The sequence below is a fragment of the Schistocerca serialis genome, chromosome 1, assembly GCF_023864345.2.
Source record: "Schistocerca serialis cubense isolate TAMUIC-IGC-003099 chromosome 1, iqSchSeri2.2, whole genome shotgun sequence".
In the NCBI taxonomy this organism is placed as follows: domain Eukaryota; kingdom Metazoa; phylum Arthropoda; class Insecta; order Orthoptera; family Acrididae; genus Schistocerca; species Schistocerca serialis.
The window spans coordinates 118,069,899-118,141,987 of NC_064638.1; the positions used below are offsets into that span (position 1 = coordinate 118,069,899).

Here is a 72,089-nt window from a genome sequence, read left to right on the forward strand (position 1 = left end):
TCCTGCCTCGGGCATGGATGTGTATGATGTCCTTAGGTTAGTTAGGTTTAAGTATTTGTAAGTTCTAGGGGACTGATGACCTCAAAAGTTAAGTCCCATACTGCTGAGAGCCATTTGAACCATTTTTGTTAATGAACCACGTTCGAAATATCTCTAGTACAGATTTCACTCGCAACGAGACGACAAATAAGTATACAATCAGTTGGTATTGTTGTGCCACTTACCTTTTCTTCATAGTTCTTCAAATGGCTCTAAGCACTATGGGACTTAACATCTGAGGTCATCAGTCCCATAGACTTAGAACTGCGACCGTAGCAGCAGCGCGATTCCGGACTGAAGCCCCCAGATCGGCTTGGCCACAGCGGCCGGCTCTTCTCATCCTTTATGAATTGCTGATTAGACCGTGTAAGTCTTAATATTCGCTCTAATTTCTGAGCGCTGTTTACTCATCTTTACTCTGTATGTCACATAGAGTCATTCTTAAACACTTATTCCAACATTTTATTATAGTTGAAATTCTGCTTTGTTTAGAAAGTCCCAAATATCACTTCTTAAGTATAAATCTGTCTGAATGTTGAACATGAGGTTCATGTAGAGAGTTAAGGAGTGCTTCTGATTCCACTCTCAGCCTTGCCCATATGTTTCAACGAGAAACTTACGTTCTCCTCGCAGCTCCTATAACATTGGTAGATTCTGCTCCATCATTCTGAGTACTACGAGGATGAAAGAAACATAAACTGGATTTTTTATTTTATCCTCATGTTTCTAAACGAGGAGTAGCGCGATCTCTGTTCGTCGTTACTTTCGATTGTGTTTCACAGCTCGAACGTTGTCCTGCTTTTTCTGCGATCAGAATCGCAATGTCATAGCAAGAGGTAACGTCATCTACTGCGCAACGCATTGTAATCAAGTTTACCACATCAGAGGGCGTAAAACCCTCTGAAATTTTGGAAACACTTGCGGCATACTTCGGGGGCAACACCCTCAGAAATACAAGTGTACGCATGATTCAAACAGTTTTCACAAGGACGAGTACCAGCTTAGACTGTAGCTCACTGACGTCTCTCGAGGACCCGCGTGGCAGAGGAACTTATGGGAGACAATCGCCGAATAATATTTGCTGAAGTTGCTACTGAGCTTGGCATAAGCTATAGTAATGGATTTTGGAAAGTTTTCGCAGGGTGGGTGCTTCGTCTTCTCGCCACAGGGCACAAATTTCATTACCTCGAGATGTGCGAATGGCTACTGGAACGCTACCAAACTGAAGGGGAACATTTTTTGCACTCGATTGTGTCCTGCGATTGAGCGTGAGTGCACCATTACTCGCCGGAATCAGTATGGAATGTCGCAAGAAAAAGACGAATCTCCTCCCATCAAAGTCAAAAACCATCTCTCCGCGGGGAAGGTTCTTGCAATCCTCTTTTTTGTTTTAGAGAAGTTCTCATCGATTTTCTACACGAGCGTGGTTCTGTGAACGCTGCATACTATTGCCAAATTTTGGACCAAATAAAACGTGCATATTGTCAGAAAACGTGGGTGTTTCTAATATGAGATGTTGTGCTTCATGACAACGCTAGATCCCACGCAGCTGCCCGAACACAACAAAAAATTCTGGATCTGTTCTGCACCGCTCTAGAACATTCTCCCTACATTCCGAATTTATCGCCTCGCGATTTTCATTTGTTTGACCACTAAAGGAAGCAGTCGCAGATAGATTTGACGACGATGACACTGTGGAAATGTTCGTGCGCAACTGGCTGCTGTCACAGCTTCGTTCATTTCACGAAAACCGGATGAAAAAACTGCCTATCCGCTGGTAGAAATGTGTTTCCCGTTCAGCGGATTATACAGAAAAATAAGTTCGGGTACATGAATTTTCCTTAAGATTAAATAAACTTATAAAAAGAAATCCGGTTTATATTTGATTCAACCGGCCCAAGTGGCCGAGTGGTTCTAGGCGCTACAGTCTGGAACCGCGCGATCACTACGGTCGCAGGTTCGAATCCTGCCTCGGGCATGGATGTGTGTGATGTCCTTAGGTTAGTTAGGTTTAAGTAGTTCTAAGTTCTAGGGGACTGATGACCACAGCAGTTGAGTCCCATAGTGCTCAGAGCCATTTGAACCATTTTTTTAAGCAATAATTTACGTACACAACTTAACATCGTCTAGAAGATAAAACAATAATAACATCTGCAGGCGTTAAGCGCTACACACAATCTCTATATAACAAAGGAAGCAGAAGAAGATCGTTTTGTTTTGTTCATCTTATATATAGTTACACAAAGATGCAAATATTTTATTTCAATATACTTTTTTCTGCGATATTAATTCTCAGCGACAAGGTCTTTTTCTCATCAGAGTATTTACGTTACAGTTTTTTGTGAATATTAATCTTACATTTCTTCAGAAATGTCTCAAGTCTTGTTTCATTTTATTCGCGTTTTTTAAATGCACTACACACGCACTGTTCGTAAAAATCGCCTAAGGGGCACTACAATAGCTAAACCAGTTAAGTCGATCCCCGTCGTCAAACAGAAAATCCGGGTTCGAGATCCGGTCCGGCACAGATCTTCACTGTCGTCATTGCCTCACACAGATGGTGGCTGTTCGTATTCGCAACTGCAAATACGTTTCATGTATTTCGTAACGGCTGTAGCCGCCGCAGCTCTTCTTAACAACACAGGCATTGTAATATCCTATTGCTTTGAATTTGAACCACATTTGGTCTACACTTACACAGTCAAATTGGAAGGAATGGAGACTGCTTCCTAGGCCTGTTTCACGCGTATGCGGCCCTATTCGGTTCGGTTCGGTTCGTTTTCAGTAATGCCTACAAGCCTGAAACCGTGCTGCGGTTTCTATTCGGTACCTAATACAAACAGTAGGCATCGAATACTCCGTCACGTACAGGTTTCATCATGTTTTTATACGGTGGGAGCTCGTGTACATAGAACAGACAGCAATCGAGGCGAACACTCGATTCAGGTTGTTTTAACCCGATAGCGAGTAGATTATCTCTTATCATTAATTTTTGAAAGTTGTCGCAGTTTTCCTGATAAAATGAGCGGTTATCAGGCGCTGATGGGTATCGGCTGGTTTCAGCAGTACAAGCTAAACTAGTGCTGTGAGACAAAACTTGTGAAAACCGCAAGGATAAATTTAAGGCGCAGGAAGCATGGAAAGACACTTGTGTTAAAAAATTTCAACGACATTCATGAATTTGATGTCACAAAAAAGAAAGATTTGGATAAGCACCGAAAAATTCATTTTTATCGAATAAGAGACATAGTACATCAGGACAATTGGTGAACTCCCCGCGATTTTGAGGAAATTTAAAGGGAAATGATTTTGAAAATGAAGAAAATAACCAATGAAATTTATTTAAAATAGATAACAATTTATAATGCAGTATACGGTTGATTACATTCGCTCATAAATGTATCTTGGGCTTGAAGACGATCCTTTAACTTCACGTGTAATTCGTCAAATGATTCCGTTGATGTCCTGAAGAAATTTAAAAAATTGTCTTCGTGCTCTTGTAGCTTCGGGAAAATGGTGTGAATACTCGAAATTCCTGCCGTTAAGTGATGGGAGGGTGCTACCAGTAAATTCTAGTATTCCTCTGTCGTTTGTTAATTTCTCTATTGAGGAACAACTTGGAACAACTCTGCTTCCCTCCAGGATCACTACTGAACCCATGTACGAAAGGAACAGAACAAATTTTGAACCGTGTGAGAACCGCGTATGTGTGAAAGGATTTCATTCGTTTTCCTTGCAACAGAAAACTAACCAAACCGTATGGAACTGCAAACGTGTGAAGTAAGTCTTAGAAAGGTGTCAAGCGAATTTCTTACTTCCGTTTTTAAATAGAATTATTTTGTTTTAATTTTTGGTGGATTTTCATGTTACTGTATTCAGTTTAGCTACAACGACCTTGTAGTCACTAATACCTGTATCTGTCAAGATGCTCCCTATTTACTCAGGATTATTTGTTGCTAAGGGCTCAAGTATGTTTTCGCAACCGTTTGCACTTCTGATGGGCTCCTGAACTAATTGTTCAAAATAATTTTCTGAGAACGCTTTCAGTAAGATTTTATGCCTAACGCCGGCTTCAAATATGTATTTTCACCAACGTATCGAGGGTAGATTGATGCTACCACCAAGAGCAATTGTATGAGTGGGGTATCTATTTGAAATGACTCTTAAGTTTTCTTTGAACTGTTCAGCAACTCTATCGTCTATACCAAGGGGTCGCTAAATGGAACTAGTTATTAAGCTATTCTGGTTGTCTTATCATGATTTGAGCTTCAGAGCTTACTAATAGCTCTTGGGGCACTAGTTCTTTCCAAACACAACTAAACTAGACAGTTTTCAATCATTTTTCTTTTTTTAGTCTCAGTCTTCTAACTGGTTTGATGCGGCCCACCACGAATTCCTCTCCTGTGCCAACCTTTTCATCTCAGAGTAGCACTTGCAACCTGCGTCCTCAATTATTTGCTTGATATACCCCAGTCTGTCATCCTCTACTGTTTTTACCCTCTACAGCTCCCTCTAGTATCATGGGGCTTATTCCCTGAGGTTTTAGTAGATGCCCTATTATCCTGTCCCTTTCTCTTGTCAGTGTTTTCCGTATATTGCTTTCCTCGCTGGTTCTGTGGAGAACCTCTTCATCCCTTGCCTTATCATTCCATCTGATTTTCAACATACTTCTGCAGCATAATACCTCAAATGCTTCTATCCCATTCTGTTCCTGTTTTCGGACAGTCCATGTCTCACGGCCATAGAAAGTTCTTCCTCAAATTAAGACCTATGTTGGGTATTAGTAGACTTCTTTTGGTCAGGTATGCCCTTTTGGCCAGTGGTAGTCTATATATATATATGCTCCGTCCATCATGGCTTATATGGTGCCTAGGTAGCAGAATTGCTTAATTTTATCTACTTCATCATAAGTTTATCGCTGTTCTCATTTCTGCTGTTTCTCATTACCTTCCCTTTTCTTAGGGTTACTATCAACCCACATTTTGTACTCATTATACTGTTCATTCCAGTCAATAGGTCGTATAATTCTTCTTCACTGTCACTGAGGATAGCAATGTCATCAGCGAATCTTAACATTGATTTCCATTCATCTTTAATTTTAATCCCACTCTTGAAGCTTTCTTTTATTTCCGGCACTACTTATTCAACGTATAGATTTAACAGCAGGGGCTGAAGATTACATAGCTCTCTTGCACGGTTTTTTAATCCGTTCTTGGTCTTCCAGTTTTACTGTTCCCTCTTGGTTTTTGTACATACTGTGTATCAGCCGTCTTTCCTTATACCTTACCCTGTTTATCTCGGGATGTTTTGCATCCTTGTCACATCGTCGAAAGCTTTTTCGTGGTTGACAAATCTTATGAAAGTGTCTTAATTTTTCTTCAGTCTTGCTTCCACTATCGATCGCAACGTCAGAACTGCCTCTCTAGTGCCTTTCCATTTCCTAAAGCCAAACTGATAGCTAACGGATCCTCAGTTTTCTTTTCCATTCTTCTGTACAGCACCAACACCGATTGTTGCTAGGTCTACTTTCCTGTGTTTTTTTCTGCACCTAATCGACTGACGCCCATTATGTAGTTACCAGAGATCATCTAATCTAAAAGACGGCCAGTCCCTCCAAACAGTCCCCGCTACCCGTGTAGCCATTAAGCGGGACCCGCCCTAGTCGAGGAATCTGCAGCCTACGCGGTCGCAGAACTGTCTGAGCTTCTGATTCATATCCTCCACTCGACTTTGTGCCAAAGAAACACCCGAAAAAACTTCACGGCACGAACCAGATAATGTGCCATCACCATTCGTGACTTCTGTTGTTTCGGATTCGGCGATCGTTCATAATCATTTATTTCACTTCTTCGATGATTTCGTCGGTTGTTGATGTGCGGGAGCGTCTAGGACGTTCGTCGTCTTCAAGTTCTTCACGATCTTATTCGAAACGGTAACTCCACCACAAACTAAGGTTTACCCATACCCGGGGAAAGGAAGAAATGTTGTGCAGTCAGGTGTTTTTCTTTCGAGGAAATGATTTAAAAGTCGATATTACGCAGGTTCCTCACAGACTCGGAAATGGAACTTTTTTGTGGCTACTCACAAGTCGCCATTCGTCTTCCAAAATTTTAAAAATACGCCATACCCCCAGGTCTAGCCAGTTATGGCCGTGTGTTCGTCAGAAGGACGCCAATTGAAGGCCTGTAACTAACTTGTCTGAGAGCTAGACACACTGGACCTTGAGCTGGGGTTACCGGTCCGAGGTGCGATTATGTATAAGAGCAAATGCACTATCGTGATTATCCCACGTATCCTGACTGCAAAATTATACCTCAGTTTGGTGTGCCACCAATCCAGGGGTCGTATTCTAACAGGATAACGCTCGCCCACATTTTTTTTTTGTCATCAGTCTACTGACTGGTTTGGTGCGGCCCGCCACGAATTCCTTTCCTGTGCTAACCTCTTCATCTCAGAGTAGCACTTGCAACCTACGTCCTCAATTATTTGCTTGACGTATTCCAATCTCTGTCTTCCTCTACAGTTTTTGCCCTCTACAGCTCCCTCTAGTACCATGGAAGTCACTCCCTCATGTCTGAGCAGATGTCCTATCATCCTGTCCCTTCTCCTTATCAGTGTTTTCAACATATTCATTTCCTCTCCGATTCTGCGTAGAACCTCATTCCTTACCTTATCAGTCCACCTAATTTTCAACATTCGTCTATAGCACCACATCTCAGATGCTTCGATTCTCTTCTGTTCCGGTTTTCCCACAGTCCATGTTTCACTACTATACCAGACGTACATCCTCAGAAATTTCTTCCTCAAATTAAGGCCGATATTTGATATTAGTAGACATCTCTTGGCCAGAAATGCCTTTTTTGCCATAGCGAGTCTGCTTTTGATGTCCTCCTTGCTCCGTCCGTCATTGGTTATTTTACTGCCTAGGTAGCAGAATTCCTTAACTTCATTGACTTCGTGACCATCAATCCTGATGTTAAGTTTCTCGCTGTTCTCATTTCTACTACTTCTCATTACCTTCGCCTTTCTCCGATTTACTCTCAAACCATACTGTGTACTCATTAGACTGTTCATTCCGTTCAGCAGATCATTTAATTCGTCTTCACTTTCAATCAGGATAGCAATGTCATCAGCGAATCGTATCATTGATATCCTTTCACCTTGTATTTTAATTCCACTCCTGAACCTTTCTTTTATTTCCATCATTGCTTCCTCGATGTACAGATTGAAGAGTAGGGGCGAAAGGCTGCAGCCTTGTCTTACAGCCTTCTTAATACGAGCACTTCGTTCTTGATCGTCCACTCTTATTATTCCCTCTTGGTTGTTGTACATATTGTATGTGATCCGTCTCTCCCTATAGCTTACCCCTACTTTTTTCAGAATCTCGAACAGCTTGCACCATTTTATATTGTCTAACGCTTTTTCCGGGACGACAAATCCTATGAAAGTGTCTTGATTTTTCTTTAGCCTTGCTTCCATTATTAGCCGTAACGTCAGAATTGCCTCTCTCGTCCCTTTACTCTTCCTAAAGCCAAACTGATCGTCACCTAGCGCATTCTCAATTTTCTTTTCCATTCTTCTGTATATTATTCTTGTAAGCAGCTTCGATGCACGAACTGTTAAGCTGATTGTGCGATAATTCTCGCACTTTTCAGCTCTTGCCGTCTTCGGAATTGTGTGGATGATGCTTTTCCGAAAGTCTGGTGGTATATCGCCAGACTCATATATTCTACACACCAACGTGAATAGTCGTTTTGTTGCCACTTCCCCAATGATTTTAGAAATTCTGATGGAATACTACTGTTGTAACTCAAGATGCTCTACAGAGTGTCGACATATTGCCTTGACCTGATCGATCACCAGATCTGTCTCCAATCGAGCACGGACGGGACGTCATCGGACTACAGCTCCTGCGTCATCCACAACGAACATTATCCGTTCTTGTATTGACTTATCATCTGCAACATGCATGGAACAACATTCCAAGAAATGACATCCGGCACCTTTACAACACAATACACGCATGTTACACACGATATTAATGTACTAACGTTTCACATTATTAATGGCTTAAACTGGGCTTACATTAATTTGCGATCTTGCGAGGTGAATCATTCAAATATGTTACCTATTCCTGAAATTTCATTACTCTACATTTATTAATTTTTGGTGTTGTGGTTTTTCCGTCAGTGAATTAATTTTACGGTTATTAATTGAACTGTTTAAATACTTTCATATTTTATAATTAATCGTTTAACATTGCGAGGAATAATATAAAACGAAAAAAGCAATTATGTCAGCAGAGGAAATCGAACCTGAGTCAACAAATTGTCCATCCGTGCACTTAACCAGTGGGTTACGGAGCTGAGATATATACCTCTGCTCGAAAATCCTTTAAGAATATAAGCGCTATTGGTGAATTTGAACGTCCGTTCTGATGACCCTCTCACAGCTGCGTACGCATTACCTCGATATATCTGCGAATAAAAAAGGTTTTCAGTATTTATGATAAAAAATGGTTCAAATGGCTCTGAGCACTATGGGACTTAACATCTATGGTCATCAGTCCCCTAGAACTTAGAACTACTTAAACCTAACTAACCTAAGGACATCACACAACACCCAGCCATCACGAGGCAGAAAAAATCCCTGACCCCGCCGGGAATCGAACCCGGGAACCCGGGCGTGGTAAGCGAGAACGCTACCGCACGACCACGAGCTACGGGCATTTATGATAAAAGATACACTGATCAGCCAGAACATTATGACCACCTCTCTGATAGCACGTCTGTTTTTAGCAAGAATAACAGCAGCGACGCGCCGTGGCATGGAAGCAATGAGGTCATGTTAGGTTGCTGGAGGGAGTTGGCACTACATCTACACACACTAGTCACCTAAATGCCGTAAATTCTGCGGAATGGGCGAAAAGGTCTGACGCCATGCTGAATAACATTCCAGAAGTGTTCAATGGGGTTCACATTTGGGGAGTTGAGGGGGCAGCACATCAATTGGAACTCACCACAGTTCCTCTAATCACTCCATCACGCTCCTGGCCTTGTGACTTGGTGTATTATCTTGTTGAAAAATGCTACTGCTGCCGGGAGACATGAGTGTCATGAAGGGGTGTACATGGTCTGCAACCAGTGTAAGATCCACCCTGGCCACCATGGTGTTCAAAATGGTTCAAGTTGCGCTGAGCACTATGGAACTTAATACCTGAGGTCATCAGTCCCCTAGACTTAGAACTACTTAAATCTAACTAACCTAAGGACATCACACACATCCATGCCCGAGGCAGGATTCGAACCTGCGACCGTAGCAGCAGCGCGGTTCCGGACTGAAGCCATTTGATTCGTCATGGTGTCTTGCACGAACTCTACTGGACCTATGAATGCCCACGTTAATGTTCCCTAGAACACAATGGAGTCGCTGCCAGCTTGTCTCCGTCCCGCAGTACAGGTGTCAAGCAGCTGTTCCCCTGGAACCCCATTGACATGATGAAGGCAACGGGACTCGTAAGATCAAGTAAAACTCTGCCCTGCATCAACATCTAGTGTCAATGGTAACGTCCCCATTTCAGCCAAGGTTGCTGATATCGTGGTGTTAACATTGGCACACACGTGTGTCATCGGCTGCGGAGGCCGATCGTTAGAAGTGTTCGGCGCACTGTGTGTTCAGACACATTTATACTCTGCTCAGCATTAACGTCAGATGTTAGTTCCGCCACAGTTCGCCGCCTGTCCTGCTTTAACAGTCTGCTCAGCCTACAACGTCCGGTATCTGTAATGAGGAGTGGCCACCCGATCTCTCGACGTCTGGACATGGTTCTCCTCAGTTTCGCCATGTGTTGAAGACACTCACCACAGCACTCCCTGAACACCCGAACAGTCGCGGAGTTTCCGAAATGCTCGTGCCGAGCTTCCGGGCGATCACAACCTACCCTTGGTCGAAGTCAGATAGACCGCCTGCCTTCCCCATTCTACACACGCACGCTCACTAATACTACATCCATCTTTCGTCTGCATTACTAGCAATCATTCCTCTCCAGGTGACGGTGCTATCCAATGACAGGTTTATATCGATAATAGGTCGGTGGGCATAATGGTCTGGCTGATCAATGTACATGTCTGTTTGCATTTGTTTTTACCTCTGCAAACTCTAAAATTTTGTGTATCGCTTTACTTTGGTGAAGCACAGTTACTATGATGAATAATGAAAAGAAATTCTTTCTTTTATCAAGCAAAGATATCAGATCTTAAGACAAGCAAAAATCTAATCTTTTCACTGAATACTTTCCTTAAAATTGGACTGTAAGAATTTCGTAGTGGCTGGAACGCCGTCTTTCAGCACAGATAACAGAATTAGGCGAGCAGTACAGCGACAACAAAGCCGCTCTCAGCGTGGAATATAGAGAGCACGTCTGTAGCAGCGAAAGTGTCAAATTTTATAATTAATAGTTTATCATTGAGTGGAATAAAATAGAAGTTTGTAGCGGTGGGATTTGAACTCAAGCCAACGAATTAGGAGCTTGTATGCTAAACCACTTTTCCAGGATTTCTTTACGAGAACCAGCGTATTTTTTCTTTTTTTATGAAGCTCGAGAGGGTGTTGGGGGCAAAGACAGGGGTCGCCTTCCAAGGCCTGGCCACAGTGACTCATTGCACCATCTCAGAGCCAAGAAAGAAAAGGGGTCTTACAGGATCAGGAGAGATTTGTTTGAACAAGTTTATTATTTGTAAGTACTTTTTTCTTTTTTTCTTAATTTCTTATTTATTTAGCTTTTTTTTGTAATCGGGTCCTACTACCGCCACCAGAAGCTTCCGAGCCCTCTTCGCGCAAATTAATGGAGAGGGAACGGTATCTAAACAGTTTTCTCAATCATGTTGAATCGTCTTCGAGTGCGTCGTCTAGTACTTTGAACACCCCAATGGGCAGAATGATCGTCGAATAATTCCCCTAAATAATTCGATAGTTATGTCCGATACAATACGAGGTGCATTCAAGTTCTAAGGCCTCCGATTTTTTTTCTCCGGACTGGAAAGAGAAACATGCGCATTGTTTTAAAATGAGGCCGCGTTCATTGTCAATACGTCCCAGAGATGGCAGCACCGTACGGCAGATGGAATTTTACCGCCACCGGCGTAGTTTGTTTTAAATACTTAAAATGGCGACGTTTTCCTTACTTGAACAGCTTGCAATCATTACTTTTCTGAATTTTCGTGGTGTGAAACCAATTGAAATTCATTGACAGTTGAAGGAGACATGTGGTGATGGAGTTATGGATGTGTCGAAAGTGCGTTCGTGGGTGCGACAGTTTAATGAAGGCAGAACATCGTGTGACAACAAACCGAAACAACCTCGGGCTCGCACAAGCCGGTCTGATGACATGATCGAGAAAGTGGAGAGAATTGTTTTGGGGGATCGCCGAGCGACTGTTGAACAGATCGTCTCCAGAGTTAGCATTTCTGTGGGTTCTGTGCACACAATCCTGCATGACGACCTGAAAATGCGAAAAGTGTCATCCAGGCGGGTGCCACGAATGCTGACGGACCACACAGCTGCCCTTTTTGCACGTTGCCAAGCAATGCTGACGCGCAACGACAGCATGAATGGGACTTTCTTTTCGTCGGTTGTGACAATGGATGAGACGTGGATGCCATTTTTCAATCCAAAAACAAAGCGCCAGTCAGCTCAATGGAAGCACACAGATTCACCAACACCAAAAAAATTTCGGGTAACCGCCAGTGCTGAAAAAATGGTGTCCATGTTTTGGGACAGCGAGGCCGTAATCCTTACCCATTGCGTTCCAAAGGGCACTACGGTAACAGGTGCATCCTACGAAAATGTTTTGAAGGACAAATTCCTTCCTGCACTGCAACAAAAACGTCCGGGAAGGGCTGTGCGTGTGCTGTTTCACCAAGACAACGCACCCGCACATCGAGCTAACGTTACGCAACAGTTTCTTTGTGATAACAACTTTGAAGTGATTCCTCATGCTCCCTACTCACCTGACCTGGCTCCAAGTGACTTTTGGCTTTTTCCAACAACGAAAGACACTCTCCGTGGCCGCACATTCACCAGCCGTGTTGCTATTGCCTCAGCGATTTTCCAGTGGTCAAAACAGACTCCTAAAGAAGCCTTCGCCGCTGCCATGGAATCATGGCGTCAGCGTTGTGAAAAATGTGTACGTCTGCAGGGCGATTACGTCGAAAACGCCAGTTTCATCGATTTCGGGTGAGTAGTTAATTAGAAAAAAAAATCGGAGGCCTTGGAGCTTTAATGCACCTCTTACATGGCAGCAGAACGCCTCATGGCTCGTCATGTGGAACCACAAGTCGAGAGCGTATTCAGGCACAGCTTGCAACATGTAGTACAGCACCATGACATTCGCCAGTTGACGGCGTTCGTTCTGGCGGTGGAAAAGTAAACATTATCTGGGCGTAGGAGTTACTCGGCGTAATAGGCTGGCTTCGTCGCAACAGGAGCACCAGCATACATTGTATAAGACCCCAGCAGCTGCCCGTTGCAGCACATGTCAAGCAGTGTGAGTCTGAATCTACGACTGCGCAGTGCGGGTACAAAGGGTCGTCTGTAGCATGGATGAAATGGAAGCGCTGGCGTGTGGTTAATCTGCTGTGCACCACCACGCGCCACAAGGAACGAGTGTACTTGGGCAGGTATGGGATGTGGATGGCACGACGCACCCCGGTCCAGCGGATCGTCAGGTGGTGCTGTTCAACGTTGTTGAGTGGTTGTCGAACTCTGTAGTGAGCCGTATGGCTCGACCAGCGATATTCCCGCCGCTGATGTGGCTCATCTTTCCGGTGGTGTGCGCACAGCGCTCGGTGGCGCCATATACCGGGTCGATCGGGGAGCGAGGGGGAGGGGGGGTAAGCTCTAGCAAGTAGCTAGTTTACTTTGGGGACGCCTAGCAGTACTGTCGTTTGGGAAGGCTGGCGGACAGTGCAGGCGCCATGAGAGACAGCAGGAACAGCGCATCTAAAAGGGGCTGTTTACCCAGGTGACTGCGCCGTAGCAAATATCGCCGGCGTTTTTTTTTGTGGTTTTAGGGCGCACAACTTCAACGGTCATTAGCGCCCAATCGCCGGCGAGGAAGCAGTCACGTTACTGGGAAGCCGTTGGTGTATTTCGCTTCCTGCATGTCTCCTGGCACCGGGATCTCCGGCAGCTGGCTTCGTCTAAAAAGCAAGAGGGTAGGCGCCTTGCTTGTGCTGTAAGTTGTGGCTGGAAACTACTAGGTTCAGCGCTATTGACTTCATTTTCTTGGCCGGCTGTTGCCACTCCTACTGAGTCTGTCCTCGAATCTCTTAATTTCAACTTGCTTAGTACGCAAGGTTCTAGTGAGAGCTGTATGTGATGTGATAAATAACATTTACTAGGGCGTGGAGTGCTGATGCATTCTGTTTCTAGATTGCTACTGCCAATGTTAACCGCCATTGAAAACAGTTTGGCTGGTCCTTGTCTAAGTGCCACCTGGTTATTGTACTCGCATTAATACCACACGACGGAGTTAAGCTGGCCAATTGCTATAGATATACATTGATAAAATTTTCCCTGGATATATCTTGCTGCGAATTGCAGTAGTATTACTGTTACGTTTCTATCTGAAGTGACAGTGTGACAGAGACAAGTGTCTAATTCTAAAAAGTTTCATAAATTCTTACAAGTTGCTGAGAGGCCAGTTGCGCCTTACGCACCTAAGATAATACCTTTCTACTGCTTAGCTGATGTTCATTAATAGGTTGATTAATTCTACAGATGATGTGATGTAATGAATTATTGTGTTTAGAGTTACTTAAGGCAGATGTCAGTCTGTTGTAGATACCCACTAGTTCTGGGATTCTTCGTGCCTATTCGTGACCGTTGCTGCTCCCGTTTGGGTGTCCATGCCGATCTTGTTTTAAAAACAGCTGAGTGGGCGGGCATCCGCTTCTAGGCGTAGGTTGTTGAAGCCCACGAGGTTGCTTGCTCACATGGAATTTCATACTTTATATCCTACATTGTAGGGTGTCTGCCATTTATGTAAACTGGTTGTGTGCTGTGGTATCTGATTTGTTGTTACCTGTACTCTGAATTTCTTTGGTAATACCAATCACTGCAGTAACTAAAGACTACATTTCCTCGTTAAGTTTTGGTAGATTGTTCTTCAGGTTGATCGCAGTTTTTTAGTAAATAATTTTTAACTGATTTCACTAAATGTGTAGTAGGCCATAAGTGCCATGGTTTACGAATGTTTAAATTTTAAAGTAACTTGCTCTCACCTAAATGGCAATTTTAAAAATGTGTTGATGGTTTTATTTGTTAGTTGTCTGGTTTAAATGTGGCACATAAATGTTCAGTGCAACTGTAGATGGTGATTGGCTGATGTGTCACTTGGTCCAGTCCTACCACCCCACAGCCTACTGTGCTGAGCTTGCGTCGTAGTGTAAAAGTTGAATTCCATGTTGTGCTGACTCATCAGGTAGACGTGGTAATAGTCTCTCGTGCTCGGCACTCTTGTCCTCGATCATGTGGCTCACTTCGACCAGGAAATCTTTGGTATGGGCGAGAGACAGAACTATGTGTCCCACGGCGACCGGCGTTCGAAGATCTCAGAGTGCGACAATCTGAAGCAGCGTCCTCATCAAGCTGGTGCTGGCCGCAGTCCACGCGAGTCGGTCGTACGTAGATTTGACGCCCGTGCGCGGTTGTGGACATGAGTCAATCTCAGGCCTCCTGACAGTGGAGGCCCCATTGAAGTAATGTAGCGGACTTTGTGACCTGTGCTCACAAAATGGGCCATAGTGACAGTCTGCAACATAATTAAGTTTGGACACTAGGTAGGTGTTGACGTAATGCGTCTGGAGAATCAATTCCATGTTGAGGAATTTGCTGTGACGCAGCAGCGCACCTGACCGTTTTAGTAGCCAGCGATTTGTGGCTGTCGCAGTTCGGTGAACTGTACTGGAGAACTGCATCCCCAATGCGGTCAGTGTGGGAAATTTTGGAAGGAGATCGCTGTCGGAGGAAGGAGGCCCCTTCCGAGAAGGCCCCTTCCGACATCCATGTACATCACCTTGCGCATGTTGACGACGCTGACTGATATAGCGCCGTAGTGACAACCACTGAAGAGTCACTTGGATTTCGTCGACCGAACGCGCCTAGAGCACCATATCGTCAGCAAGGTCACGTCTCGTATGCAGATCCCTTCCAGTCGTTGGCGAAGGCCGTGCGTGCAGGTTCGAAGGCCACCGCGAATAAGGCTCCTGATAAAGGATATCCCTGTTGCACGGACCTCCAAGAGTGGTGTGTTCGGTCTGGTGGCCGTTGACAATCTGGAAGCCCGCCCTGTGGATTAAACGTAGGATCACCCTTGCCGACGCCTGCGAGAGGCCTATGTGACCAAGTACAGCGCAAAGGAATCCATGGTCGATACGGTGAAATGTGTGATCAAAATCGACGGCGACAAGGGCGCCTCGGAGGCGGTAGGCTGCCACCAGCACCGTGACGAGGTAGGCACCCAGAGTGCGCAGTAGGTGTTGTCGCCGCCTATATAAGTCTGTTCAGGATGGATCATGTGTCCGATTGTGGTCTGAAGATGTGTGCAAAGTATTCGGGCAAAAAGTTTATAATCCATGTTTAGGAGCGTAAGCGGACAATAATCGTGACAACAGTGAGAACCGCTCTATTTTGGAACCAGTATCGTGATGCCTTCCAGGAAATCCATGTGGACGGTGAAATCGTCGTGGAGGAGGTCTTGAAACATCTGAATTCACCTGAGCTCCCATTAGGCGACAGAAGGCGCGGTAGAATTCATTTGGTAAGCCGTCTGGTCCCAGTGATTTGTTCGGACACTGTGTGCCAAGGCTGCTGTTAAGTCTTCAACAGTTATGGGAGCCAGGAGGGCATCGTCCTGGGAAACTACTCTGGGGACAGGCAAATCGCACAGGATGCCTTGATACTTCTGGATGGTACGTGGGTCCTCGACATAAAACGCCCTGTAATGCTGGATGAATGCTGCAGCGATGGCACATTGTCGGCAGCTCGTGGTCGTGCGGTAGCGTTATCGCTTCCCACGCCCGGGTTCCCGGGTTCGATTCCCGGCGGGGTCAGGGATTTTCTCTCCCTCGTGATGAGTGGATGTTGTGTGATGTCCTTACGTTAGTTAGGTTTAAGTGGTTCTAAGTTCTAGGGGACTGATGACCATAGATGTTAAGTCCCATAGTGCTCAGAGCCATTTGAACTATTTTTGATGGCATACTGCGTGTTGATGCATCCACCCACTCCTGTCTCGACTGATATTAGCTGGCTCTTGCGGTGGCAGCTCTCTGATGACTTGATATGCAGATGCCATTTCAGGGGCTTCGAGACTTAACCGCTGACTCCTGGTCACATGATGTTCCTCAGTGTAATAAAATTCCAGCTTTTCCCGACTCCAGCACGCTCTGTCATGGCGACATCCCATGAGCGTCCGTCGGAGGGCCGCCTTGGCGCAGTCGAGCCACCAATGTAATGTGGAAGGATGCAAATTGGTTTATTCAGGCTTCCAGTAAATCATACTAGTCCAATTTTTTGGACACAAATCTATTTTTTCAACATAATTTCCGTTCAATGCGAAGGTCTTACACCACCTTACTGGAAGAAACCTTACACCTGCATGGTAGCAGACTACTGGTCGGCGACGGAGCAAACGTCTTGCTGCGTCGATAACCACATCATCCACGTACAGCTTCCCGCGGAGTGCATCCTTCATTGGACTTACAGATGGAAGTCGGGCGCTGCGAGATCCGTACCATAGGGTGGATGAACAATCCAATAAAGTTTTGTGAGGTCCTCTCGGGTGTGAGGCTTTGCGTTGTCATGGAGAAGATGGCATTTTTGTGTCGACGAACACGGTCAAGTCGGTTCTTCAGTTTCCTGAGGGTACACTTGCACTATGAGGGAGGACATGAAACAGAATAAACCCTTCAGTGTTCCAGAAGACCGTTGCCATGACTTTACCAGCTGAAAGTGTGGCACTGAACTTTTTCCTCAGAGGAGAGGTGGTGTGGCGCCACTCTGGATTGCCGTTTTGTTACCAGTTCGAAGTGATGAACCCATTTTTCATCGCCTGTGATGACGTTCGACAAAAAATTGTCATGATGAGCTTCGTAAAACGCAAATACCTCCACACAGATGGTCTCTCTTCACTCTCTGTGGTCTCCTGTTGGGCCACGAAGCACCCAGCGGGCACACACCTTTGAGTACCCCAACTGGTGGACGAGTGTATCGGCACCACCAACACTGTTGTCCAATTGAGCAGCGAAGTATTTGATTGTGATCCATCGATCACCTCAAATGAGTGAGCCTGCACGTTTCAACATTGCAGGAGTCACAGCTGTCTGCGGCCGATCGACACGTGGGATGTAGGACATATTGCGCGACCCTGTCGGGAGGATCACAGACGTCTCGCCCAATGGCTCACCGTGCTTTTGTTCGTCAGGTCTCTGTAGACATTCTGCAAGCACCTATGAATACCCGTGACGCTCTGGTTTACCGCCGAAAGAAACTCAATTACGGCTTTCTGCTTGGAACGCGCCTCCGTTACAGACGCCGTTTTTAAGTCCACGTACAGGGTCGCTACCTATCAGAACTTCATCAAACCATATTAACCTACAACAAATTTCGCATTTTTCAACCGAAAGTGCCTGAGAAAAAATTTATTGTACTACATACTGAACGCCCGCTGTATTTATCACCATAAAATTGTTATTTTTCAATTTTGAAAAATATGTAAAAATCTCCCAACCGTTTGCATAGGTTTTCTATATATCTTGATCAGGTTTCGTCACCTCTAAGGGTGACTTCATCAGAAGGTAAGGTAATTGGATGAAGAACATATCGTCATAGGTGTATAGTGATTTAAGAGCTGAGTTGCTCAAGTCATACATTAAAATATGACCTAATGTTCTTCAAAAAGTCAAACATTAAAACATAAGTAACACCGGTGTGGTGTGAGGAGACTGACGCCTTGCACCACATCGGTGTTACTTATGTTTTAATGTTTGACTTTTGGAAGAACATTATGTCATATTTCAATGTATGACTTGAGCAACTCAGCTCTTAAATCACTATACAACTTTGACGATATGTTCATGTAATTACCTTGCCTTCTGATGAAGTCACCCTTACTGGTGACGAAACCTGGTCAAGGTATATAGAAAACCTATGCAAACGGTTGGCAGATTTTTACATATTTTTCAAATTTGTGTACACGGTTGCTGCAAACGTCAATCATGTTCAAATGTTATTTTTCAGATAATTATGATGTAAATAAAGGTACTATATGTGTGAAGCCCAGGCTCGATGTAAGAGATGCCCTGATGATGCAAATCAGATCAACTTAAGTAAATAAAAAATAATTAAAAAGCGGGAGAGTGGCATTAATTGTCACTGCAGTTCACTTTCCTCCATTTCACGGCTATACTGTGCCCCCCTGTGTGATCATACCTTTTAGATATTATTCTCGCATCTGGCAGCTTTCATCGTTAATCAACATGGTGTAATCGGATATAACATGTGATTTATATTGATCAGCAAGCGCTACATGAAGAGAATTTTAGAATCTAGAGCACTACCTCACACTGCCCAAAATCCACTTATGACTCAGGTCGAACAGTTCTTCCTTTTCAGTATTAAAAAAAATGTCTGTTCTTATTTCAAGTTGATCCAACATAGCATTCGTTTTATGTGGCGAAGCCCCTTTCGCGCTGATAAAGCACCATTTTACTTACTTTCCAGCCAGGGTACAATGTCACCAGTGACGGTGGAGAAGATTACCGAGTCCTGCAAGTTAGGAGAGGGACCACACTGGGACGCAGACAAGAAAGTCTTGTACTTCGTCGACATCGGAGGAAATCGGGTGCATAAGTACGACCCGGCGACTCGTACTCTGAAGAGCCTCACTCTCGGTAAGTACTGTTTTACTCGTTTGTACACAACACACCGATGAGCCAAAACTTTGTGACCACGTGCTCAGTAGTGTCTTGGTCCAAATCTGGAACGTAGTACAGCAACGATTGTACGAGGCACTGAGTCGACAAGACTTTGGTGGGTTTCCAGAAATGCAAGGTATTGAGGAAATTTGATAGTTTTTTTTATTTCGTCCGTCTGAGTTGCATTGACATAAAATTCAGGTGTAGTTACCTCTTCCGGGCTGATACACACGTTTCCAAACCACGCGTCTAAACATGACTAAGTACATGTCGTAGAATAATGTGTACAAACAGTATGTGTGTCCATATTGAACGTATTCATATGTTTATAGACATACCTTGCTATTAAATGTAATTATCCATACTATGTTGTGCCAAAAGGCACAAAACGAATACGGTGAGCAACCAAGTATTCTCACTGATCTTAGCGTACACGTCCGTTGATGCCGATTGACAACCAAACTGACAAATGTTACCTACAGTAGTCAACGGGACACCTCTATTGGTAAATAAATGTAAACGTCGTGTGACTAGGGCCTCCCGTCGGGTAGACCGTTCGCCGGGCGCAAGTCTTTCGGTTTGACGCCACTTTGGCGACTTGCGCGTCGATGCGGATGAAATGATGATGGTTAGGACAACAACACCCAGTCCCTGAGCGGAAAAAAATCTCCGACCCAGCCGGGAATCGAATCCGGCCCCTTAGGACTGGCATACCGTCGCGCTGACCACTTTTTTTTTAAAATCTTATTTTGTTCGTTGCGTCTCCTCGGGGCGGACGTCGTAAGACATCCACGTAAGTCCGTCGTTGATCCATTAACTCGGTATTTTTATCACAGAGCACACATAACCCTCTGACCGACCACGCTGAGCTACCATGCCAGCGATCGCTCAGCTACTGGGGCGGACACCTCTATTGGTGCCGCCCTCGTACATACGTGCATGCTGGTGTGGTTGTTTGTTGGTTTTCTACGGTGCTGCCCTAACCATTGTCTTTGTTATTGATAAGATTTTAAAAGCAAAGAAGTATCAAATTTACGGTGTAGAAAATGTTGACAATTTTGTTTTACAAAATAACGTGGCATCTAAATTTAAACAGGCATTTTACGTTACAGGGAATGTTAACTTTTTTCGAAAATAACGTAGCGTCAAAATGGAACATACAAAGCCAGGAGGCAACGAAATAGCGCACCCTCCTGTATACAACCTAATATTTTTGTGGCAGAAAAAATGGTTCAAATGGCTCTGAGCACTATGGGACTTAACATCTGAGGTCATCAGTCCCCTAGAACTTAGAACTACTTAAACCTAACTAACCTAAGGACATCACACACATCCATGCACGAGGCAGGATTCGAACCTGCGACCGTAACAGTCGCGCGGTTCCGGACTGAAGCGCTTAGAACCGCTCGGCCACCGCGGCCGGCTTTGTGGCAGAGTGAAGTACGAAGCATTACGACCTCGCGTACAGGAAGTCAATCCTAAAGCGTAAAATATGTTCTTCATTATTGCATGTTGGCCACATACTGTGTAAAATAAAACAATGAGAAAGATATAAAACGTTTACAGCTTCACAAATTACATTATTGGCGCAACCTTTGATATCAAAGCCACAGTAACGCATTAAATAAACATTACACAGCACCATACTGAGCCATCACACGACACAGTCATCATTCATGGTGCGAAGGCCACATTCAAAATCAAAACTTATTTCAGCATTGATCATACAAACACAATAATCGTAGGTAAAGGTATCATATAAGATGTTGATTGTATAGCATTACATAGGACTACATTACAAAAACCATGTTACAACTATTATGCGCCACCTTTAGGCGTGTAGATTTTTGTCGTACACATTTGAACAAGTGTATCAAATGATTAGGTATGCGCGCACCCTAAGCGCGATAGTAATACACCAACATATGCTTTTCGCTTAGGAAGGCAACAAACATGAGAGTACCATTGACACATATAGCACAGCACATTTTTGTGTGACCAGTGCGTACTGTATCATACAATGCCTGTCTGAGCAGAAAGACTATGTTGTCAGATATTTTCAATCTTTGTTCGATTTCTACTTTTATTACGGGAAATAACTGTCCGCCACCGTAGCCGAGAGATCAGCACGCCGGCTTGTAATGTCGGGGGGGGGGGGGGGGAGGGGGGGGGTTGTGGCGGGGAAGGGGGGCGGAAGGCGGTGGGTTCGATTCCCGGCTGGGTAGGGGATTTTCTCCGCTCAGGGACTAGGTGTTTGTGTAGTCTTCGTCACCATCATTTCATCCTCATCGACACCTAGGTCGCCGACGTGGCGTCACCTCAAAAGACTTGCTCCAGGTGGTCAGTTCTACCTGCAGAGGGCCCTCGCCGCACATTTCATTTACAGGATATAACTGGAACGAAAAACCGACAATCGGTTATTTCAGAAACCGGTTATTTTGAGCGGTTTTAAGTCATGTGGATAGAACCAAAAATCGGTTGTCTCAGCGATAACCACCATCCCTCCTTGCTTCGAGCAGCCGTTCGCCTGGATGACGGCATATCTAAAAGTAAACTAAACTCCTCCCGCACAGGCCATGAAGGCCCAAAGGTACCGACTGGCCGCCGTGTCATCCTCAGCCCACAGGCGCCACTGGATGCGGATATGGAGAGGCATGTGGTGAGCACACCGCTCTCCCGGCCGTATGTCAGTTTCCGAGACCGGAGCCGCTACTTCTCAATCAAGCAGCTCCTCAGTTTTCCTCGCAAGGGCTGAGTGCACCCCACTTGCCGGTAGACCCGATGGTGACCCATTCAAGTGCTAGCCCAGCCCGACAGCGCATAAGAAAATTGTAGCGAAATGCACGAAGATCTGCAGCGGATAGGCACTTGGTGCAAGGAGTGGCAACTGTCCCTTAACATAGACAAATGTAATGTATTGCGAATACATAGAAAGAAGGATCCTTTACTGTATGATTATATGATAGCGGAACAAACACTGGTAGCAGTTACTTCTGTAAAATATCTGGGAGTATGCGTGCGGAACGATTTGAAGTGGAATGATCATATAAAATTAATTGTTGGTAAGGCGGGTACCAGATTGAGATTCATTGGGAGAGTGCTTAGAAAATGTAGTCCATCAACAAAGGAGGTGGCTTACAAAACACTCGTTCAACCTATACTTGAGTATTGCTCATCAGTGTGGGATCCGTACCAGATCGGTTTGACGGAGGAGATAGAGAAGATCCAAAGAAGAGTGGCGCGTTTCGTCACAGGGTTATTTGGTAACCGTGATAGCGTTACGGAGATGTTTAATAAACTCAAGTGGCAGACTCTGCAAGAGAAGCGCTCTGCATCGCGGTGTAGATTGCTCGTCAGGTTTCGAGAAGGTGCGTTTCTGGATGAGGTATCGAATATGTTGCTTCCCCCTACTTATACCTCCCGAGGAGATCACGAATGTAAAATTAGAGAGATTAGAGCGCGCACGGAGGCTTTCAGACAGTCGTTCTTCCCGCGAACCATACGCGACTGGAACAGGAAAGGGAGGTAATGACAGTGGCACGTAAAGTGCCCTCCGCCACACACCGTTGGGTGGCTTGCGGAGTATAAATGTAGATGTAGATGTAGAACTTCGATGATCTGACGGGAACCGGTGTTACCACTGCGACAAGGCCGTTGGCCTGACGGCGTATCAGGACACGACAGTCGAGCTGGGGTAATAAGAAACGTGGTTGATCCGACCATGCGACAGTTTTCGAGTGATACGCGTTCCAGTCTGTAAGATGCCGTGACTCACTGCAGTCGAAACTGATGATGTCGTTGGATTAACATAAAACGCGGGGTCATCTACTGTGGAATACCATGCTCACCACTGTGCGCTAAATAGTTTGCTGCGAAGCGCCTGTACCTGCTCCAGCACTGTATTGTGTCACGCGATCTGCCGCGGTTCGGCGGCTGTCTTTCTTTACAGACCAGACAAGCTGCCGACCTCCACATTCCGTGATGGGACATGGAAATCCAACAACTTGTCTCCTACTTGTGGCATCACCGTCGCACAAGAGCTTTTATGTCCCGCAATGTATTATTGGGAAGTGTAGACCAAATGTGCATGCCATAAAAGATCAACACGACGACATAAAACACTCCGTAGATCGGCGAAGGGAACCATGCGAATAGCAGGCTGAAGAAGGGAGACTGCAGCCCTGGCCGCTATATCGGCCGCCTCGTTTCCACGGATACCAACGTGTCCTGGGATCCAGAGGAACGCCACAGAGACGCCCCCCAAAGTGGAGGCAGTCCTGAATCCGGTGGACCAGAGGGTGGACAGGGTAGAGAGCTTGGAGACCGAGAAGAGAGCTGAGCGAATCTGAGTATATAATATACTGTATCCGCTCATGGCGACGGATGTATTGGACAGCCTGGAGAACAGCGTAAAGCTCCGCAGTAAGAACCGAACACTGGTCGGGAAGCCGAAATCGATTAGGGGTGTCGCCAACAATATAGGCACTCCCAACACCATATGATGTTTTTGAGCCGTCAGTGTAAATAAATGTGGCATCCTTCATTTGTGCGCATAGAGCAGCAAATGCCCGACGATAAACAAGAGAAGGGGTACCATCTTCTTCTATGCGCAATATGTGGGCGTTTTCCATGTCCTTTTTCCGTCGGTCATGGGTTATTTCGCTCCGTAGGTGGCAGAATTCCTTACATTCATCTACTTCGTGATCACCAATCCTGATTTTATCGCTGTTTTCATTTTGGTTCCTTCATTACTTCCGTCTTCGATTTACTTTCAATCCACATTCTGTACTCTTTACACTGTTCATTCCATTCAGAAGGTCATGTAATTCTTCACTTTCACTCAGAACAGCAACGAATCTTAACACTGATATCTTTTCACCTTGAATTTTAATTCCAGTCTTCAACCTTTCTTTTATTTCCGTCATTGCTTCTTTGATGTATAGGTTGAACAGTAGGGGGGCGAAAGACTACACCCCTGTCTTACATCCTTTTTAATCCGAGCACTTCGTTTATGGTCATCCACCCTTATTACTCCCTCTTGACTCTTGTACATATTGTATATTACCCGTCTCTCCTTGCAGCTTACTGCCGGCCGCTGTGGCCGAGAGGCTCTAGGCGCTTCAGTCCGGAAACTCGCTGCTGCTACGGTCGCAGGTTCGAATCCTGCCTCGGGCATGGATGTGTATGATGTCTTTAGGTTTGTTAGGTTTAAGTAGTTCTCAGTCTAGTGGACTGATGATCTCAGATGTTAAGTCCCATAGTGCTTAGAGCCATTTGAATCCTTACAGCTTACCCCTACTTTTCTCAGAATTTCGAACGTCTTGCATCGTTTTACATTGTGGTGCGCTTTTTCCAGGTCAACAAATCCTGTGAACGTGTCTTGTGTTTTCTTTAGTCTTGCTCCCATAATTAACTGCAATGCCAGAATTGCCTCGCTGGTGCCTTTACCATTCCTAAACCCAAACTGATCGTCATCTGACATCCTCAACAGACAAGCACTATACGGCATAAAAAGCACACACAATGAAGGCTTTGTTAACCGGATATCTTGACCGCTGGTAAATCTTCCAGGTTGTTTGATCGTCGTCGATGAAACTTTTTCGTTCCGAGCGTTTCGTTGGCAAGACTTAGCTGAATCAGGAGCGCTTCTGGTGGTGTCCAGTGCAGTTCTGAGCGAAACCTTACGAACTACGAGTTAACAAACCCGGATGATTTAGCAGCATCTTTAAAGAACATACAGTAAATAGACCTGAAAACTGAATCTCCTTGATGCACCGAACTAGAATTGTAGCGCTGTCGCGGAAAGAAATACAAACGGAATTTACATTCTGGGTGTACCTCATTTCAGCCACAATACTCATTTCAGAATAATAAGAGCAACATCATTAATGATCAGATCGTCGTGGGCCTGAAACATGAAATCATCCTCGTCGTACTATCGTGACAAATGCACGTAATTTCACTAATCTTCGGATATATTAACGTAGATTATGTTTCGGAAGCAAAATACACTACTGGCCATTAAAATTGCTACACCAAGAAGAAATGCAGATGACGAACGGGTATTCATTGGACAAATATATTATACTAGAACTGACTTGTGATTACATTTTCACGCAATTTGGGTGCATAGATCCTGAGAAATCTGTACCCAGAACAACCTCCTCTGGCCGTAATAACGGCCTTGATACGCCTGGGCATTGAGTCAAACAGAGCTTGGATGGCGTGTAGAGGCACAGCTGCCCATGCTGCTTCAACACGATTCCACAGTTCATCAAGAGTAGTGACTGGTGTATTGTGACGCGCCAGTTGCTCGGCCACCATTGACCAGACGTTTTCAATTGGTGAGAGATCTGGAGAATGCGCTGGCCAGGGCAGCAGTCAAACATTTTCTGTATCCAGAAAGGCCCGTACAGGACCTGCAACATGCGGTCGTGCATTATCCTGCTGAAATGTAGCGTTTCGCAGGGATCGAATGAAGGGTAGAGCCACGGGTCGTAACACATCTGAAATGTAACGTCCACTGTTCAAAGTGCCCTCAATGCGAACAAGAGGTGACTGAGGCGTGTAACCAATGGCACCCCATACCATCACACCGGGTGATATGCCAGTATGGCGGTTACGAATACACGCTTCCAATATGCGTTCACCGCGATGTCGCCAAACACGGATGCGACCATCATGATGCTGTAAACAGAACCTGGATTCATCCGAAAAACTGACGTTTTGCCATTTGTGCACCCAGGCTCGTCGTTGAGTACACCATCGCAGGCGCTCCTATCTGTGATGCAGCGTCAAGGGTAACCGCAGCCATGGTCTCCGAGCTGATACTGCATACTGCTGCAAACGTCGTCGAGCTGTTCGTGCAGATGGCTGCAGTCTTGGAAACGTCCCGGTCTGTTGACTCAGGGATCGAGACGTGGCTGCAAGATCCGTTACACCCATCCGGATAAGATGCCTGTCATCTCGATTGCTAGTGATACGAGGCCGTTAGGATCCAGCACGGCGTTCCGTATCACCCTTCTGAACCCATCGACTGCTAACAGTCATTGGATCTCGACCAACGCGAGCAGCAATGTCGCGATACGATAAACCGCTATCGCGATAGGCTGCAATCCGACCTTTATCAAAGTCGGAAACGTGATGGTACGCATTTCTCCTCCTCACACGAGGCATCACAACAACGTTTCACCAGGCAACGCCGGTCAACTGCTTTTTGTGTATGAGAAATCGCTTGGAAACTTTCCTCATGTCAGCACGTTGTAGGTGTCGCCACCGGGACCAACCTTGTGTGAATGCTCTGAAAAGCTAATCATTTGCATGTCACAGCATCTTCTTCCTGTCGGTTAAATTTCGCGTCTGTAGCACATCATCGTGGTGTAGCAATTTTAATAGCCAGTAGTGTATCACTAGTCAGTTACTTTCCTGACAATAAATGGACTGTCAAAATGCACACAGAGCCGTGGAACTGCAACAAATCCATACGCAAGTCACTCTTTTTGAAACTATGTTGTGACAGTTCAACTCCGTCACGGACGCGTGGAGATCCGAACGTCCACCCAACCGTGCTCGCCGCCAAAGTAGTGACCATGTCGAACACAAGCGTCCAGACGGCGCTCTGCAGGCGCATCGGCGATGCCGCCTTCTCGTCTGCTCTCAGTCCCTGTGTGGCGGCCAGTAGTTTACCCAGCACGTGAACACGGCAGGAACGACTTTGGCCTCATGGGCACGCCTTGCCGGGTGTGCCGTCCTGGCGCGAGCTGCATGTCGTTAACGGATCCTCCGCCTGCTCCGTTTCTCTTGTGTTTATGAAATGTTTGCTTAACTTACTGGGGAGTTGTACAGTGGCAAGCTAAGGTGCACAGTGTTACTGGCGTTGAGTCACACAAGATGAGTGTGCACATTACAAACTGTGGCCTTTTATCAGTGGCTGGAGTTAAGAAACACGTGTTATCTTGTGCTATCTGTTGGATGGCCATCACTGCGCATTAATTCCAGAACATTCAGCAGTATCAGTTGCTTGTAAGATTCATATTGATCGGTATATATTTTGCTGGACCCTTTCATTTAAACTGAGGTTCTGTCACGCCTTACGTTGGGGTCGTTTCTGGAGTGATTCGAGTATTGTTAACTTGATATTTAAACAGTACGGTACTGTTACTGTTCGTTTTAAGCGAGTGTCGGTGACAGGCTACTTCCTTAATTTTCTTATTGCCTAAATCTTATTTAATAAATCGTGAAAGGGTTGCACAACATCCTAAATAATGATATTTTGTGTTGTTTAAATTATTGTACATTTTGCAGGTCATTATGTCATAAGATAATTAAGATATGGCATTTGTATTTTACATCTTGGGGGGTCTTTTTATACGCTTACTGTAAAATTGTAATTCTATTTCGGTATTAACATTGTGCAATGTTGTAACGCACACCTCTCGAAACCAACATCACCACTCCTACCGCACATATATCTCCTCTTTCGTACATTTCTTTATTCTCGCACTTTTAAAAACTAATCCCAGTGACGGAACAACTGTTTTGCCTTGCTAGCCTTGATATACAGTCCTCTGTAACAAGGTCTGTGAAGTTTTCACGAAGTCGTTATTTCTTAGTATTTTTTGTCGTCTAGCAGAAATTGCAACTTGATGGCACGTTTAAATATATCAATGTGATATTTATCGTATGCACTACTTCTTTCGCGTAGCTGAGTCTCATTCCGTTCAGCGTTATGTCCCTCCCCTCGTTGGTTGTATAACGTCGACTTGCTTAACTTTTAACCATTTGCATACGTGTCGAATCACCTTTTTCTTCAGATGTGTCACTCCTTACCGCTTCTCATCTCCAATATACAGGGTCGGTCAGTAACTATTGTCACCTAGAATAACTGCTAAAGAATGATAGTAGCTGAAAAGTTTGTGGGACAAATGTTGCATGGGACAACGGGGCAATAATATGTCGTTGGTTTTTTGTTGCTAGCTGGGGTCGCGTCAGAGATATGAAGGTCAACTTTTTTTAGTGGGATGCTGTAGTTTGGTACTTATTTTCTGATAGTGGCTACCAAGACGAATCCAATGATGTGTAACAATAAGGTCTTTGGAGGTCAACGCAACGAAGGTCAAAAAGGTGACATGAACGTCCATTTACAGGAAGTGTTCGAAGTGATGATCATTGGTATCAATGCAGTGCTGCAATCTTCTTATGGATTGAGTGGTATTCCTTATCACTTCGGCACTTATCGAAGCACATGCTATGACAGTTCTCTCGCATATCGAGCAGATAATAAATATTCGGCATGCCGACCGTTATTCGAGCTGCGGTCATGTGTCAAATAGTTTTATCTTGTGACTTTGGTTTTATATATCTGATGGAGTAAAATGACCATGAGAACAGTTTAATTTTTATTTATGCGACAATGATTTTATATCAGCTGGTCTGCCTCATGTATCATTATATCCAAATGATATATACACGTTAAGCTACATTCAGGTATGTGGTACTGTACTGATAGTAATGTATATAGAGTAACTCATGTAAGCCCTCCCTCAGACCTGTCATGTTATATCTTCACAAATCCGATGATGGTACCTCTAGTGTGTTGAAACTGCCCATTTAGTAAACAGTGTTTAAGCGATCTTGGCTTTTGAATTTTTTTTTATTGCCTCATTGCTGAAGTTATGTTTTCCAGGTCACTCAGTTGAATAATTAGGGATCCTGTCTATGATATTGCCCACTCCATCCACTATTACCAGGTGTCTTCCCTTGTGAAGTGTTCGCAAAGTGAACTTACATCCTCTATCACCTGACTTGGGCTTGCACTAGTTTAAAAAAAAAAACTAGTGACCTAGAAATCCGACCCTAGTACATCCTGCAACAGTTGATTAACACCTCTACCATGGGAACTACACTCCTGGAAATGGAAAAAAGAACACATTGACACCGGTGTGTCAGACCCACCATACTTGCTCCGGACACTGCGAGAGGGCTGTACAAGCAATGATCACACGCACGGCACAGCGGACACACCAGGAACCGCGGTGTTGGCCGTCGAATGGCGCTAGCTGCGCAGCTTTTGTGCACCGCCGCCGTCAGTGTCAGCCAGTTTGCCGTGGCATACGGAGCTCCATCGCAGTCTTTAACACTGGTAGCATGCCGCGACAGCGTGGACGTGAACCGTATGTGCAGTTGACGGACTTTGAGCGAGGGCGTATAGTGGGCATGCGGGAGGCCGGGTGGACGTACCGCGGAATTGCTCAACACGTGGGGCGTGAGGTCTCCACAGTACATCGATGTTGTCGCCAGTGGTCGGCGGAAGGTGCACGTGCCCGTCGACCTGGGACCGGACCGCAGCGACGCACGGATGCACGCCAAGACCGTAGGATCCTACGCAGTGCCGTAGGGGACCGCACCGCCACTTCCCAGCAAATTAGGGACACTGTTGCTCCTGGGGTATCGGCGAGGACCATTCGCAACCGTCTCCATGAAGCTGGGCTACGGTCCCGCACACCGTTAGGCCGTCTTCCGCTCACGCCCCAACATCGTGCAGCCCGCCTCCAGTGGTGTCGCGACAGGCGTGAATGGAGGGACGAATGGAGACGTGTCGTCTTCAGCGATGAGAGTCGCTTCTGCCTTAGTGCCAATGATGGTCGTATGCGTGTTTGGCGCCGTGCAGGTGAGCGCCACAATCAGGACTGCATACGACCGAGGCACACAGGGCCAACACCCGGCATCATGGTGTGGGGAGCGATCTGCTACACTGGCCGTACACCACTGGTGATCGTCGAGGGGACACTGAATAGTGCACGGTACATCCAAACCGTCATCGAACCCATCGTTCTACCATTCCTAGAACGGCAAGGAAACTTGCTGTTCCAACAGGACAATGCACGTCCGCATGTATCCCGTGCCATCCAACGTGCTCTAGAAGGTGTAAGTCAACTACCCTGGCCAGCAAGATCTCCGGATCTGTCCCCCATTGAGCATGTTTGGGACTGGATGAAGCGTCGTCTCACGCGGTCTGCACGTCCAGCACGAACGCTGGTCCAACTGAGGCGCCAGGTGGAAATGGCATGGCAAGCCGTTCCACAGGACTACATCCAGCATCTCTACGATCGTCTCCATGGGAGAATAGCAGCCTGCATTGCTGCTAAAGTTGGATATACACTGTACTAGTGCCGACATTGTGCATGCTCTGTTGCCTGTGTCTATGTGCCTGTGGTTCTGTCAGTGTGATCATGTGATGTATCTGACCCCAGGAATGTGTCAATAAGGTTTCCCCTTCCTGGGACAATGAATTCACGGTGTTCTTATTTCAATTTCCAGGAGTGTACCTAACAACAAAACTTTCTCCTTCACCACCTTTCCTGACCTCTTACTTTTCAAACACTTTTTTAAAGTTTGTTGTGTCCTGTCTACTTCTACATATATCAGTTTCCAACTGATCAAACCTGTTTTCCACATTCACAACACCAATGTCTGAGAAAGTCCTATTTCTATTTCTTCTATAACCTGTTGTCACTTCACATCTCCCTCTTTCCCTTCTCCCCCTTATCCTTTCAAGATCTTGTTTTGCTTTATGTAGTTCTGCCTGAAGGGCAACGACCTACTCCTCCTGTTCTACTATCTTCCTATCTCCACAGCAAATTCTACACAACCAGGGAGCCTTGTTTATTTCCCCATTTCCCACGCCGCTACAGTCACCCACGTGAAAGGAACTGCAACAATCCTCACACCACACACACTAACTAACAATCCTACAGCAAGTCCTACACTTTCCACTCATGGCAAACAAATTTTAGCTTTAGTCTAAGTTAAATATGAATAACTTCCTAGACTACTTATTAATGTATTAAATTTCTCAGAAAGTTTAGGCCTAAAGTTCGGATACTAATTCAAAACTTCTGGAGAAACAGAAAGGGTTAAACCTGCATTGTTTACGTGACGAAACAAAAAGTAAAGAAAGAACTTAGTCTACGCTGTACAAACTTGTCACTTATTTCGGAACTTTTGACTTCCGCAACTTACTAGAGAGTCAAATGGATAGTGTGTAAGAATACCATAACAACACAAACTGTACTTCGTTGAAGTAAACACGTAAATTACAATATACGATAACGTCAATAAATCCTATTCCAAAACTCGCGCATGTGAAATGTTTTCTTTTGCCAGAAAGTACGCTAAAATGTGAAATCTTCAATTGATACCTACAATAGGTATTAATTTACTTATTTATGATGTAATATTTCCTTAATTGTTATTACTCAATTAAACACTTATCTTTGAGAACTCTGAATGTAAATCATTCATCAACAAAAGATGTAGACAATACTCTTTGAAATGTATCTGCAAGAAGATTAATACCACAAATCACTTGATACCGTGTTTATGCTGAATAGAGTTAATAATGAGTCCCATATCAACTGCTTGAAGATGATCATTTCATCTGAAGGAAAACCACACTGAAAGATTAAAACACTGATTTTTTTGTTTACAGAGGGAGTACATTTCATTATTCCAGTTAAAGGCAAAGCAGACAAATTCGTTATAAACATGGGTCGTAATGTGGTGCTGATGACATGGGATGGGGTGAGCAGCGAACCAGCCGCCCTGGAGGTGATCGCAACGGTGCAGGACGAGGATGGCAGTCGGGACAACAAGATCAACGACGCCAAGGTGGACGCTGCCGGCACTCTCTGGGCAGGTAAACACTATCATATCGCCCTACTTCGTTTCGCAGTCGTTAATAAGTCTAATCTTCTATAAGTCCTTCAGTGAGTGAGTGAGTTAACTGCAGTGAAATATCGGCGAGAATAACAACAAAATGGCTGCCATCAGTGTTGCCACCATACCATTATTCAAACGGAAATACGCAGTGCCCTCTGAAGCAGTCAAGGCAAACCATCACTAGTCGCACTACTCACTCTGCAAGCAACTAACTGGTGGTAACTGCCGTTAATGGTCGATGCAGTTATTTGTACAATAGTGGCTTGTGAGGTTATTCTTATGCCGTCGACCAAGACGTACACCACGTCGTCTTTTGAATCATTTATGATTTACATAATTTCAAATGACGCTGAAGACCAGATTAAACCAAAATTCAATAGATCATAACTATAAAATTCGTGGACCCTCATAGGTTTATCACATATTGATTTAATCTGTTTGACTGTGGCTTGAAACATACAAAAGCGAAAATCACTAAAAAATGCCAAAATAAAAAGTTGCGCAGTGTGTGTTTGATATGTAGTACATCAGCAACTTGCATGTGGTTAGCAAGCTACAAACCTGGAATCGGATTTTGCCAAGGGAAGTATTTCAGAATTTATTGGTGTATTTTTGGCTATATATTACTTAATAGTAAGTAAAACGTCATTTATTAGCTGAAACATGTATCGAGGTATTTTGACATCGCACTTCGACAGATTCTTCATACAGTATTTCTAAGCAATTGAAGTAAGTATCGAAGTTCGTATTAAGCTTGGTGGATTTAATTGTAGCTTGGCACAAGATTCTTAACGTCAATCTTCAATTAACGAAGTTACCTTTTCGAGTGACGGATTAACTTAAGATAATTTTAAAAAGCGTTAACAGACCAATGGTTCAAATGGCTCTAAGCACTATGGGACTTAACATCTGAGGTCATCAGTCCCCTAGGCTTAGAACTACTTAAACCTAACTAACCTAAGAACACCACACAGATCCATGCCCGAGGCAGGATTCGAACCCAGGATTCGAACCCGCGAGCATAGCAGCAGCGCGGTTCCGGACTGAAGCGCTTAGAACCGCTCGGCCACAACGCCCGTCTTAAGCACTTTCTTGCTTCCCACTGTTGAAGAGCAATTCGAGGATGGCGATTGTACCTTTCAACACAGTTGAGTACCTGTCCATAATGCACAGCCTGTGGTGGACTGGTTACACGACAGTAACACCCCTGTAATGGACTGGCTTGCATAGAGTCCTGACCTGAATACTGCAGAACATCTTTGGGATGTTTTGGAGCTCCGACTTCGTGCCAGGCCTCACCGACGGACAACGATACCTCTCCTCAGTGCAGCACTCCGTGACGAATGGGCTGCCATTCCCCAAGAAACCTCCCAGCACCTGATTGAACGATGTCTGCGAGAGTAGAAGTTGTCATCAGGGCTAAGGATGGGCCAACACCATATTGAATTCCAGCATTACCGATGGAGGGCGCCAATAACTTATAAGTCATTTTCAGCCAGGTATCCGGATACTTTTGATCACAAAGTGTATTAGAGGGTGGCTTTAGGGTCACGACTGAATTATAGGGATGGGAAAAGCCAACCGGTTAAAACCATTACCTGTATTTTAGTTCTGAGCGACCGATATTTTCGGTATTTATTTGATTGTTGTAATAGGCCTTTTTTATTTTTAGAAATAATCTAATTAAAAAACCGAAATATCAATGAACCATAGTATCACTGCTCAAATTCTTTCATTTTTAAATAAACATTGTTTTAAACAAAGAGTGATTTTTAGCCGTATAATTTCCATTGGTTTAAAATATTGCGTTTTACAGAAAATGGGAAAAGCGATCAGCACTGTTTTAATAAGAATGCAGTCAGAAACGAGTAACAAAGACATGGTACACGACCGGATACAGCTTCTCTGAGACGATGTCCCTGTTGGCGTGCGTCATGGCTTAAGGTACCCGTGTTACTTGCAATGTGCAAAGCTTGGTTCAAATGGCTCTGAGCACTATGGGACTTAACAGTTTGAGGTCATCATCAGTCCCCTAGAACGCAGAGCTACTTAAACCTAACTAACCTAAGAACATCACACACATCCATGCCCGAGGCAAGATTCGAACCTGCGACCGTAGCGGTCAAGCGGTTCCAGACTGAAGCGCCTAGAACCGCACGACCACAACGGCCGGTTGCAAAGCTTGCTCCGTGGTGGTCTATACAGGAGTTTCTCTGTGCGGTCGCGGATATCCGTCGTATTTTTGAATGGCACCAACCCTAGTCTAGAAATATTTTTACGAAGTGGCGTAGCAATGAAGTACAACGCTTCATTTGCTCTAAAACATCAAAAAATTTTCTTCCGTTCCCACGAAACAGTGTAAGAGGAAGGAAATTATGGTAACAGTAATAAATTAGAAACTTAACAATTCATTTACAGTAGACAAAAACAGAAAGTAGCTGACCTGCTGCCTATTTCTAGATAGCAGGTCTTTAACTGCTTGCAGCCTTTGAAAATGGACAAGTTAACACAAAAGCAGAGTTCTTCAACCTCAGTTTTCACCTTTCGGTACTGACTGCTCGTAAAGCTCAAACAGTGTTATGATCTCCGGTTATAACATGACTTCTGAACAGAGTTTTAAAGTATTAGAATCAATATGATAATATTTATTTATTTTTGTAGTATTCTACCACCTATCACGTCTCGAGAAAAGCAGCAAATTGTTGAAGGAGTAAGTTGTTTTACTTGCCTATTTAATTTAATTTGTTCAATATTTGTTCGATTTCTACGTTTATTACAGGAAATAATAGGAATGAAAAGCGGAAAATAGTTCATTACAGAAACTGATTATTTTGAGTGGTTTTAGAAGTCAAGTTAAACTGGCGTGCAAAGGAGCGATATACCCGAAAACGTGAGTGCTGAATACGTCGCCGAACCACCGGCCACAATCGGACTGACCGGTCAGCGGCCTTCAGGCGCAGTTGCATAGCTGGACATTAAAACAAGATGCTGGAAGTCTGGACTCACGGCCGATCTCAAACTATTTTCGCTAGATTCTCCCGGGGGGTGAGGGGGGGGGGGGGGGTTGGGGAGGGAGTGGTGTAGCTGTCCTCCACTCCCACGCTGAAGAATTAGCAACATTAGGACAGAGATTTACCAGGTACTACGGCAGACAGTACCCAGCCGTATAGCTGAAATTTAGCGATTCCTTTCAGTACTCACGTGAGTGACTTCATACTACGGTTTCGGGGTCATTATTAGCTTTGCTCCGCCCTTATTCATTTATAACCCTTCCCTCAAAGTAAAAAACACCAGCTCTATGCCTCTCCTTTTAGGTCAATCCCTCCCTCTGTTGTCTTCCAGTACCGTTATACTTCTACTTGGTACCTTCCCTTCAACCATAAGCGTCACATCAGTCAAGTGCAATGTTCCGCAGCGCCGATATGCAAAAATATGTTTAGAAAGACCAGGCTTGAGGTGAACCGATGGAACAGAGACAGGCCAAACCCGTCCAATACATGTTCTACTACATTCTAAACCTGGGTTGGGTTGTTTGGGGAAGGAGACTAGACAGCGGGGTCATCGGATTAGGGAAGGATGTCGGCCGTGCCTTTTCAGAGGAACCATCCCGGCATTTGCCTGGAGTGATTTAGGAAAATCACGGAAAAACTAAATCAGGATGGCCGGACGCGGGATTGAACCGTCGCCCTCCCGAATGCGAGTCCAGTGTCTAACCTCTGCGCCACCTCGCTCGGTTTCCGAAACCAGATTATATCATATTGAAAATCGATACTTGTTGCATATTTCAGTACCGTCTTACCAAATAGCCGATCTTTGACCACAATTTTTCACTGAAAATGCGAGCAGGACGCAATTTTATTACAGATTTTCTTGCATTTCTAGAATGCAAGGGATTGTGCTATGAAGTACGAATACGTGAAATTTTCTTCAAAAAGTACAGTATTCTTAATACACGTTTAAAAAATTGAAGATGTCTTCTCTAACTCCAAAGAGTTAAAGTTATTTGTCGACAGACATTTAAAATTGTTGATTATTTTTGTTTCAGGGACGTTGGGACCAATAGTAAATAATGAGATCACTCCAGAGAAAGGAATATTATTCAACCTTGCCAAGGACAGAAGCACTAAGACGCACGTAACAAAAATCAGCATTTCAAACGGTTTTGCGTGGAGTCCGGATAACAAAACCATGTACTATATAGATTCTGCCACAGGAAAAATAGATGCCTTCGATTTTGATATTACCGAGAGCAAAATAGGTAAACCGCATACGTAAGTAAAGTTACTTTAGTGTTATCAAATTGAGGTTTGTCCTGACTTAAGCGTTTCTTTTGCAGGCAACAGAAGAACCGTTTTCAACTTTAAAGAAAATGGCGTGGAAGGACTGCCAGACGGACAAACTATTGATACAGACGGAAACCTATGGGTGGCGTGCTTTGGCGGCAAGCAGGTAGTATTTTCATTTCTATTGGGTCAGAGACTAACCTTCGTAGCCGAGGTCGCCGAAACACGTGTGTGTAGTGGCTCTAGACTCTGAAGTAGCTCGTTGGAACCCTTGTGGTTTAACAAATTTTCGCTGACAGTATAAGACTGTCAAAGCGATGAGACGTGACGGCGTGAAGTTCCTGTTCTCTAGACGTGGAGCGAATGTCCTCGGTCAAATTCGAAACCTCTCTGCGATGTGTCAACGAATGAGGACATGAGAGACTCAACTGTGATCCGTCCTAGTGTTACATTCCTCTCATGCCGAGTCCCTAATCCACACTGATACTATGATTGTCCAGAAACTAAGTTCCGAACGATCACTAAATGGGAACCACAGTGAAAATCGGAAACTTTCTGCTTCCAACAGTTAACTGCATGTTCCAGCAACTTGTCTCCATAGTCGCCCCTCCGTAGCGTTATACCAACTTTCCAATACCTTCGTCATAGAAGGCAGCCGCTTACGCTTTCCGGCAATTGTAAACGCTGGTCTGCAGCACGTTTTATGTGCCAAAACGTCACGAAGCAGGAAATACATCAGTTATGTTATGCGGGTTTGCATGGAAACTGGGAACACACTTGACAGGAGACACTATTTTCTGGGCGTTCTTACGTGCTCACTGTCCGCTCAGAACTGCAAAGTGTAACGTGACACGGTCGTCTGACATACTACAGACACTGCCCAACACATCTCTGCAAAGCTTCACCGGATTTCCACTGTGGTTTCCATTTCGTGACCGGTCGGAACTTACTTCCTCCATATTGTAAATGCATAACTAATTCTGTTAAGTTTTCAGAACTAAACCACTAAACCAATTTCGATGGAATTTGCTATGAAGACAGCCTGAACGCCGAGGAAGGACGTAGGCTGCTTCAGAAAGCGTGTGGTACAGAATATTCATTAAATTGAAGAGCAAAACGAGAATTACGGAAGCATATTTACGCTTAGAAAAAAACTATTTATTCTTTGACTTTTGAATATTTTTTAAAAGCGCTTTTATTGTGTGATATAGTCTACGCAATACTATTCAACGTAATGAATACAATGCACATAGAATTCTCAAAGTGTTTAATTCATACTTCCATATTAATATTATAAGCGTGAAAGTAACTGTGTTACCATTTCATGCCTAGAGCGCTGAACCATTTCGATGAAATTTGGTTGGAGATAGTTTGAATCCCAATAACAAACAAAAGCTACTTCAGAAATTAAAAGAAGTGGCGTACGTGTTGTATAACGTGTAGCTATTAGTCAACCCTATATTATTGCACCCGGTGCACCAGGGAGAGACAGCACTTTGGCTGGCTTATCATGGATTAGCACCTCATTGGGATTGATAGTATAAGCAAAACTGACTGGAAAGCATTGACAGTGCGATAGATTTCCAGAGTCATCACTGTAAGTGTTTACTGTAACGTCACATGTTTCTGATAACGGCCAAGTGCAATAATACGGCGGCTGACTTCATTGTACTTACAATATCTTACTTATTTACCACTGCTCATCATAACAAAACTACCGATAAGTGGGCACTACCGCAGATAACGGCTAGTATCCTTACACAAAAGCAGATGCATCACCTGTGACTAATGACTTTTGTTCCGTACGGATACACTATGTAAACGCTTTTCACTGAAGGTGGCAAGATGTCAGTTTGGCCATGCATTAACCTCATGTGTAAGGGTCTAGTCTAGTGGCAGTCAAAATGGTCCCTACCGCCCACTAATCGGCATTCCAGTTTTCATGGTGGGCAGCATGTGGCAGAGATTTTAAAAAGATTTTCATTAGGTTTTCATAAAATTTTGACATAAGTATTCGGTAAGTATTATGTGCTTTAACTTGCTGTAATTCTCCTTTATAAATTTTAGAAATTGAAGTTAGGTCCTTACTTCGTAAGTCACCATTACTGTGCAACCAGTGTGCAGTTAGAAAATTTTGCTAGCAATGGAGATACAAAAGTGGGCAGTAAATAAAAAGGTTGACACCAGTGATCTGGACAGTCTCCAGCCTGTTCCGTAATATGATTTGTTCTGATGATGTCCCGTGCAGTCGGTGTTGCAACCAGGCTTAGACTGATGAAGTGTGGCTTCTGGTATGATTACGGGTAGCTACCATTATTAAATGAAGAGATGAAATGACATCACGGAGTGTTTGGCACAGTGAGAAGTTTACAGTAATACAACTCTGATATTAATAAACATAATTAATTCGAAAATGGAAAAAGTTTTTACATTCTTAGCCTGCACGAAAATCTGTCGTGTCCTGACAGACGGGAGAGGAAGAAAAGGGGTTACTGGTCAGTCTGCGGTCAGAGCGGTACAGAGCAGAAGGCAGAAGGACAACTCACAGTGAAGTCATCTGATTGTTTTCTTCTATCTGAGCCAACACTGGTACTGGCATTACTAGAAATGCAGGCGGTAAGACTTGGTAGGGAACTCGTTGTGGCGACTCTTGGACAAACAGACAGGACTAACTAGTACACTGGAGGCTAGTTATAGGGTTAGAAAGAAAGCATGAATAACACTGCTGCAACAGAAGCCCCAGAAGTGGATGCTAACCAAACACTAGCAGCATCTTAAGGCAACAACTTAGTTGCAAAACAAAACATACTGAATGTGACACTGTTCACTGACGCACTCCGAGTGAGAGAGCAGACTTACGCGGAGCTGGACCGAGGCTGGAGTCGACGGACGCGGATTCGGCGCCCAGATCGTCTGACTGAGGACCCCGCCAAAATGCGGAATCTAGGGGTTTCAAAGAGTCGCGTGGGGGTACTGTTTTTCCCACTTAAAGCCACCCAGCCAATCCCGCAGGTCTCTTGCAGGCGCCTGCCAATCACGGTTTAGTTAGGTCCCCTCTACTTCTCCTAAGGCAGGGATGTTAATGCAGTTGCACAAACTAAGTGCGTATTTGGTATCAACATTGTTAAGCTGAAAGCTAAACATAACTGCTCTGCCAAATAAGGCTTGCAACGTTATTGTTATACGTCATTTAGCCCCGTCCCTCGGGCTCCCCGGAGTAGGGACTGCTAGGTCAACATTTCTTTGGCGTTTTCGCTCTCTTTCTAACCGTTGTGAGCCTACTGACGTTGCTGTTCTCAGGGCTGATATCAAGCTGGCTTTATACGCTACTACGTGCCTGTTGGTTACAAAGTTCTACGGTGGCAACCTACTATAGCTTCTAGGCGACATATGAAGTTACATGTAAATTCTTGAAGAGTAACTAGCGCCCTGGGACAGCGTCTGGGGGGGTGTCTGCATTTTCGCAGGGCTCTCCCCTTACGGTTTACTTCATGTAACAATATCTCTCCTAGTTTCGTCTGCCCTCGGCATCGTCTCTACTTCCGCACCTTGGAGCGCCTGTCCTTTCTCACAGCTTCAAGATAACACTACAGTAGCAAGGAATAATCAATATGTTACAAATCTCGTCTAAACGCGAGTGAAGCGCTTGGCACACTACACAACGTACTATGTAACTTCGTACGATTCCCCGTCAATTGTTTATCAAGGACTTCCTGACATTTTCTATATAAAAAAGTGCTATTGTTATCACTGATTATTGTTAAAGGTATGACAATTTGGCGCCCTTTCTGCGGGGCATCCACGCTCTGATCTATATGTCGCACTTAGCAAGCAGCTCCTCACACCACAGACCTAATACAAGCGGCAGATGGCGCGGTATATACGCTGCTCAAGCTGTCGAACAGTGGGTACATCTCCCCTCTACAGTTTGGTAACAGCGTAAGCCACTGCTTGTGAAAGTACTGGTCTGTCTAAAGCTCCACAATACTTAAAAAGTGTAAGTAAAGAAAACACGTGGAGGCCCGATTACGACAATGTCAACTACTGTGAGACAGGGAGTTCAATCTCAGTGTCTCCCTTGGCACTATTTGAGAGAGTGGGCTATGTGCAGGCACCGGGTTTTGACCTCTCTTCCCTCCATCCATAAAAACACTAACAACTCTTTGCAGTAAAGAACTCACCACCCGTGAAACAGGCACTACCGGAAAAGTAACTGCAAATCGACTCCCCAGTACGTCAATGTGGGATCCACGCATCTACCTCAAGTTCTGAGTACAGGACTGACTTTGACTTTATGGCAGAGGGGATGAAGGTAAATAGTAAATACTTCGAAATGGAGTCTTCTTTTGCAAAATGGCGATGGATCTCCGAGCCACTGTCATCAAAATGATGTCGGTTATTGTATTATAACAAGACATTGTCATCATCGAACAAACCGTCATGGCTACGAGATGATCGCAGCTGTGGATTCATGTACAGAAACATAGGCGTAAAACGCTGTTTCCTTATTGTAATTTCCTTTCTTGCGTCGTCTATTCCTCGAGATAAGTGATGTGTGTGTTCTTCACGCAAAGTTGTGGTCAATACCTGCGTCGCATAGAAAACCAGTGAAAGCAGCAAAATGAAGCACACAATCACACCTTATTATGGACATTATGACCGCCCCCGGTAGCTGAATGATCAGCGTGACGGTTTGTCAGTCCACTGGGCCCGGGTTCGATTCCCGACTGGGTCATGGAATTTTCTCCGCCCAGGGACTGGATGTTGTGCTGTCATCCTATAATCCTCATCGACTGCAGAAGTGGCGCCAAATTGAAAGACCGGCACCCGGCGAACAGTATGCCCGACAGGGGGGCCCCTAGCCATACAATTAAATAAATGGACATTATGGACATAAATCAAGAGTTTGAAACGACTTTGCCGATAACACGTATGGAAAAAAGGAACGTTCGTGTTTAACACCCTGTCGAAGAGAGAATCATTAGATAACCTATTCATGGAAATCATGGGTAACCTAAATCCAGATATCCAGACGGTGATGCAGGCCTCATCCAGAATGTTACCTCCCTGTAACGCTCAGGGGAAGAAGTGGAAAAAGACATGGGATAACTCCTAATATCGTGTCGGACCGTCTTTTGCCCGGCGTAGTGCGTCAGCTCTACGTAGCATGGACACAACAAGTCAAAGAAATTCCCCTGCAAAAATATTGACCCATGCTACCCCTGTTGCTACCCATAATAGTGAAATTGTTGCCGGTGCAGAATTTTGTGCAAGTACTAAACTATCGATTTTTCCACTACATTTTCGATGGGGTTCATACTGAGCGATCTGCGTGGCCAAATCATTCGCTCGAATTGTCCAGATTGTTCCTCAAACCAATCGCGAACAGTTGGGGCTCGGTCACTTGGCGCACTGACATCGATGAAAGTACGGTATCAATGGCTGTAAATGGTCTCCAAATAGTCGAACATAGCTATTTTCAATCAATGATCGGTTCAGTTGGGCCAGGAGGCCCCGTCCATTCGATGTAAACACAGCCCACATTATTACGGAGCCACGATCAGCTTGCATAGGGCCTTGTTCGCAACTTGGCTTCGTGGCTTCGGGGGCCGAACCCTACTATCAGCTCTTAACTGAAATCTGGACTCCTCTGATCAAGCCACGGTTTTACAGTCGTCAGGGGTCCAACCGATGAGGTCAAACCACAGGAGAGGCGCTGCAGATGTCGTTCGGTTAGCAAAGGCATTGAGGCATTGCAGTCGGTCGTCTGCTGCCGTAGCCCATTAACGCCAGATTTCGACGCACTGTGTTATCGGATACGTTCGTCGTACGTCCCTCATTGATTTTTGCGGTTATTTCACCCAGAGTTGCTTGTCTGTTAGCACAGACACCTCTAGGCAAACGCCTCCAGTCTCGGTGGTTAAGTGAAGGTTGTCGGCCACAGTGAAGTCCGTAATTCCAGAAATTTGGTATTCTCAGTACACTCTTTACACTGTGGTTCTCGGAATATTGAGTTCCCCAACGTTTACGAAATGGAATGTCCCGTGCGTCTAGCTCCAACCAAGATTCCGCGTTCAGAGTCTTAATTCCCGTTGTGCGGCCATAAAGACATCGGAAACCTTTCCACATGACTAATTTGACTACAAATGACAGCTCGCCCAATGCATGCTCTTGTACACGCTATACTAACGCCACCTGTCTGTGAGCATATCGTTATCCCATGACTTGTCACCTCAGTATTTCTTAGCGCCCAAAGTTTTCGTAATCCAATCCAGAAGAGAGCAGTTTTAAATAAATCGGTACACAGAGCAAAAACATTTTTGACGAGGACCAACTAGCTTCCGAAATTGATCATCTGAAGTACTTGTTCCAGAAGAACGGCTGTTGCTAATGCGATATGAAGTCAGCGTTCTTCACGAAAAGAAATCTTTAAAATGTTCCAACATTTACGGGATGAGCCACCAGTAGTATTCCCTCCTTTCTACGGCGCCACATCCAGAGTCCTGGGAAGACGAGGTATAAGACCTATTTTCCGACCGCCTAAGATGATGGGGATGCTACGCCCTGTTAAGGACAGCCTCGGCCTCAGGATTCCTGTTAGTTGTAACATCCCTTGTTGATGCGGAAGCAGTTACATCAGTCAGTCCACCCGTACCGCTTCCGACTTTTGTGCAGGGCGTCAACGGCGTATCAAAAATCGCGAACTTGAGAAATCTCTAGTTGCTGAACAAAACCTTAGAAACATACACGAAATATTCTTTAAGGAAACAAAAGTTGCGTCCCAGGTTCCTGTATAGCGGAACTGTGTAATTTAAATGGCTCTAGAAATATGAATGTTTTAGAACTTCAGCCAGTGGATATAATCTTAGCAGTGCATGGAAGCTATATCTCGACAGAGGGAAGAAGCAGCAGACATTTGTCGGAATGTTTGCGCTATTACAGGAGCGGTGTCGCCACCACTGAAGACGCTGACACTATCTGCGACAGCATTACGTAATTACTGACCGATCACAAGCCGTCTATGGGCTACATATGGCTACCAGAGCAGCAGTGCAGATAGTTGTTTCTGACGAAGAGCATTGGGGTGAACATCGGTAACTCGAGGTTTCACTCTGATTTGACGCGGCAAGAATTCAGATGATTTTACAACAGTACCACCACGAAAGACTTCGTTCTCGTATTAAATAATTTGTTCCCTTTAGGACCTGACATCTGTATTCAAAAAAATTTCTGTAGTGTGGACCGGTTGGTCAAGAACGCCTTAAATACCGTCAACTGCCTACAGTGCCTGTGCAGAATAACTACGTACATCCACCATCTATACCTAAATCTACAAATCTCGTATATGGCTACTCTGCAAATCACACTTCAGTGCCTACAGACGGTTCATCGAACCACCTTCACACACTATTATTCCACTCTCGACCAGCGTGCGTTATTATGATGACTGTTCGTTGTTATGTAGGTCGGCGTAAACAAAAAATTTTCGCATTCAAGTTGGTGTCTGAAATTTCGTGAAGTAATCCCGTCGCAACGAGAAACGCCTTTATTTAAATGATATCCACCACAAATCCTGCATCATGTGAGTGACTATTTCTCGATAGTACAAAACGTGCTGCCCTCTCTGAATTTTCTCGATGAACTCCGTTAATCCTATCAGGCAACGATCCGACACCGCTCTGCAGTGCTCCAAAAGAGGACATACAAGCGTAGTGTATACAGTCTTTTAAAGACATCTGCGTTCTGCCAATAAACGAGTCCTTGTTTCACCTTCCCCACAACATTATCTTTGTTATCGTTCCAATTTAAGTTCTTCCTAATTGTAATTGCTACGAATCTAGTCGAATGGATACTCTAGAAACTTGTGTGATTTATCGTGTTACCGAAATATGACATTACTTTTTATATCCATGTGGAGGACCTCACACTTTCCCTTATTGAGAGAATTGCCACTTTTCGCTCCAGACAGAAATCTTTTCTAAGTCATTTTCGAATTGTTTTTGATCTCCTGATAAGTTTACTTACGGTAAATGACAGCATCATCTGCAAACAGTCGAAGAGGGCTGCACAGACTGTCTCCTAAACCGTTTATATAGGCAAGGAGCAGCAGAGGGCCTATAACGCCTATATCTCGGGGAACGCCAGAAATCACCTGTTTTACTCGATGACTTTCCGTCAGTTAATACGAACTGACCTCTCTGACAGGAAATCGCGGATCCAGCCGCATAGCTAAGACGACATTCCATAAGCACGCAATTTGATTACAAGCCGTTTGTGAGATACGTTGTCAAAAGCCTTATTGAAAACTAGAAATACGGAATCAATTTAAAATCCCTTGTCGGTAGCACTCTACACTTCATGTAAGTAAAGAGTCAATTGTTTCACAAGAAGAATGTTTTCTAAATCAGTGTTGACCGTCACTAGACCTTTCCGTTCATAATCTTCGAACACAACATATGTTCCAAAATCCTGCTGCATATCGACGTTTATGATACGGGCCTATAATGTATTGGATTACTCCTATTTCCATTCTTGAGTATTGGTGTGACCTGCGCAGCTTTACAGACTCATATGTGAATTTAAAAGCCAACATGGTACCCAACCCGACGTGGTGGGGTCGTTATATACCCTTTCAGTTGAGCCCCTTGACAACACAGGGATCACACTTCTGAAACCTGAGCTAACTTCTGACGCTTTTCAGGAACCTCGAAAATGGCTATCGCGCCAGATGACCTTTGCTGCTGCTGCTGCTGCTGCTGCTGCTGCCGTGTGACGCCTGTGAGGAGAGTCCTTTTAATGGAGTAGGTGGCATCAGGACAGATGTTTCGCACATGGCACGCATAAGACTAAACCAGCATAATGGCCTTGCTGATTCGGCTATCTCAACAGATAGGCATAGATATTTCAACTGCAGTTCCTACCCTGGCTACACCGAGGAAACGGACAAGACTGGGAACAAAACAATTTGTTCAGTAGCTGGTGTGTACTATAAGAGACGGAAATAGTTTTACAGTGTCGAAACCATTATTTTTCATTTAACAAATGGAAGACAGATTTGGAGACGTGTAATCATTGCATCACTTTTTTCTAAAGCTTCCTCTGCTGCAGTACTTCAGACATGTGGAAGACTGGGTGATACACGAGTGACTATTACTCAACATAAATCTTTGAATATGACAAGGAGTTATCTTCCACAGAGACCTTACACTCCAGACAGAAAAGGAGTCACGACAATGAGATTTTCACTCTGCAGCGGAGTGTAGAGGTAGAGCACTTGCCCACGAAAGGCAAAGGTTCCGAGTTCGAGTCTCGGTCCGGCACACAGTTTTAATCTGTCAGGAAGTTTCATAAGGAGTTACGAGCTAATATAGAACGGCAATGCGTACATTTTGTCCAGCGTGTACAGAGGGGTCCAAAAGATGACCAAATAGATACAGAAACTTCCATCTTGCGTTTGCAGGAAAATACCTCCCAAAAAAGCTGAAGTTCTAGTGTGCAGGTGTGACGTGAAACCTTACATCCCACTGCGCATGAGATATTTCTGATGCTTATTATGCTTTGGACATATGTAATTCTGCTGCATAGCTGTCCGAAAATATGGAAACTGTGGAAGATCGCTTCACGAAGGTCGCCCTTGGAAACAACTGCCTTTGCGTGTGGACAGTACAGAACACCATCCTCGACGTTCACTAGCCTGCCCAGTATTAAAAATAGAAAATACAAGAACATAAATCAGTTGATGGCCTGTTATATACTGAGGCAAGGATAAAATGTGAACATACGCATACAGTCGACCTGATGGCAAGTTATGGAAAAATTGCAGCTGTCACTCCGCCTAAGTACACTTTTTCAAAACCTAATCTACCAGCATTTCCTCCTCTCGTGGCCCGCAAATGTCAGTGCAGCCCAGGAAGTGAACATCAAGCGATCGGTAGGAAAAAACCATTAAATTTCATTTATGTAAGGATATGATAAATTTAATATTTTCATTTGAAAATCCCACCACACAAGGCTATTCTCCCGCTGGCCCTTATTTTTCCTTCAGTTCCGTCGGTACCAGGCCTCCCTCACTTATGCAGTCGCCAACTGGCAGTTTCACACAACTTATCACATTCTTTTTGTATATTAGGGGCTTTCACTCCTAACACCCGCCCTTGGGAGGCATTACCAGTTGGAATGCACACTGACGTCCACTGCCAGGATCTCCACCTAACCTGCTTAGAATTTGCTCCCCTTTGTTTAATACCCATACAACGAATAGAACTGAAACATTTGATTTCAAGGTTAATATTTTTCGCACCCATGAGCTATAAACATACATTCCATTGCCTTCCTAACACAGCTGATGAAAGAAATGGGGCGATAACTAGAAGGAAGGTGTTTGTCCTTCCTGGGCTTAGGTTGAGTATGACAGTGGTCTCACGCCAGCGTCTGGGAATCGTGTCCTCTGCCCAGATGTGACTGTATGTGTGAGGGAAAAAGTTATTCCTTATATTAGAAAGGTTCTGCAACATCTGAATGTGAACATCGTCCAGCCCTTGGGAGGACTGGGATGAAGTGAGAGCATGATCCAGCTCCCTCATAGTAAAGGCGGCACTGTAGCGCTCACGATTCCAAGAAGAGGTGGTGTCGCCCGAGCCGCCTCCACTCGTTTCTGATGGATGAAGGCAGGGTGATAGTGGCAGGAGCTCGAAATCTCCGCAAAATAGCCGCCCAACGTGTTCGAGATAGCAATGGGATCCACTATGACATCATCTGCTACTGTCAGGTCGGATATTGGGGAATGGGCCTCGGTCCAAAAGAGCCGTCGGAGGTTGGCCCACATGATGGAAAAGGGAGTGGAACTTTAAAAGAACTAGTAAATGAAATCCGCTAGCTTTTTTGTTATCCCGAAGATAACGACAACGCTGTACACGCAACTGTTTGTAGCGAATGCAGTTTGTCATCTTAGGGTGACGGTTAAAAACGCGGAGAGCACGTCTCCGTGCGTGAATGACAACGCGCACGCCTCAGTCCAGTAAAGAGGAAATGCGAGCAATACAACCTTTTATTGTAAGGATACAAATCTGTAATATATTCTACCTGGTCATCACAACTGGGGAAATGTAGTTCGCTGAACGTCGCGAAGGGAAGAGTAAAGCCTGTCAGAAAGCTGCGATTTCAATGTGCAGGAAGGTGGTGTAGGAGTCAGCAAACGGAGAGTACAGCTCCAGTGAATATCAGAACGGACCACTGAAGATGATGGGCAAGCTGGACACTGCAGAAGGAGAAGTCCAATTGGGGGTAGGTGTGCGTGGAGTCTGAAAGAAACGTGGGCACTCCCATGTTAAGGCAGACGAGGTTGAGTTGATTGAGAACGTCAGCCAAGAGGGCACCTCCCTGACAGGTATTGTGAGAAACCCAAAGGAGATGGTGCACAACCGAGCGAGGTGGCGCAGTGGTTAGACACTGGACTCGCATTCTGGAGGACGACGGTTCAATCCCGCGTCCGGCCATCCTGATTTAGGTTTTCTGTGATTTCCCTAAATCGCTCCAGACAAATGCCGGGATGGTTCCTTCCCTGTCCTTCCCTAATCCGATGAGACCGATGACCTCACTGTCTGGTCTCCTTCCCCAAACGACGCAACGCAAGATGGTGCACATTAAAGTCACCGAGCAGCAGAAAGGAGTGAGGTAGTTGCCCAATAAGCTGGAGGGAGTCCACCATCGTGACACCAAATGATGGAGGGATGTAGACGGTACAAAGAGAAAAGGTCGAGTCAGGAAGGAAAATTCAGACTGTAAGAGCTTGACGTTGTGCAGTCAGGGAGATGGATTGTCTATGAACGTCATCCCAGATGAGCAGCATGACTCCCCCATGAGATGGAATGCCATCCTCAGGGCAGATGGTCAAAGCAGACCGGGAAGAAATGCAGGAGTTCAAAGTGGATGTGAGGATGCAATTTTGTTTTCTGGAGGCAGAGAACAAATGGACGCTGTGATTCTAAAAGCAGACACTTTGTTAGATCGAAGGCGGCAAACTTTCCATTGGTAGAGAATCATGACGAGGAAAGTGGAGGAGGGGAAAACGAAGGGGTGTCACCTGAGCATGTGCCGAGTGTCAGCCTTAGAAGACTCACTGCTACAAGGTACAGAGGCTGGAGGATCCAACTCCATGAAATCTACAGAGACATTGGCATTCTCCTGTCAGTCTGCAGTAGTACAATCTCTCGAGACATAAATAACGGTTGAATTATTCGAACTTTACATGCAAATGGAGCATCTATATTTTTTATTTGCATTTATTTGCATGTAGGGCAAGGAATTTACTATGGATCTTTTATATACACTCCTGGAAATTGAAATAAGAACACCGTGAATTCATTGTCCCAGGAAGGGGAAACTATTGACACATTCCTGGGGTCAGATACATCACATGATCACACTGACAGAACCACAGGCACATAGACACAGGCAACAGTGCATGCACAATGTCGGCACTAGTACAGTGTATATCCACCTTTCGCAGCAATGCAGGCTGCTATTCTCCCATGGAGATGATCGTAGAGATGCTGGATGTAGTCCTGTGGAACGGCTTGCCATGCCATTTCCACCTGGCGCCTAGTTGGACCAGCGTTCGTGCTGGACGTGCAGACCGCGTGAGACGACGCTTCATCCAGTCCCAAACATGCTCAATGGAGGACAGATCCGGAGAGCTTGCTGGCCAGGGTAGTTGACTTACACCTTCTAGAGCACGTTGGGTGGCACGGGATACATGCGGACGTGCATTGTCCTGTTGGAACAGCAAGTTCCCTTGCCGGTCTAGGAATGGTAGAACGATGGGTTCGATGACGGTTTGGATGTACCGTGCACTATTCAGTGTCCCATCGACGATCACCAGTGGTGTACGGCGAGTGTAGGAGATCGCTCCCCACACCATGATGCCGGGTGTTGGCCCTGTGTGCCTCGGTCGTATGCAGTCCTGATTGTGGCGCTCACCTGCACGGCGCCAAACACGCATACGACCATCATTGGCACCAAGGGAGAAGCGACTCTCATCGCTGAAGACGACACGTCTCCATTCGTCCGTCCATTCACGCCTGTCGCGACACCACTGGAGGGGGGCTGCACGATGTTGGGGCGTGAGCGGAAGACGGCCTAACGGTGTGCGGGACCGTAGCCCAGCTTCATGGAGACGGTTGCGAATGGTCCTCGCCGATACCCCAGGAGCAACAGTGTCCCTAATTTGCTGGGAAGTGGCGGTGCGGTCCCCTACGGCACTGCGTAGGATCCTACGGTCTTGGCGTGCATCCGTGCGTCGCTGCGGTCCGGTCCCAGGTCGACGGGCACGTGCACCTTCCGCCGACCACTGGCGACAACATCGATGTACTGTGGAGACCTCACGCCCCACGTGTTGAGAAATTCGGCGGTACGTCCACCCGGCCTCCCGCATGCCCACTATACGCCCTCGCTCAAAGTCCGTCAACTGCACATACGGTTCACGTCCACGCTGTCGCGGCATGCTACCAGTGTTAAAGACTGCGATGGAGCTCCGTATGCCACGGCAAACTGGGTGACACTGACGGCGGCGGTGCACAAATGCTGCGCAGCTAGCGCCATTCGACGGCCAACACCGCGGTTCCTGGTGTGTCCGCTGTGCCGTGCGTGTGATCATTGCTTGTACAGCCCTCTCGCAGTGTCCGGAGCAAGTATGGTGTGTCTGACACGCCGGTGTCAATGTGTTCTTTTTTCCATTTCCAGGAGTGTATATATGCACAGGGGAGGAAAACGGTTGGCAGTGCGCACCGGCGACACGAAGGCCGGCTGGGGGAGGGTATTACATGGCTACACCGTTGAAGAGGATCTCCAAGGCGGTGAAGGAGAAAACCATTTGCCTTTGTTTGACTTCTTGGAGCCTTACCGGTTAGGAGACGACGACTCAGATGTTTGTTGGCTGAAGGGGCATAGGAAGTCTTCGCAGGAGTATTCCTTCTGTCTTGTTCGGCCTGCTGCTTGTGTAGAAGGTGACTTCGCCCTGTGAGCTTGTTGCAAAGCTCGAGGAGGAGACAGGGATGCTATGAGGAGACAGATACTACCATGACACCGCGCGATTTTACAACCGTGGTGATGAATTTAAGGTTGCATGTCTGCGTGCCATGTCCTTCGTGGAGCGAGAAGCAGCAAGAACAGTACTATAAGTGCCAGATAGTAGAATGCAGGGTTTCCGACTAGCCAACATCTTGCAAGCGACCACATAAGGCACTTTTTCCTTCACCCAGATCTTCTGGACAGCCCATTCATAGAGATACATGGGGGCAATCTCGGAAAGAGGGTGCATAGTTGCCATTACAATTGATATAGTGGGGAGAAGGAGGTGGACCATTGCCCTTGTCAGCACCCCTACCACAGGTTACACATTTGGCCAGGTGCTGACAGGACACTTGAGTATGTTTATAAAATGACAAGTAGCAGCGCACCGCGGTTGGAATGTACAGTCAGACTGCGATAACTTCATAAGTTGCTTTTATCTTGGATGGAAGCACCACCCCATCAAAAGTGAGAAAAAGAATGTTTGTGGGCAATAAGGAGGCATCCACCTTTTTCATAACCGGATGGAATGCAATGACACACTGATCAGAGAGGAACGTGTGGATGTCTGCCTCAGACCATCGAGCAGTCTAGTGTAAATAACACCACGTTAAGAATACAGCGATCAATGAGCCTCGACACAAATAGTATATCTGTGAGGAGAGAAGATCCAAGCGGTAGTGGTGCTTGAGAATCATAACTAGTCTCCAAAAGCAACGTGCCCTTACGTAGATGAGAGCAGGATTTCACAGGACTGGTTGTTTTGTCAACACCTTCCTGAATAAGCAACGGTTTTACCGTAGCAAAGGACCGATCGTCTTCAGTATGTGAAACCTCGAGGAACTGTGGTGCAGCTGGGAGGGTCTTTGTATCATTAGCCTCATTCCGTTTACATTTAGTGGACAGACTATGAAGATTATGATACGCTCAATGCGAGGAAATCCCTCACGATTGACAGCGTCTCCGATGGTGGACTCCTTCCAATGGGGGGGTTCCCTCAGAGGGGGAGCACTCGAATTAGATGATTTTTTACACCTCAGGTCACACCTCCAGAATGCCTGACGATTTGTGAAGGTAGCAGCTCAGGAAGTCACCCTTCCATGGGCCTGGCCTGTACCAGGGAGTACGAGCAAACCCTAGATGTCTCGGGGCTGGGAATTACGCGTTACCCAGTCACCTGTTATGCATCAAACTCGTGGCCAGCCTACAAATGGTTCAAATGGCTCTGAGCACTATGGGACTTAACATCTGTGGTCATCAGTCCCCTAGAACTTAGAACTACTTAAACCTAACTAACCTAAGGACATCACACACACCCATGCCCGAGGCAGGATTCGAACCTGCGACCGTAGCAGTCGCGCGGTTCCGGACTGAGCGCCTAGAACCGCTAGACCACCGCGGCCGGCTGACCAGCCTACAGGAGCGCACTGGGAGGAAGAAGAAAAAACAATGAAGCAGAGGAAAAATAGGGGAACGCAGAAAGAAAAAAGAAAGAAAGAAAAAACAGTGGAGAGACTGTTCTAGTGTCATGCTATTGAAAATGCAGGAGACATTTCCAAAAACATCCCAGACAAGTTTCCAAGGGAGGGGAAAAAGAATAGCAAGACGATAGGCACGCAACACGGAAGGAAAAAGATGCTTTAAAGGCTGGGGCCCCTTGGTAGCGAAGAAAGAACTCGCCAGAGTGGTGAGCCCCCTGGAGGGATTCATGCTGGTTAGTGTCCCTGTGATAATTAAACAAGTTCGTTTTTTTTTATTTCGCTTCTGGACATAACGAGTTGGAGTGTTCAGGATAAATGGGACATCCTGCGTTGCTTTGCACTATGTATATCTCGCGGAAAGACGAAAGTAAAATCAGAGAGGTCCAAGTTCAAGCAGAAGCTTATCAGCTATCTTTCTTTTCGCAGACCATTCATTACTGGAACACGAAGAGGGTGACTTGAGAATACCGTAACCCGCGTATACTTCCACTGCCGTGGTTACCTTTAGCAATCATACACCAGTCACCAGAAGTTTTACAGCTCTCTGCTGGATCGCAATTGGGAGTTTAGTACACACTGTTCAGTCGTAGAGTTCCATCAATATACGCTAAATGGCGCCAAGAAGTGCCGATTTTCTTGCGCAACAGTTAGAAAAACTGTTGAACGTATAGCTGTATATGAAAAAGTGAGTTACTCAGGTTGTGCAAAATACAATGATGTCATTAACTGCAAAGCAATCGGTTTTTTCGACTAATTTATGTATGTTACTCTATTAATTCTCTAAACAGATCACATGTACATATCTTCCAACTACATTGCGTTTTCTCAGGTCATGCATAAGATTTCTCTGTTTCGGAGCTATTTTGACCACTGGTTATGGTTACCCAAGGATCACAGATACAGAACTTATTTAACATTATCCATATTGACGCCAGAGACAGTGTAGAACTAAGAAATATATATACGTTAACCATCAGTATATAGGCGAAGGCTCATTTGCATTTGTTAATGTGCTTACAGCTAAAAAAAACAAAAGTCAGTCATGTTTCTCAAATTGTAAGCTGCTACGGTTCAGGTAGCAATTCAGGTACAGAATATAAAGTCAAATGTCTCTCGAAACAAATATGAAGTTAGTTTGGCTACAAGTGCCAGATATTGTCTGGATAAACGAAGAACAGATAACTTTAATTCTACCTGCAATCGATGTTATGAAACGAGGATTTAGGTTAAGATGGATGAAATTGAAAGTATTTTGCTCAGCTAAATTTGGAGCTATGTATGTGGTACTCCGTCTTAGTACCTTTCATTACAATTATTTACAATTTCGATGATGGACCGCACTGATCTAAGTACCATGCGTGTGCTTTTTCTTTTATATTTTGAACTGCAATTTCCTTAATCTTTAATATAAAGGGCGCGGAAGGACTTGACCCATACAGTGACCATTTCATTGCAGCATATTTATTTGCATCATAGATAAATCATTAAGAGAAATACAACCATCAATCAGATAATTTCTTTAAGAAACGCTATTCAGACAAACTTTACAAACTGCTTGTTATATAAAACCACAAATGAATTAATCTCTTTAAAAACCCGCCACTCAGGCCAATTTTACAAACTGCTTGTTATATGAAACCACAAGCGAATTAATCTCTTTGCAAACATTTAAAAAAACCGCCACTCGGGCCAAGTAAATCATTTAAAGTAAACTTTAATCAAATAACCAGGAAATCAATTATTATTTCCACGTAGATTGAAAACCGCCCCTCCCGGGCGAGATATTACCAAACAACTTTACAAGGTTATAGACAGTTTGATCAATAATAACCCAGTTATTTCCCCATCAAAACTGACATACGCCACTAAGGCTGAATAGTACCGCAATTTTAGAAAACGGTTTCAGATAAGACACATTCTTCAAGAAATCTCTGAAAATTCTTAAGACAAACATTTAAAACATTTAACCTGGGCAGCGTTGCAGAGCCACCACAAGTTCTAGAAAACTGCAGCTTGTACAATAACTGAGGCCCGAGATTATGCGGCCACGGCTTGGCCACGAACGACGGAGGCGACTGAGTACTTATCTCCAAATTAATATGTGGACTCCGTTTGTACTTCCACCCCGTTCAGAACACCGAAATCGGAACCAAACAGCACACGCGAGCTCAGGCGAAGTCCACCGCCCGTACGCTTGCTAGTAATTTGAAAGGGGAGGCTCTGCACTTCGGTGGACCACTGCTTGCGATGTCTGAAACAAATCAGAAGCGACTACAGGGAACCAAACAACCCTTCCTTCATCTTTATACTCAAACTTATACAGAAAACTACTTCGGTAAAATTGACAATAATAAAACTAATTCCATTCCTTTAAGCAGAACCATGTACACGAATGATGCAAAAGGAATTGGCTCATTAAAACAGAAGCACCTTATTTGGGCCTGTAAGGTACCACACGGTGATCTTTACACACGGAATATAGATTGTTCGGTAAGGCTGCGCACACGTAACAATGTTTTAGGCAGCTGCCAGCTGAAGTAAGAATACTATTAAGGAGCGAAGCACACACTAAGAGGCATGAAATATCACATCACAGTCCTTGCAACGCTTTGCTGCCTCAAGAGCAATCATCATTATATTTCACTAATCGTCGGTAGAACTTAAATTACTTAACTTGATGCCAGCTGCTGGATCGATGTGGCGAAGACACCAGTCGTTGCTTAGTCCGATGGTAACAGCGTGTTCCTTCACGAGGTTTGCCAAGAAGCCACAGCGCCGGCTCGCTGTTACTGACCCCAGTACGATCAAGCGCTGACTGCCGCCCGTACTCAGGCACCGTTGTTGTCCCCTTTTCACTCCGTACTTCCCGCTATATCCTGAGCCGGCCCAGGCTCCAAAGACAAACTTCTGCCAGAGGGAATCGATAGTGCCTAACCAAAGATAGCCCTGGCACCAGTTCCGCCACGGCTCAATGAGGCTTGATAAAGCACTTAAGAAAACTTTAGATCAATGTATTTATTTCTGGCTGGTCAAAGTTTCAGTCTGTTTTTGAAATATTGACTACAAATGGAGTGCTAGCTGATAGTTTTGGTGGATGTATAGGCCAGTCATTGTTCGCCTCATATCCTTGCTAACTTTGACTATGTTCATTTTTTCCCATTACTTCCTCTGGATTTTACGGATTTTATTGTACGAATTATTATGTAATCTTTTCATACAAGCCTCTATGTTCACTAACACAAATACCACAGATGTTAGAAAACCTTTGAATGTGAAAATCAGTCAAAGTGTACCCATTACACATAAATGATTGATTAATTGATACATTATATCACGTGAATATGTGCAGCTGTTAAAACTGTCATAATATACACGGAAGAGCAAAAGAAACTGGTACAAATGCCTAATATCGCGTAGGTTCCCCGCGAGCACGCAAAAGTGTCGCAATACGATGTGGCATGGACTCGACTAGTGTCTGAAGTAGCGCTGGAGGGAACTGACACCATGAGTCCTGCAGGGCTGTCCATAAATCCGTAAGAGTACTAGGGCGTGGAGATGTCTTCTGGACAGGAAGATGCAAGGAATCTCAGATATGCTCCATAATGTTAATGTCTGGGGAGTATGGTGGCCAGCGGAAGTGTTTAAATTCAGAAAAGTGTTCCTGGAGCCGCTCTGTAGCAATTCTGGACGTTTGCGGTGTCGTATTGTCCTGCTGGAATTGCCCAAGACCGTCGGAATGCACAATGGACATGAATGGATGCAAGTGATCAGACAGGGTGCTTATGTACATGTCACCTGTCAAAGTCGTTTCTAGTCGTATCAGGGGTCCCATATCACACCAACTGCACATGCGCCACACCATTACAGAGCCTCCACCAGCTTGAACAGTCCCCTGATGACAAAAAATGGTTCAAATGGCTCTAAGCACTATGAGAGTTAACATCTGAAGACTTAGAACTACTTAAACCTAACTAACCTAAGGACATCACACACATCCATGCCGGAGGCAGGATTACAACCTGCGACCATAGCAGCCGCGTGGTTCCGAACTGAAGCACCTAGAACCGCCCGGCCACAGCGGCCGGCCCCTGATGACATGCAGGTTCCATGGATTCATGAGGTTCTCTTGATACCCGTACACTTCCATCGGCTCGATACAATTTGAAACGGGACTTGCCCGACCAGGCAGCATGTTTCCAGTCATCAACAGTCCAATGTCGGTTGTGACGGGTCTAAGCGAAGAGCAAAGCTTTGTGTCGTGCAGTCATCAAGTGTACACGAGTGGGCCGTCGGTTCCGAAAGCCTATATCGATGTTTCCTTGAATGGTTCACATGCTGACACTTGTTGATGGCCCAGCATTGAAATCTGCTGCAATTTGCGGACGGGTCGCACTTCTGTCACGTTGAGCGATTCTCTTAAGTCTTCGTTGGTCCCATTCTTGCAGGATCTTTTTCCGGCAGCAGTGATGATGGAGATTTTATGTTTTACCGGATTCCTGATAATCACTGTACACTCGTGAAATGGTCACATGGGAAAATCCCCATTTCATCGCTACCTCGGAGATGCTGTGTCCCATCGCTCGTTCGCCTCCTATAACACCAAGTTCAAAGTCACTTAAATCTTGATAACCTACCATTGTAGCAGCAGTAACCGATCGAATAGCTGTGCCAGACACTTGATTGTCTCATATAGGAGTTGCGGATCGCAGCGCCGTATTCTGTTGTTTACATATCGCTGTATTTGAATACGCATGCCTATACCAGTTACTTCGTCACTTCAGTGTAAAACTGAATGAAAAGTCCAGCAGGCCACAATAGCTGTTTTTATTGAACTCTATTAGAGATTTGTATGGTGGTCTCTAATCGACTTCGATAAAAAGAGCTACTGTGAACTATTAGACTTTCCATTCAGTTTTATATTCTAATACATTACTGGCCATTAAAATTTCTGCATCACGAAGATGACGTGCTACAGACGCGAAATTTAATCGACAGGAAGAAGATGCTGTGATATACAAATGATTAGCTTTTCAGAGTATTCACACAAGGTTGGCGCCGGTGGCGACACCTACAACGTGCTGACATGAGGAAAGTTTCCAAGCGATTTCTCATACACAAACAACAGTTGACCGGCGTTGCCTGGTGAAACGTTGCTGTGATGCCTAGTTTAAGGAGGAGAAATGCGTACCATCACGTTTCCGACTTTGATAAAGGTCGGATTGTATCCTATCGCGATTGCTGTTTATCGTATCGCGACATGGCTGCTCGCGCTGGTCGAGATCCAATAACTATTAGCAGAATATGGAGTCGGTGGGTTCAGGAGGGTAATACGGAACGGCGTGCTGGATCCCAACGGCCTCGTATCACTAGCAGTCGAGATGACAGGCATCTTAACCGCATGGCTGTAACGGATCGTGGAGGCACGTCTCGATCCCTGAGTCAACAGATGGGGACGTTTGCAAGACAACAACCATCTGCACGAACAGTTCGACGACGTTTGCAGCAGCATGGACTATCAACTCGGAGACCATGGCTGCGGTTACCCTTGACGCTGCATCACAGACAGGAGCGCCTGCGGTGGTGTACTGAACGACGAACCTGGGTAAACGAATGTCAATACGTCATTTTTTCGGATGAATCCAGGTTCTGTTTACAGCATCACGATGGTCGCATCCGTGTTTGGCGACATCGCGATGAACGCACATTGGAAGCGTGTATTCGTCATCGTCATACTGGCGTATCACCCGGCGTGATGGTATGGGGAGCCATCGGTTACACGTCTCGGTCACCTCTTGTTCGCACTGACGACAATTTGAACAGTGGACGTTACATTTAAGATGTATTACGACCCGTGGCTCTACCATTCATTCGATCTCTGCGAAACCCTACATTTCAGCAGGATAATGCACGACCGCATGCTGCAGGTCCTGTACGGGCCTTTCTGGATACAGAAAATGTTCGACTGCTGCCCTGGCCAGCACATTCTCCAGATCTCTCACCAATTGTAAACGTCTGGTCAATGGTGGCCGAGCAACTGGCTCCTCACAACACGCCAGTGACTACTCTTGATGAACTGTGGTATCGTGTTGAAGCTGTATGGGCAGCTGTACCTGTACCTGTACACGCCATCCAAGCTCTGTTTGACTCAATGTCCAGGTGTGTGAATGCCGTTATTACGGCCAGATGTGGTTGTTCTCGGTGTTGATTTCTCAGGATGCATGCACCCAAATTGCGTGAAAATGTAATCACATGTCAGTTCTAGTATAATATAGTTGTCCAATGATTACCCGTTTATTATCCGCATTTATTCTTGGTGTAACAATTTTAATGGCCAGTAGTGTAGTTGTAACACCAGTATACAGGGTATATATACCTAATGCAGTGTATGATTTGATCAATCAGTTATGTGTGACTACCCCAGTTGTGGCTGCCTAGTTGTAAAATTATCTGACAAGTATACCTGATTTCCGGTACTACAAAAATACCTTCTGCCACTCCAAAAGATGGCTACCGGAATGAAGATGCTGATGTAGTAACTACCGCTGCTTAACATATCAACATATTCCCATTATAACTTCTTTCAATTGGAATCTTATTTTTAATAGGGGCAAGTACCTGCTGGACAGGAGAACAATGATAGCCGGTGTTGCAGGTGATCCAGGTGGACCCGCGCCGCGGCAAGCTGCTGCGGCGGGTGGAGATCCCGGCGCTTAACGTGACGTCTGTGGCGTGGGGCGGCGCCGGCCTCGACGAGCTGTTCGTCACGACGGGCTCCATCGGCATGGACCAGCCCGACGAGCTGCCCATGGCCGGCTGCACCTTCCGCGTCACAGGGCTCGGCGCCCGGGGACTCCCCGCGCAGTCCGTCGTCCTCTAAGTGTGTTGCAGAGATTGGGGGCTATAAATAAAAAAGCCTCGGTGCAGGCCTATACGCTATAAGACCAAACTTTTATTTCTGTGTCCGATTAATTTCCTTTCAAGAAAATTTCGGTCGTACTGGTCTTATTTACTTTAGAAAGTCTTCTAGCGGACAAGATCCATCCAGCAGGTTGCAATGCAGCGAGTGGCCCGGATATGGAAACCTTTTTCTTAATTTTAAGTTATTGGTTGTTGGTTCGAGGTCATACAGGCTTCTCACTATTGGAAAAACCATACGACAGTGCGGTTGTGGCGATTTTAGTGTCTGTTATGACGATACGAATGTAAGGATGACACAACACCCATTCCCCGAGCGGAGAAACTCTCCGACTCGGCTGGGAATCGAATCTGGGCCACTACGGTCAGCAACCGGCAACACTGACCCCACAGCTACCCAGACGGGCGATCTGGAAACTTTTTATGCTCACACAAAACATCTCTTCACAAAGGACAGGCTCCCACTTCTCCACGTTGATTACGCAGCGCGGCGCGGTTCAAGCTCACTGCGACTCTTGGGAGCATGTCTAGGTTCTGTCCGATGTCTACCTTCTTCATGTATGCATGCAGAGGCGCTTCGCACACAAGCAGCGTAATCAGTAGCGGATACACACAGTGCCATGAAATAACTGCTGCTGTTCGCATTTTCGTCACAGCCAAGTATGGGATTTACCAGTGGGCTAACTAGCCTATGGCAACCGGGGCGCCATCATCGTGCGGGCACGGTCTTCATGGCAGGCGGTAACAAGCGGGAATTTATTTTTTAACTTCTTTATTTTTGCTTTGGGTTACAAGGACCGAACTACCAACAGCGCTTATAAAGTGCCAAGGGAACATAGTTGCAGAACAGCGAAACGGCACAAAATTACGAAGTTAGCATACAAACACACTTGAGATACCCTGATAAACCCGCAGGACAGGACAGGTAGTTTAAATTGTGGAAAGGGGCCAAAATAAGGGGCTGTCAGTTACACTCGAACATACAATTTTATTATTCGATCAAATATTACAAGATCCCAAAAAAATTTTTTTAAACACACAGCTTTAATCTTTAGGACTTAATTACCGGCTGAAAGCCAATTTAATTTAAAAATGGCTGAAGGCCAATAACTTAAAACGCAAGCATAATAAGAAATTTAGAAGGCAAGCCTTATCTTACCACAACAGTTCTTTATTTAGGCTGAAGGCCCAAAGAATCTGAGATTTTCAGAGCAAACAATTTGAATTCAAAATTGGCTGAAAGCCCAACACTTAAAATTCAACAACATTAAAATTTTTAAAATGACAGGCCTTACGTGAAACAGTTCTTTGAACTAGGCTGAAAGCCTCAAGAGCAAAACAATTCAAACTCAAAATCGGCTGAAGGCCCAACACTTAAAATTCAACAACATTAAAACCTTTAAAATGCCAAAGGTCTTACGTCAAACAGTTCTTTAAATTTCTCTGAAGACCTAAAGAATCTTACACCTTAAGGGCAAAACAACCTTAATTTTTAAAATAATCAGCTAGAAGTCATATAAGTACAAACAACAAGAAGAAATAGAAAAAAGTCAGTACACCCAAGGACGCTCAGACGTTCGAGGGTCAGCCTGGAATTCAAACACTAATCCTCGCTTAGGTGAGACAGGCAGTCGGGCCAATCATTCACGATCTGACGAGAACCCAACTGACTGACAGTCACAAACCCACCGACAAGATCCACTTCACCCAACCAGGGCACAACAGGGGGTTCAACGTAGAAGATATTGGCGCCCACAACCAGTCATACATGGAGCTGTCAAACTACGCACCGTGCTGGACAGCAACAACACGACGAGGAAACTACACTGTCTGAAATTTACCGGAACGTTAACGGCCACAAGACAGAAGATTCCGCTGGTGCACATCAATTCACATAACCAAATACAGTGAAACTCCACTGGAGAGTGGCTAGAATTTTCCAACTTGAAAACCACGTTGTTGCTCGCTGGAATATCCCAATGGCCGACAACGAACTCCGAACGACAGAATGTGAACAGTCTTGACTTGCTGGTAGGTTAAATCAAAACTCAACTTTCGTGTCCAGGGTCGGTGAGCCATGGACCTCGTAGCAATGGGAATAGCCCCCACACACTTCGACACTGCATAGAGACTGCCAGCGGCCCCGGCCAAACTACTCGTATGTCCCGCGGAGAATTCCTCACAGCTCCACACCAACCGACCGACTGGCAGCACACGCCCAGCCGGGAACTATAAGCGTCAGGTCAAAGATAGTCGAAGGTGCGAATATCGATACACACCGCTGCTACCACCCATGCAAGGAGAGGATAACAGCATAATCGCAATAACCGCGGGGGACTAAACACAGAATCGCAACGAAGGTTTAATCCAGTGCATAGCACGAGCCAGCCACGGCTCAACACTCTTAAAATAAAATAAAAGCGCAGATCGATGTACACCAGACAGCCGACAGCAGTGGTAACAATGATATTGGAGCAGAATTACAAGGAGCACTATATAGCAACATTATGATAAACATGTTTATGCTCTTACAGCAGAAGACAAAAATGAAAGTGCGAACATCGTACAGCTTACAATAAGTACAACAATAGCTGAAGAACAAAATTGCAAATATCATAACAATACGAGACATGTAGCACACAGACAGACGTACTTAAAGAAAAACCCAAAATGACAACCACAGTACAACCATCTGTGTGTACAATAGTGCTGGTAGAACAGTGACAAAATGCACAATAGAGCGGTAGTGAAAATTTATTGTACAAATGGAGGTCTGTATGTATTAAAACACAAAATTGCGCACCTTACTACGAACAGGGCTGATGCCATGTGAAAATTAAGACTTCAGCAAATCAAATTAAATTTGGATGCCGGTGGCTTTCAAATAGTCCGTGAGCAAGTTACATCTATCAAAATGGTGCAGTGAAACAGGAACACTGGCAGGGAGAGGGTAAACTCTTGCAACCAATTTATTATACAAGTCTGATTGTGCAGTCGTGTACTTGGAACATGCCAATATGCTGTGTTTAGGATCCGCTACTGCCGTTGTGACTTTATCGCAGTGTCCAGACGCAATAATCTTCAACTGATATAGATGTACAGGGTAACACAGTGTCCTAGCATCGTGCGAATGACAGAAATCACTTGACGTCTACGAAGCTGCACTAGGACGAACCATGGTCGAGAAGAGATGTTCGTTTGTACGGCCGCCGGGCGGTCGCCCTTCGAGTTCTGAGAGACATGCCATTCACAGTTCAAAGCGTGATAAGAGGCCTTCCGTATCTTAGACGTGATATCACTATAAGGAATTGGCGTTGGCCGTAACAGGCCTTCTGTAATACTCCTTTTGGCAAGGAGGTCAGCAGTTTCATTATGAAGAATGCCATGATGTACTTTAATCCAGAGTAATTCTACGGCAGTGCGCAAGGTCTATGCGTCTTTAATGGCCGTCAAGACGTCCAGAACATATCTATTATTCTGTTTATCAAACGCGGGCTGTTGCAAATTCTGCAGTACACTTTGAGAGTTAAAGATAATTCCAGAATGTGGTGCCATGCAACGTGGCACTACACAAAACTGGCCCTAATGGCATAGGCACATAGGGAACACACACAACACAGATAAGTATGCCCACGGTATCGGCGATAAGTTGAGAAAACCTTCCCGAAACACATGTGCTACAAAACGCCACTGTTTCCTGCGCATGTACCTCAACATCAATATGGGATATGATCACCATGCACACGTACACAGGTCGCACAACGGGTTAGCATACTCTGGATCAGATTGTCGAGCAGCTGCTGGGGTATAGCCTCCCATTCTTGCACCAGTGCCTGTCGGAGTTCCTGAAGTGTCCTAGGGGTTTGAAGACGTGCAGCGATACGTCGACCGAGAGCATCCCAGATGTGTTCGACGAGGTTTAGGTCTGGAGAACATGCAGGCCACTCCATTCGCCTATCTTCTGTTTCAAGGTACTCCGCCACCATGGCAGTTCGGTGGGGCCGTGCGTTATCATCCACCAGGAGGAAGGTGGGACTCACTGCACCCCTGAAAAGGCGGAGATACTGGTGGCTAATGACGTCCCAATACACCTGACCTGTTACAGTTCCTCTGTCAAAGACATGAAGGAGTGTACATGCACCAATGATAATCCCACCCCACACCATCAAACCACAAGCTCCATACAGGTCTCTTTCAAGGACATTAAGGGGTTGGTATTTGTGTACAGGAAGTCTTCAAATACGAAACTCGATTACGGAGTGCTGTTTTCTACACACGAAGATAGTTACGTGACAACTCCCATGTTACTCGCAACAATTCGGAGCCCGCTAGTGGCAGAGGGCTGCGTATATGAAGAATAAAAATGAAGAATGTTTATAATGGACACTGATGGGCAAGAATGTTACGACCACTGTCCACCGCAAAACCGAATGCTTCCCCGTGGTGTTGCTGGCGGGCTCGTGATGCAGTAAGGACAGAATGTAAGAGGAACAAAGACGAATGGGCAGTCGTTATAGAGAAGATACGGGCCGCAAATGCGGAAATCCACTGATTTACGCGATTCTGACAAAGGACACATTGCTATGGCCCTGCAGCTGGAAACTAGAATCTCTGAAACGGGGAATCTGATCGGCTGTTCGCGTACCACTGCAGTGAGCGTTTACAGAAAGTGATTGAAGTGTGATGAAATAACGAGTAACCCATATGGCGTTGGACGGCCACGTCTCAGTGAGACATAGTGGTCGGAGAATCCTCCATTGTGTAATCCAGGATAGGCAGTGATCTGTGGTAGATATGATGAGATAGTACAATTCTGGTGCAGGCACAAGTGTTTCGGAGCGCACCGTTCAAAGTCCATTCTTGAACATGAGGCTCCACAGCACACGACCCCTAGGTGTTCCTGCGTTGATGCAGCGACATATCAGTTAAGATTGCAGTGGGCACAGCATCATTGAGTTTTGTGGATGAATAGAAACGTATCGCCTGGTCGAAAGAACCGCATTTCTTGCTGCACCAGGTCGACAGTTATGTACTTAGACGCTGTTATGCAAGCGAGTGGCTGCCCGAAACGTGCGCCGCTGGTGAGAGCAGAATTATCCTACTGGGTTCACTGAGTTGGATTTCCACAGGATCTGAGGTAGTAATCGAACGCACCATGACCATAGTGAACTAAGTTAACATTATTGCGGGACACCTGCATCCCTAGATGTTTGAAGTCTTCCCTGACAGTGATGGTATCTTTCAGCGGCTCAGCTGTCTGTGTTGCAAGATTGGAATCGCACTAGAGTGGTTTGAGGGATATTATAGTGCTCTCGCATTGATGTTTTGGCCAACAGATTTGCCTGACCTTTAACCTTTGGAACACATATCGGCTCTCAGCCGCATACCTACAAAACACCGACTCCTAATTTGCTGGAATTGCGTGACCTGTGAGTAGAAATTCATCCCATTAGCTCCAGAGGCCTATCACGGACTTGTTGAATCTATACCAGTTTAAAAAAAAATTATGCCAGGCGAGTAACTGTGCTGTTTAGATCTTATTAGTGGATGAAGAGTGCCACTGACATGTTTCCTGCTTCTGTACTAATGAGATTCTCCAGCCTGGATGGACTGACTGGGCATACATGGAGTGGACAAGATGAATGAGAGGAGTTTACAGTTCTGTGAATTATGTGCCAAGTACGAGATGTATATCATTAACATACTTTAAAGGCAAGATGAAGCACTAGGTTTCCTGGGTGCACCTTTACTACTAATACTGGCATCATCTACATTTTATTTTAGCTGAAAGGAATGATATCAGCCTCTCTCCACATGCGAATCCCATAGCGCTGCCAGAGAAGGATCATATAGTAAGAGGGACAAGGGCACTTTGTTCCTTAAAAAATTCACCCTCCTAAAAGACATTGCATAGCTAAGACTAACATTTCCAAAACTAAGAATCCGGCAACAGCACGAATATTTGCTGACAGAGTCCAGAGAGAACTTGACACCTGGGACATAAACGAAACCACTGCTTAATATTGGCAGAAGGTCAAGTCATTTCTTAACGTTACAGCCGGAATCACATTTGGTATTTTGAAAGCAATGTCTCATGATTGGTTCAAGCGACAGGCAACTGTCAACTGACACCCAGACACTTGCAGCGCTACACATAGGGATCCAAGTAAAGCAAAGCAAAGGCAATAGTTTAGCACACCACCCTTAACTACGTGACCGAGAGAGGTGGCGCAGTGGTTAGCACACTGGACTCGCATTCGGGAGGACGACGGTTCAATCCTGTCTCCGGCCATCCTGATTTAGGTTTTCCGTGATTTCCCTAAATCGCTTCAGGCAAATGCCGGGATGGTTCGTCTGATAGGGCACGGCCGATTTCCTTCCCCATCCTTCCCTCACCCGAGCTTGCGCTCCGTCTCTAATGACCTCGTTGTCGATGGGACGTTAAACACTAACCACCACCACCACCTTAACTACGTAAATACATTCTGGGAGATATTTTGCGCAATTAAACAGGAGTGTGTCAACGCTGGGAACATCGCTAAAGTGTATCATGGTATCAAGAGGGCCAATGAGCCTACCCCAAAGGAGACTGTCCCACTAAACCCTCTGTTGGGTGCAGTCGCCTGCTAGGCACAGCTGACATGTTTTTCTTCCCCTCTCTCCAATTAGGTGGCGTGGGATTTCCCCACCGTTACCACCTTCCCATCTTCAGGTGCTGTTTACAAGCCCTTTCATTACTTTTCGCATGACCTTCGTGGAAAGCAGATGTGACGTTAGTGGCCTCTCAGGCTCATTGTGCTCGATTACATTTCGCTTAAAGAGGTGTGTATTTTTGGTTCTTTTTCATCAGTGTTGTCATTTTGATCACTTAATACACGAGTAACCCGAATTTCGTGAAAATATATTGTGTTCTGAGCTCGGTACTTCAGGCACATTGAACCTGAATACATAATTATCTTGGTGTTCTCTTTTTTTACACTCCAGATTCTCCACAGATATAGCTCGGAATTATTGTGATTTGCCTAACACACGTCATCTCTTAGAAAGAACGGAACTGCTGACGTGCAATGACGAGGAAGACCCCATGGTATCTGAGGATCTTGGTGTGGACAGTGACATCACCTCACAAGACGAGGTGAAAGAACGTGAAGACGATTCTGTAACAGAGCAAGATGGAGAGGGTGTAGCTGAAGATGAAGAAAGAAGAGACAACAAAAAAAGGAACTTTTATTTGTTAAGAGGTAAGAACACCATGTAGGGCAAAAAGCCATCAGGAAAAACGCATCGCATGGGACCTCAAAACATTATCATTCACCTTCCTGCAGTCATAAGAAATGCTAAGAATGCTAAAAGTGTAGTTAAATGTTGGAATAATTTATTCACTGACGACAACCTTGACACTATCGTCAGTTACACAAATCAATACATTCACACAATCAAGGATCGTTTCTCTAGAGACAGGGACATCAGTCCCACAGATGTGATTCAAATAAGATCTTTTATTGGCTTTTTGTACCTAGCAGGTGAATATAGAGGGAATTGGCGAAGTCTGGAGGAACGCTGGGGGACGTAGGGCGACAGTGTTGAAAAATTCAGTCTCATTACGAATCTCAAACGTTTTAAGTGTCTGATATGTTGCCTTCGTTTTGATGACCGAACTACCAGAGTCCAGCAGAAAGAATATGACCGAGTTAGTTCTTATTCTTCAAGTTAGAAAAGATCAGGGAAAGTTTTCAAAACAGCTATTGTGTTGGGGATAACATGAGAATAGACGAAATGCTTTCAGGTTTTCGTGGAAGATGTGTTTTTCGGCAGTACATACCCACAAAACCAAACAAATATGGGACATTTTGTTCTTGTTGATGCTAAAATGATATACACAATCAACATGGTCATCTAAGTTGGACTACAGACTGGAGGTCCTTTCTGCATCTGCTGCAGTTGTCAAGAGAATGGCTAAGCCTATATTTGGGTTCTTCAGCAATATCGCTGCTGATAACTGTTTTTTTGATTTTGACCTCAATGGCTATTTGAAGGCCAAAAAAGCTGTTGTGTGTTGGAACTGTCAGGGAAAAAAAGACGTTGATGTAAAAAGGAACACACAGCACAGCAATATATTTGGCTTTAATGAGGGGAAGGTTTTGGGTTCCTGGATCCACGCCAGAACAAAAACGTGATTCTTGTATCTTCGCTTCACAATGACAATGCCACTCATCCTGAATCTGAAGAGAAAAATGAACCAGTCACTTTCTGCACTTCAAAGAAAAGATGGCGTTGGTACCACAGATCAAATGTGAGCAGAAACACAAAGCACAGGCCAATCATTTTTTTCACAATGCTGGATCTGGGTGGTATCTACTGTCAGGTATTTACCTTGGAAATCAACTGGAGAAACTGCGTAGAGGAGTGTACCTAAAATCGCTGGCACATCAACTTATTCTTGGAGAGCTATGAAGAAGTACGAGGAAGACTGAAATTCCTTCAAACTTGCAAACCGACTCAGAAAATTTAGCCTGACAAGACAAATCACCACCTCTCCCACATTCCAAATGACGTAGATGCATCACCTGAACTGATAAGGATGTCAAACTATGAATGTAAAAACTGTCGCAACGTTATCTGCTTATCCCATGCAAATATCGCCTGCCTAGTTTCCTTCTCTGTGTGTTTCTTCTGGTAATTCTGAGTGAATGTGAAAACATGAACACCAGAACAGCGACTAAAATATGGATTTTTTGCGTAGATTTAATGTTTAATAAAATTTATTTACTGCAAACAGTAACTGTTCAGTAGTGGTTTCAAAATTTCGGTCCTTTATGAATTGGTTTTTTCGTGTGCAATAAAAGGTTTCGTTAGCAGCCAGTTTCGTATGTTCTGTTTCTAGACATTCCCTAGAAAGCCATTGAATATGTTTGAGGTACTAAATTTGAAACTATGAGACGATAGGTGATTCAAAATCTTTGCCCGTCAGTCTCCTTGCGCCTGAACACAGGAGTCCCAGAATGGCGCCTGACGGAGGGTCGATGAACAGTCGTCACAGCGGCCGGGTGCGATTTAGGGAACTCACGGATATCCTAATTTGGGATGGTCGCATGCAGGATTGAACCGTTGTCCTCCCGAATGCGAGTCCACTGTGTCACCTTGCTCTATCCAGGAGAGGAGGTGAAATCTGGAGAAGATGGGGTGGGTAATCATTTGTTTGTCTGTCTGTACATGTACATCACATCTAACGATTTCCGTCCCATTTGGATAATTCCTTCTTCGTAGATTCTTTTTTTTGTCTTACTTGTTAAAGTCTATGTTGGGTCTCCAACTTTAACGAGAGAAGGACTCAATAATAGACTTTTGTACGCGTGAATGCTATTTGAATGTCAATAGCCAAAGAACCATAACAGATCTGGTAGAGATAAAAATGGCTCTGAGCACTACGGGACTTAACATCTGTGGTCATCAGTCCCCTAGAACTTAGAACTACTTAAACCTAACTAACCTAAAGACATCACACACATCCATGCCCGAGGCAGAATTCGAACCTGCGACCGTAGCAGTCCCTCGGTTCCGGACTGAGTGGCTAGAACCGCTAGACCACCGCGGCCGGCGGTAGAGATAAAAGCTGACTATGTAAGTACCTTCAAAGGCTAGAATCAAATTAAAACAACGACAGCGCCTGTACATCTGTAGCATATCAATACAAAGTAATCAGGTTGAAGAAACTGAGAATGAAAAAATGGTCAAAGTAATTGGGTCCATAGTTCATCAAAAGAATAGTCCTGATGTAAGCAAAAAGAAACGCGATGTTTGGTCAACAGCTGTAGCACACGTACCATGGCTTTTTTACGCTCTTGCGGAGTAGGTCCTACTTCTGTAGTACATGCCAAGTACTAAGTTACTGTAAATGAAACTTCAAGATATTCTAATGCATTAACCATCGCCAATTGCAACGATGGGTGGACCACTACTTCAGCCTTGACTCACATCCAACTGAAATCAGCCCAAAAGCAAGAGGAGTAATTTTTGTTAACTTGCCACGAGCTGGATGCCGTGTCTACTACGAAGGAGTTTCAGAGAGATGTTTGGCTTAAATGTGGGAAACGACCCGGTAGAGGCGACATCAACCCCACCGTTTCTCCCATTGCTGTACAACGTTTCACTGAAAAGCTGAGGTAGAGGGAACTAAGATACTGTGCTGCTGGATATGTGCGAAGCCTATATCATCTCTCTACACGAAGATAAAGTCGATTGCGTTGACTGCAGTTGCTGCCACAGAATTTCACTGCTAAGTACTGTCAGAAAACAGTTTGCCTGAACGGTGCTGGGAAGACTGGGGAAGCTTGCTGAGCATGTGAACTCTGAGTTTCAATGTTGGTTTTGAGCTGAGCAATCTACTATTCGTACGGTCTTAATACTCCGGCAAATTCAGAAAAAGTGCCGCGAGCGGGAGAACACACTGTTTATTGCTTTCATAGACGTAAGGCAAAAGGGACTTGAGGTTTTACTAAACATGGGTGTTCTCCAAACCTCCTCAAGATGACCAGGTCTTTTCACGGAGGTATGGAGGGCGCTGTGACAATTGGAGGAAACAATTCGGATGTATTTGCTGTGGAAAGAATAGTTAGTAAGTCTGTGTACTGACCCTATCTTGTTTGGTATATTCTTCTCATTAAGGGGTTTACCATCTTCTGGTTCAAAAAATCGATTTTTTTTAGATTGAATTTTTGAATCCATAAAATGGTTTAGAATCCACCCCTGAAACGGTTTTTCCGAATACGGGACGGAAATGTTTGTTAATCGCGGTTGAACAAAAAAATGTACGTGCCTGAAATCGGCCTTCTTCACGCACCAGTTGTTTTTTTTTTCTTTGGGAGGACGAGTTATTGTACCGGTGTTTGGGAGGAAACACACAAAATTCAAATGAAAGTTTGAACGCGTGTGTTTAAAAGTTAGCCCCCAAGCATTTGCATTCTAGCGCGATGACTCTGCAAATTGCGACTTTCCTGGCAGTGAGAAGCTTCATCGAAGGGTATTCAGCGTTTCTGAAGAGCATGACAACGATGGACGTCACCCTGGGACTCTATTGGACGCAGCTCGCGAAGCATTCGGACGACCACCGGATTCAAGCGGTCGGAAACCGTTTTTCACCGGCCGCACGAGCGGCTCTGGAGTAGCGCAGGATATCCCAGATCGAGCAGAACGCCCTCTATGAGGAAGAGAAAGGACTATATAGCGTCCCCAGTGCCATATTACGAAAAGACAATATTTATAAAGAAGACATTCATAATTTGTAAGAGATTTTTTTTTCATGTAGCCGTAAAATAATAATTTCTCTGTGTAGGTTTAGATTGCAAAGAAATAATTTATGACAGAATGATCTAAAGAGAAGCCCAGTTACACTCTTTTGTTAATTTTTTAGTCGACCTTACTTCCTCTTTTGTCTTGAATGTGTCCAGAGGGACATCTTGCGTGTGCTGACGAATGTAAGCATATTTGTATCAGTTAAGCATATAATATACTGATTTAAATTTATTGTACATTTTTAATTTGTAAGAGGTGATCCCGATTTCATGTCCGCCTTCCTTGAATTAACCTGCATTCAAGTAATTTACAGCTCAACAATCGCAGCGGCCGATGTAGCCAACGACGCCATTACGTGGCGATATTAACTTATGAAAAATTAGCGGAAGCGGAAAACTCGCCCGCTATTAGCATATATCAATTTTTCTCCACAGCCGCACGAAGTTGCAGAAATACTTAGCTTTAAGATTCTTATTTTCAGTACCATAGCCGAGACCCAGAGCCAGGACTCTGACTACAATACAATGGTTAACGGAGATAAGAAAATACTCTCGCGCGTGTGTGGGCCGCAATTGTAATTAATAACTAAAGATCTTTTGCTTTAACGTCAACTGACTAGCCGAGGAAATTTATATGAAAAGTTTATTACATTGTTCAACTTAAATATCATTTTTATTAAGGCCCACCACGTAAGTCGGCAACAATCAAAAAATAATAATAACAATAATAATATATACATTAAATTACGACGGCCGACGGACGCGAGATTGGCGCCGCAACTTTGGGGCCCGATTAATATGATTCTATTGTAATGAATGTAATTATGTATGTGTCTAATTGTTGTAAAATATTAATGCTTGTATGAATTCTTTTACATGTACAACAACAAAACCACACCCTGAGGAGATCTGGAGAGGAAAAAGTGTAGAAAAGAAAAAGGATTGCGAGAAAGAAAAATAAGTAAGGTAAGGCCTATTGTGCAAGCATCCTGTGTAGCTCTGTGCGGAATATCGAACCCATGTGCACATGAGATACCTTCGGTGTTTTGTGTATTTATGTGTTTATTTTTGGAGGGATAATTATTCGTTTTGTGTATTTATATGTTTATTTTTGGAGGGGATAATTAATCGTGTGTGTATCAGTGTTAAAGATTTGTCAGTGGCTTAAAGTGAATTTAGTATGGGTAAGATAGGACAACCTAAAGCATCCGTACCAGAAGAACAAAATTCTGTTAATATGGAAAGTGAGGATCATTTGCAATACGTAAACGAATCCCAAGCCACCGCCTCGGATAACATAATTTCCGGAGCGGGGGGCGAGGATCTGTGGACGGTGAATGACGCTCCACAGCAGAATGGGAATAGAGTAACAACTCCACTGCCTGGGCAGGGGGGCCAATCGAGTGCTAGATTAAGTGGGGCACCAGTATGCTCACCGATTGCAGACCCATTTGCAGAATTTCTGCGCAGGTTAGAAGAAAGAGATAGGGAAAGAGATCAGAAACTGGCTCAGATGCTACGTGAGCAAGAGCAGCGCAATGAAGCGAAACTAGATAGGATCCAAAGCGAACTAGCCGAGATGCGGGATGCGTGCAAAGAGATCCCCGATCTTGTGCAAAGCTTAGCCGGAGAGATGCAAAAATTACAGATATCGCAGGCTAGGCTTGAAGACAATGTCCAGACTTTAACCAACCGCGTGGATAATGTGGAGATAGATGCACGGAAAAGTATTGACGCATATTTGGAAGTGCAAGCTCAAAAAGTAGAAAAAGAATTAAATGAATGGCTAGAAGTAAAGGATCGCGAGATATCTGCAAAGATTGAAAGCGACGTAAAAACAGCTGTAGAACAAGCGACTGCGGCCGCGAGTGTAAATATTGACGCCAGCGCTGCCGCACTACGTGCCGAATTAACACAGATCAAATCCCGTGTGACAGCGGAGTTGCCAAATTGGCAACAGGAGGTCGCGCGGAGACTGTCTGCGTTGGAAAGCAATGTAAACAGTGGCGGACAGATCATGAATCAGACTCCGCGTACTGATTACTATAATAACGCTGACGGTAGCCAGGGTGCGAGTGCGCAACCGCAACCTAATGCGAATTATGAGCACGAACAACATGTGATACCGTGCAGCGCACATCACGAAGTGATGAATGTCCCAGAATGTAGCAATCAGACATGCAAAAAAGAGGACAATGTAATAACACACAGGACATTCCAACCCTTCAATAGCGAAAAACGAAATGTCCACCCTGTTGTATTTATTAAGAGCTTCAGGAAAGTGTTTCCCAGGACATGGACGGAAAGACAAAGAATACA

General features: G+C 44.9%; 1 protein-coding gene across 1 annotated transcript; it reads left to right on the forward strand.

The window, feature by feature from the left end:
* The first annotated feature begins 18,822 nt into the window (after positions 1-18,822).
* LOC126457085 (regucalcin-like) lies at positions 18,823-58,503 on the forward strand. The gene is made up of 5 exons (XM_050093104.1): positions 18,823-18,989; positions 31,504-31,710; positions 35,779-35,991; positions 36,070-36,182; positions 58,217-58,503. Exons 1-5 carry the CDS (start codon positions 18,830-18,832, stop codon positions 58,439-58,441), a joined length of 918 nt encoding a protein of 305 aa, XP_049949061.1. The 5' UTR covers positions 18,823-18,829; the 3' UTR covers positions 58,442-58,503.
* Positions 58,504-72,089: the final 13,586 nt, after the last annotated feature.

What these genes read in the sequence shown, in the direction of transcription:
- LOC126457085 (XM_050093104.1), top strand. Translation starts at nt 18,830, where the DNA reads ATGTCACCAGTGACGGTGGAGAAGATTACCGAGTCCTGCAAGTTAGGA. An exon ending in TCTGAAGAGCCTCACTCTCG is followed by an intron (nt 18,990 to 31,503) that starts GTAAGTACTGTT and finishes TTTTGTTTACAG; the next exon opens with AGGGAGTACATTTCATTATT. An exon ending in TATTACCGAGAGCAAAATAG is followed by an intron (nt 35,992 to 36,069) that starts GTAAACCGCATA and finishes TTTCTTTTGCAG; the next exon opens with GCAACAGAAGAACCGTTTTC.